This window comes from Thalia democratica, chromosome 4 (genome assembly GCF_965202585.1).
Source record: "Thalia democratica chromosome 4, ktThaDemo2.hap1.1, whole genome shotgun sequence".
NCBI lineage: Eukaryota > Metazoa > Chordata > Thaliacea > Salpida > Salpidae > Thalia > Thalia democratica.
In genome coordinates, this window is record NC_139168.1 from 69852682 (window position 1) to 69924770 (window position 72089).

The window sequence follows — 72089 nt, forward strand, 5'->3', positions numbered from 1 at the left end:
TTTCCACTCTTCCTTCAGTTGATTTAACCAAGACATAATTGTTAGTTTTTCAGTTAGACGGTGTAAAACAGTAAACTTACTAAGATTGGTAAATATCTAAGCAAAATTTCTATTAAAAAAACTTTATGCATAGTCATGTTTTATTTATATACTTATATTAAAAGTATTTTACAACAAGATACTAGATAAACTTATAAATTTTAATTAAACCAAATCGAGATAAAATTACAAAAACATGTAAGCTAAGCAGCATAAAAAAACTGTTAGAAGAAAAAAGTACTTTAAAAAATTTTTAAATATTGCAAAAATAGTTCGTAACCAGTGTACATGCAAAACCTAAAAATATTATAAATAAATTTAGCAACTACACACAAAAATCAGTTTTACCACAGTTCATTTTTCATTGAATTCTTTAAATAAACTGGTGTAATGTGCCTTTTGATCTTGATTATTTTATACTTGATTTTGTATACTTAGATATACGATTATCAGCTGTAAACTTGAGCTGATCTTTTAGCAATTTTCAAAAATGGAGATTTTATTCACGGCATTCATTATATTCGAATACACAAAATCGTATAAATATTTACTTTTTATGAACACGATCTGACATCACTGAAGTGAACATTACGTTTTGTCTAGCTGATAAAACGTTTGATAACTTGAGTCTCGCCAGATAGCCTTTATGTATTCTAATTAAGTTATACCAATACAACACTACGTTAACTAATACAAATGTTTCATTGTTCCGTTAGACAGAACAGTTCTTCAGCAATAGTATCTGAAAACATAAATAAAGATGTGCATGAAATTAAGCAAACATCTTTAAGGATTGTTACGCCACTAAATACATCATTAAAAAATATAAGTCACACTAAGTTTGCATAAACATTCAAAACAAGTTAAAATAAAATCTAGATAAATGCTTGAATGAAAAAATATAAATACTTACATTTTAATAATATAAAAAACAACTGATGTTCGACTTGTTCACTATAGTTTCCTCGCTTTTAGCGTGTTATCAGAACAATAATAAAGAAAAAAATTAAAACTCCTTCTAAACAAACAACTAAAATTCACAAAACTACAAATAAGTGACTACTACATTAAATACTTCAAAACTGACAAACTTTCTTTAATAGAAACAGTTTACAATAAATTTGGCTCTAACATTATCATTTACTACCTGAAACAGTAGTCATTTTAATCAAAACGATTTACATTAGATTAAACTGATAGCGAATAATATTATATGAACATTCTAAGTCAATTCACAAGCTATAATTGAGATTTTTAGTATATACTTGACTATCTTGTTAAACTAGATAATTTTTTATCACTCTTTATTAACTAGTTTTAATGTTTTTGTAAGGAAAACATTGATAAAAATCTAATATGGGAATTTACGGATTAAGTGTGAAATTTGTCGCTTTCTACTAAAGCTAAGTACAGTTATGCACTTGTTCATAAAAAACACCAACAACTTATTCAAAATATTTTATAAATAGCCTTAAGATATCTATTAAATAGGTTGTTAAACACTGATCAACTTTTCAACCTGAATAGAACATTGATTGCTGAGAAGTATATAATTTAAAACTTATAGAACGGAATTTTTTAATTGATATCAATTTTGATAGAAAAAATCGCAAACTTTTGAAAACCAGTTAAAATGAAAATGCTTACAACACCATGTTATTTTAAAAGAATACTTTTTCAAATGACATTAAGGTATTTAGTTTAAATATTTACAGTTTTTTAACTGTCAATTTGACTGGGTGTGTTTATATTTAAATTTCAACACATTTTAGTTCATAATTTCATATGAGAGATATAAAAATATTCACAAGTTATTTTTTAATTATGCAGCTTAATTAACTATGAAAAATACTTTATATCTAATGTTTAATTATTCTTAATATATATTAAGGCAATATGCTAACTGCTGTTTTTCACAGTTCATCTTATTTCTAACTGTATATCAGCATTAAAATTTTTTATTTTATTTCGCCGAGTCCATTTATATACACTTAAAATTTTGACCTAGTAATAAAATGAAGTAACCAATATTTATTTTAGAAAGCTTATTCACATTACTATTTTAGCTTAGATTAAAAATACTTTTATGCCAATCAGATATTGATACAACTTATACTATTAGACAACGATTTTGTTCCGAATTGACAATAAGATGTTTAAGTATCAGGTTTAAAATATTTCATGCGTCAATTAATAACTTTCATGTTCTTTGTTGTATATTGTTTCTAAATTTGATCATATATTACAACAACATTTAAAACACCATAAACACGCATCTTTACAGTGCTACAAATTATATATTTATTTCAAAATTGCGTCAACGTATAAATTATGTACAAATTAATGAACTGAGGAATTGCACGAAGCAGGCAATGAAAAGCGGGTTGATCGGATGGTTACTGACCGCCGCGAAGTCTCAACACCAAATGAAGAGTGGATTCTTTCTGGATGTTGTAGTCAGACAAAGTCCTTCCATCTTCCAATTGTTTTCCAGCAAAAATCAAACGTTGCTGGTCTGGTGGGATACCTGTGAAATAGAAATAGATTTAAATTTATGTTTTTAGATATGTTTTAGATATATGCGTTGTTCTATTATAAGTTAAAAAAAAAATTATATGTTAAAAACATGGCATAACCGTTAAAACCATTTTTATTTATACTTAATTTTTGTTTTCAAAAACTATTTAATTTTCAATATATGATTGTATTTCTTTTTTAAACATTTAATTAAAACTTATACAAACCTTCTTTGTCTTGGATCTTGGCTTTGACATTTTCAATGGTGTCAGAAGCTTCAACTTCCAATGTGATGGTTTTACCAGTCAATGTTTTCACAAATATTTGCATTCCACCACGAAGTCTCAACACCAAATGGAGAGTTGATTCTTTCTGGATGTTGTAATCAGACAAGGTCCTTCCATCTTCCAATTGTTTTCCAGCAAAGATCAAACGTTGCTGGTCTGGTGGGATACCTGAAAAATATAATAATTAAAGGCAAACATTTTTATGCTAGTTTTACTTTAAAGTTAAGGTGCTTTTAAAATTACTAATAAATAATTTTTAAAAACAAAAACTTTTAGTTTAAAGAAAATTTATATACTTTTTTAATGCTATTTACAACTTTTAACAAATTAAGAGCAGAGAAAAACCTTAAAAAAAATTTTTTTTTTATTATCTCAGATCTTTTTTTTTGAACGTTTTAGTTTTAAGAAAACAAATAGACAGGTCTCAACTACTGGAGGAGAAATAATGATTTTAGAGAGATTCTATTAGAATTTAATATATTTAAGCACTGAAGAGGTCTTTGATCGAAACTTAGTTTGTAAAATAAATTGTTGAAAAATTGATTCATAATTTTTTTTATTCAAATCAAAACATAAATCATACTAACTATTTACTAAAAATAACATTTTACAATAAATAATATAACACATACTAAATCATCTACTTCATTACATATAATTTCTTAAATCAAAAAGAAACTGTGTTTGGATTGTTTTGTAAATTGAGAACACTTAACTTAGATTAGAACGAGCTAATCTTGGATGTATTCAAAACTTCCAAGAATAATACTTTTAATTTAAAGTTAAAAATTTAGTAGGTATATTCATGTTTTAAATAAACATGCTATTTAATGATTTGAGGACGTCACTAATTAAAGCATATATAATCATTATGTATATTAATTATTCACAAACCTTCTTTGTCTTGGATCTTAGCTTTGACATTTTCAATGGTGTCAGAAGCTTCAACTTCCAATGTGATGGTTTTACCAGTCAATGTTTTCACAAATATTTGCATTCCACCACGAAGTCTCAACACCAAATGAAGAGTGGACTCTTTCTGGATGTTATAGTCAGACAAGGTCCTTCCATCTTCCAATTGTTTTCCAGCAAAGATCAAACGTTGCTGGTCTGGTGGGATACCTAAAAATTAAAAACTATTTATTTCTAATTTTTTTTTAACTACTTTCTAATTTTTGTTGTTTTAGATTTAAGTTTAAACTAATCTAAGACATTTAAGAAGTTAAACAAGTTTAAACGAATTTTTGATTTAAAAAATATCTTTTTTTTCAATTCAGCATGTTTTTTTATTATGAACAATTTTTTGTTCTATTATTTTATAAAAATACCAAATTAATTACTTCCAAATTCAATTGAAACTTTTACAAACCTTCTTTGTCTTGGATCTTGGCTTTGACATTTTCAATGGTGTCAGAAGCTTCAACTTCCAATGTGATGGTTTTACCAGTCAATGTTTTCACAAATATTTGCATTCCACCACGAAGTCTCAACACCAAATGAAGTGTGGATTCTTTCTGGATGTTGTAGTCAGACAAGGTCCTTCCATCTTCCAATTGTTTTCCAGCAAATATCAAACGTTGCTGGTCTGGTGGGATACCTGTAAAAACAGAAAATATGATTAAAATTAAATTTATAGATTGTTTAATTTTATAATGTTTTTCATGTATCGAATTCTAAATAAACTTGGACATTAATTATCTAACACTAGTTTGAAAATTATGTTCTTTAGTTGACACTTTATTTGTTATTAAAATTTGTTTGATTTTTACTTATGCTTTGGTTTACTATGAAAGTAATTCATGTTTAAATATTTTCAAAGGTCTCAAACCAATTTTTTAAATTCAATTAACAACATTTACCAACCTTCTTTGTCTTGGATTTTTGCCTTGACATTTTCAATGGTGTCAGAAGCTTCAACTTCCAATGTGATGGTTTTACCAGTCAATGTTTTCACAAATATTTGCATTCCACCACGAAGTCTCAACACCAAATGAAGTGTGGATTCTTTCTGGATGTTGTAGTCAGACAAGGTCCTTCCATCTTCCAATTGTTTTCCAGCAAAGATCAAACGTTGCTGGTCTGGTGGGATACCTAAAAATTAAAGACTATTTAAATCTAAATTTATATAATTATTGTCTTTATTTTTTTTAGTTTCAAGTTTTAACTAATCTAAGACATTTAAGAAGTTGAACAAGTTTGAAAGAATTTTTATTTAATAGATCACTTTATTTTTTGGTCTAAAAAATATCTTCATTTTAATTCAGTATGTATTTTTGTTATGAATTATTTTATGTTCTAATAGTTTATAAAAATACTAAATTAATAACTTCCACATTCAATTAAAGACATTTACAAACCTTCTTTGTCTTGGATCTTAGCTTTGACATTTTCAATAGTGTCAGAAGCTTCAACTTCCAATGTGATGGTTTTACCAGTCAATGTTTTCACAAAAATTTGCATTCCACCACGAAGTCTCAACACCAAATGAAGAGTGGACTCTTTCTGGATGTTGTAGTCAGACAAGGTCCTTCCATCTTCCAATTGTTTTCCGGCAAAGATCAAACGTTGCTGATCTGGTGGGATACCTGTAAATTATAATAATTAAAAGCAAACATTTTTGCGCTAGTTTTACTACAAAGTTAAGGTGCTTTTAAAATTACTAATAAAAAATTTTTAAAAACTTAAACTTTTAGTTTAAATAAAACTTATATACTTTTTTGAAGCTTTTTACAACTATTAATTAATTAAGACCTAAGAAAAACTTTTTTTTTTAACTTATCTTACATATTTTTTTTTATTCAAATCAAAACATATATCATACTAATTATTTACTAAATATAACATTTTACAATCAATAATATAACACATACTAAATCATTTACTTCAATACATATGATTTCTCAAATCAAAAAAACTGTGTTTGGATTGTTTTGTAAGTTGAGAACACTTAGATTAGAACAAGCTAATCTTGGATGTATTTAAGACTTCCAAGAATAATACTTTTAATTAAAAGTTAAAAATTTAGTAGGTATATTCATGTTTTAAATAAACATGCTATTTTATGATTTGAGAACGTCACTAATTAAAGCATATATAATCATAATGTATATTATTTATTCTCAAACCTTCTTTGTCTTGGATCTTGGCTTTGACATTTTCAATGGTGTCAGAAGCTTCAACTTCCAATGTGATGGTTTTACCAGTCAATGTTTTCACAAATATTTGCATTCCACCACGAAGTCTCAACACCAAATGAAGAGTGGACTCTTTCTGGATGTTGTAGTCAGACAAAGTCCTTCCATCTTCCAATTGTTTTCCAGCAAAGATCAAACGTTGCTGGTCTGGTGGGATACCTAAAAACCAAAAAAAAAAGTTCATAATTAAATTTTTCTTTTAGTTTTTCATGTACAATGATATTTAGAAACTCTAAGATTATTACAAAAATGGAGGTTATTTTTTAAGTTATCACTTAATTTAGAATAAAAATTGGTTGGTTTATTTATGTTAACATTTTTTTTAGTATTTTTTATTTAAAAAATTAAGGCCATAGGGGGGTTAGCCATGGTTTTTACAAGTTGATCTTATTTTAAAGAGTTTTTTCTAAGCTTGAAGATGCTCTTTATCATTTAAAAAAATTCAAATTATTTTTTAAGATATGACTAGTCAAAGTCGGGCCGCATTATAGGTTCCCTATGGAAAGGGAAAACTAAAACAGCAAAAAAAGACTATTTTACTTAAAATCTATCTCCTCCTACATTTTTCAATCAATCTTGTTCAAACTTTTACAGTCTAATCTTTTTACAGTAACAAAAAAATCATTACTTTGGAATTTAAAAAAAAAATTGTAAAAATAATATTTTTTTTGAAAAAAAAACACTTTTTATTTTTAATTTTTGTGATAAAATTTTTGTTATTTTACATTGTAAAAATTCTAAACTAACTTTTTTTTCCTTTTAATATAAGGAACACTTCCTGAAAATTTGAAGTAGATTGCTTGAAATATTAAGGAGAAGATAGATTTTTAGTAAATTTTTAAATTTCCGAGAAAATTGACATTGAAAAATTTGCGGTTCATACATTTGCATCGGAAAAATAAAGTATCTTAAAAGCTAAATGATATTTTTAAATTCTATAAAAACAGACTTGTAGTTTGTATTTAAAGCTTACATATAAAAGCCAAAGTTAATTTTTGTAAAAAAATGTCAAACCCCCCCCCCCTATGGCCTTAATATAGCTCTCAAACTATTAAATTATATATACAATTAAAACTTTCACAAACCTTCTTTGTCTTGGATCTTAGCCTTGACATTTTCAATGGTATCAGAAGCTTCAACTTCCAATGTAATGGTTTTACCAGTCAATGTTTTTACAAAGATTTGCATTGTTTACTTTTAACTAAGGTTGCTGTTTGAGATAAACATATTTAGAACTAGCAAACATTGTAAATTACAGATTTTTTTTATATTTTCAATTAGATTATTTGTGTTTAAATATTAAATAGTGTGACTGATTTTCAAAACAAAAAAACTATTTTTATTGTTTACTTCAAGTATTTTTTTTAAATATTAATTATTTTAAATTAAAACTTTTTATTGGCTAAGGTAAAACAAAATATTATACTAGAGCAGATTACCTAAAATACAAAGCTCTCTATTTACATTTTCATGAAATTATTTATTAAAGTTTTCACACTCATACTTATCAGTACCTTACTTACTTTTTCACTAGATTCTGGCAATTTAATTTTAACTATTTGTCCATTGAAATTACTCTTAACACACTTATTTTTAATCTTTATTGAAATACTACCAAGGCAGGGTTGCCAAATATTTTGGAAAATTTTCTCCAGGTCTTAACTTTTTTGAATTTTTTCCAGCATTTTTAAAATTTCCTTTAGGTTTTTGAAATTTCCTCCAGGTTTGTAAATGTACAATTTATTGTCTGTTTTTAGTTTTAAGTTAGGTTAAAGGTAAAAAACTGTGTTAACTAGCAAGAAAAAACAAGTTTTTACAGCTTTTTTAGCCCTAAGTGTTAAATTTCAGGTTTTTGGCAACCCTGACAAGGGATTAGGCTTTTCTTATCAAAGTGAAATTTTACTTCTAGAAAAATTTTTTTGACTGGTATAACTGTTTGTAAAAACATTTTAAAAAAATTCAGAATGAAAACATGCAGCCTAAGGTTGTGCAAAAATGTTCTTGTATATGACTTAAAATACACAATCAGTTTAAAATGCCTTGGGAGCTTATAATACACATAAGCTAATATTTATTGAAGGAATTTAATGTAGTACAACTTATTTTAATTTGCAAACTTTAAGTTAAATTCTTGGTTGTGCAAAAAAGTTTTTAAGGTTGCTTAAAAGTCAGCATAAAAGACCAAAAACTAAGACGGCCTGAGTTTATGAAATTATTTTTTTAGAATTGGAAAGAATTTAGTTTAATCAGATTAATAACCTAAAATAACCAAATTAATAACTAAAAAACTTATTAGAATAAAAAAATACTACAACAAAAAAAAAACTAACTTGATGTTTAGACAATATATGCAAACTGTCATGAGTTTTACTAAAAAAATTCAAATTTGAGTCAGCTTGAGATTTCAAAAATTTCAACTTAAGTTTGTGTTAGTGTATTTTAGATAACTCCTGCACTTTTATCATATTTACTGAGAAAAGTATTTTTTTCTATTTTGTATCAGTATTACTCGTGCTTCATTTTAAAAAAATATGTGGCTTGAAAAATTTTTTGTCCTTAAATAGCTAAAATTATAACAAATTTAATCTTCAACTTATGTTTATCATTGTGCTCAAAATAGTAAATAGCTTAATTATATTTTTTTGAATGTTCTCAATTGTTTATTTATTTTCTATTATTTTTAAGTTAACTAGCTTTATTAGTATTCAATTTATAAAGTTCCAAAATAATAGTACTTTCTGCATTCAATATATTTTTCTTATAACACAATGAAAAAGTTCAAAACGTGAATTAAATAATATTTATAGCATTGCTTAATAACCAAGACTTATTAAAATAAAGCTTCAATTGTAACACTCATTTTAAAAAAACATTCGAGCTCAGTAACTCACAACTACTTTTAACTCACTATTGTGAGTTACTAAGCTAAATGGTTCTTTAAACCACACAAATATTCTAGAACTGATAAGATTTTCTCCTTAGTTATACTGATGAAATGTTTTATAATTTTAATAAGAGCCTAAACTATTACAAGCTTACAAACTGGGTTTTATTTACATTTAGGGTTGCCACTCACCCATACCAAAAATATATAATGAAAGAGTAAAAAGCTTGAGTTATACAAAATTCAGGGTATGGTGAAAAATTTGACTATTTAAAACAAAACACTTAAAAATAATAAATTTATGTAATTTAATAGTTTAAAAAAGGTTGAAAGTTTAAAGTTTCAGTTTAAAAAAAAAAGTTAACATATGTATATTAATATTTCAAGTATATCAAAAATCATAATTTACAAGGCTCTACAAAAAAACAACAACTTATATTTATTATTTTCATTATATTTTAAGCACCTTTTCATAACAAATCAAAAATACTATTTTTATCTACTTGAACAACTCTTGGTTATTTGTGGAGGCAAAAAAAAAAAACAAGCCAGTGTTACTGCAAGCTAAATACCAAAAATTTAAAATATAATTTCATAAAAACACTATTTTAAAAATATTTATAAACTTTATAAGTAGCTTGTAATTTAAATAAAACCATCAAAACTATCATGACCTTTACAAAAAAAGGTAGATAGCTTGAATTACCCTGATTAGCCTGACTGTGTGGCAACCCTACAAACTAATATATATATATATATTTGTAATTTATATCGTCTTGTAGACATATAAAAAAGCTTCTCTTAAAACACAACAAATTTTGAAGCATTTTATAGTCAATTAACTGTTGTTTTTGTTGATTTTAGTTGTTTGATTAGTTAGAAGGTAGATCGATTTTTGTACTGAATATTTGTAATGTACAATATTACGTCATACTGTTTTTTGTTTTTTTGCATAACTTTTGTATCTTTGTTTAGTACAGTGCTTTTTATTTTGAATTTAACTGGCTGATGATAAAAGCTTTATGAAAAATTAAAGCCTTATGAAACATATGTTCCAGAATTTTTAAAATCGCCATTTCAATAAATTATTTAAAAGCCCTTCAAGTGGGCTCAGTTGAAAGTGTTTAAGTTTAAACATTAACCTTAACATATATATATATATATATATATATATACGTATATATATATGATAAATTTAGATGTTATTTTGTTATTTAACTAGCAACTATAAAACAGGTAATCAGAGAAAAAATTATTTTGCTATCTATCACACAACTTTTAAATATGTATTTTATAGTATACAACTTTTTTTTATAGTTTTCTAATCTTGAACTAAGTTATATAGACTAACTTTTTACAAAAAAAATCAATTCATTATTTTTTTTGACAACTCTAATTACCATTTTTTAAGTTTACCTTGCATTTACCTATACATGTACTATCACTACAACATTGCACAACAGTTAATAAGTTTTTATATCAATTAGTAGTACTTATGCTTAGTATTACTAGTTAAGTACACCAATTGCTTAAGGAAAAAAGGTATCATAAAGTTAATCCAAGCAAAAGTTGAAACAAATTACCTAACTGTAATCCAAACAATAAATCAGTATAAAATAAAAGTTATAATCCAGTTTGGATTATAATAAGTCATGTATAAAAGAAGTAAGCTCAAACAGCTCATACAAATCTTGAGTACTAAAACAATTAAATTACTCATCAGTTCCTAATTATGTAATTAAAAGTTTTTAATAAATTTATATATTTACAAAGATTATATATCAAGTATAACATCAAAAACAGAAGATCTCATGCCCTCACTTTATGTTATGTGGCAATTTAAAAACTCAGATAACTTATGAATATCAAATTATTCAAGCAAAATTAGCATTATATGATTTCTAATTAGAGCAAAACTTTCACTGTTTTGTAATATTTAAAACTTGACTGAGTTCTAAGATGTGTTTTATCCTGTAAGTCGTATCTGATAGCTAAAATAAAACTAAATAAAACTAAACAAAATAAAATCAACTTGTAATCAACAGGTAATATTTGGATTTATAATTTACAACAGGAATTTATACAAAAATTTAACTGACTTAAATACAACAACAATGGTAAATTTAGAATTCACCGTAACTTTCTTATAAAAATTTGTTTGATAATTTGACACATCACAAAAAAATCTTAAAATATATATATAAAATTGTATAAGTTATACTCTACACTGTACAAATATTTTACAAAACTGAGATTGTACTAAACTTACCTGCTATATGTATTATAATTTTATCATAAGGTATTACGATTTTACTGAATAAATGGAGAGTTTTTTTGCTAATTAGATAATGACTTTACTTTTTTGGATTTTTACTAAAAACAGGGTGCCTCCAAAATTGCATTCACACTCTAAATAATAAGTTTTTACTTTAAAATGAGGGACACTAATTTAATGCTATTTTAGAAATTTTCAAGAAAATTGAAGCCAAAAAATTGTGGTCAGTACGTTTGTATCGGAAACATTTTACAAAAAATAAAATATCTCAAAACTTAAATGAATTAATCAATTCTATAAAAACTGGCTTGTAGTTTGTACTTAACTTTTTTGTAAAAAAAATGTTTGACCCCACCCCTATGCCCTTAAGAACCAATAACTATTATTAGTTAAAAGTAAGTTACAGCCAAGCTTGACTTTGAAAAAGCAGGTAAATATATTTAGGAGACCCTGTGTATACTTACAACTATTATTTTGTAGTAAAATAATATATTATACTCGCAATTTTACTTATTAATAACTGACAGAAGGCTTGTCATTTTCATTTTACAGTATTGACAAGTATTACTCAAAAAATAGAATTTATATTAAAACAAATATTTTAAGTCCAGTTGGAATTGAAAAATCAGAATTCTGGCAACCTTGCCTGTTGACAAACAAAATCTGATGAAATTCTTAGCACCAACAATCAAATTGATAATTCAAATCACATGCATTAATTTTTTTTTTTGCTTTTACAATAACTAGTTAATTTTCATTCTCAACTTTGTGTGCATCTTTTAAAAAACTAATTGATGATACTATAGTTTAAATTACTTATTTTTTTTTTTCAATCCAACATAAGTACACATTTTTGGGTCTATTTTTACTTTAGAGTTAAGTATTAGATAAGAAACTGTGTTAAATAGTATGAAAAAATTGAAAAAAAGTTCTGTTAAGCTACAAACTCTAGGTTTTTCCAGTTTTATTTTAGTGATTTTTGTTTAAAATTCCAGGTTTTTAAGTGATTTTTGTTCAAAACTTAAGGGTTTTCAGTGTTTCCAGTTAAAGTGACAACCCTGGTTTTATTTTTTTAAAAAAACTTATAAAATTTGGACTTTAAAAGATACTCAAATGTTGGTTATCTAAATAGATTCATTTAAAAGTTACCTGAACTTATGAATCACAATTAATAAATTTTATTGCAGCTTTTATATTTAATTGTTAGGATTTCAGTATGATTTGTAAGATGATTGATTGAGAACAAAAAAAACTTTCCATCAGTCATATAAAAGATCAATTTATATCATTAAATTATAATATTTTTATTTCAAATATTGTTGACTTTAATCTCGCAACTTTTAACCCAAACATTTTTCATTGCCTAGGACTCCTACACCATCTGACCACGCCCTTTAGACTATGTTTAATGGCAAGGGTTTAAAAAGAATATTATAATAAAAAATATTGCACCAGTTAGCAACCAGCTAACTATATTTCATATTGAACAGTTTGACCAAACTTAACTTAACAGAAACAGCAAATAAATAAATCATGGTAGTTGATTATAATCAATAATTTCATAATAGCATCATATGACTTTGTATTGAGAAAATTACTTCCTGATTACTAACAGCATGGGAAAGAACCCTGATATGCAAACAGTTTCAAAAAGCAGAGCTTAAAAACTTGTAATATTGATTAAATACATATTTTTAAGTATAAATAGTAAGTTTGTGGAAGACAAAAACCGAAATTATTCAAATATTGAAAAAATTAACGTTATTATAATTAAAATATTTACAAATATTACTCAGCTTAAGTTTTAAATCATTAATTTATATTAATGTTTTATAATAAAAAAACTTTGTTGGAATGAAAAGATTTAAATAAACGTAAATACGTTTTATATAGAGTATTTCCTAAGAATAGATCAATTCAAAAATTTTTTGATAAAATTTTACTTATTCAATTGTGGTAAAAACTAATTAATAGCTTAATTAAGATATACTAAACACAAAGTTACATAAAATGCTTAAAATTTACCTTAAATTTCCAAGACATTAAAAGGTACTGAACAATATGTTAAAATGTATCAGTAGTCTGCAACTCAATAACCGAAATATTTTTTCGTGCACCAGGTTACAGGAGATTAAATATTTTGAGCGCGTTTTTTGTCGTTCAATAAAATATACTAAGATTGTCTGCTTAATCTTTCAATAGCTATCGTACTTTGACTGGGATAAATAAAAAATTATCATTTTCTTAAAAAGTTAAGTATGAGTACATTTGTTAAAATTTTTTTTATTTCATGGTTAATAATACAAAATACATGATTAAAAAATTAGATTAGAAATAATCCACAATTTTTGTAATAAAATTCAATTTTTACGAAACATAATTGTATAAGAAAATATCAGTAGCTAGGATATTGTTTTTTTTAGATCTTTATCAAACTAGTCAGTTACTTTATACTACTTTAATTCCCTACTTCAGTTTTGAGACATCATCAATTTCCTTCCGATGTATTTCAGACAAAGTATCAGTCATCGACCCGTCGTAACGTGATAATCCTTGCAACTAGTTTCTTGTACCTCCAGTCCCAGTGTGTCTAACAAACGTAGAAGACCTTGTTTTTCTTCGTAACCAAAACAAGGAAATTTCAATTTTCTCGTGCAGCAGCTTCATTGCGTTCAACTTTAATCACTCCCGTTTGTCTGTACTTTCCGACTTTATTTTCCTTGCAAATTTTCTATTTTATGGTAATTGCCATCTGCACGTCAATTTCTTTCTCAATTTCCTTTCTTTTAACTCCTTTCTTTCTAATCATAATCCCAAGCGTTCTTCTACACGCGAACATCAACTGATTGATAGACCACGAATGTTGTAAAGTCCATAATTTATTCACCTCGTTGCTGGTCAACATCTACGGTGTTCTCTTCAACTTGCTCAAACAAATCTGTTTCTTTTTTTTTTTGCAAATTCTCCAGCCAAAAAAATGTTCAAAATTTTCCTTAGATGTTGCAAATGGTTCGTAACCGGCAACTATTTGAAAATTTTCTTTAGTTTCAACAAATTCAAACTTTATTTGTTTCTTTTCTTCTGATATGACTTTAGACGCAGTTGGTTCCGGCTTACTGAAAGTATAATATTGACATCTCTTTAATTTGTACTTTATAGCTTTCCTTAAATTTAGAAAAACATCAAAAAATAAATAGTTTTTAAAGTAAATACTTCAAATTTATTGAAAGATTGTCCTTAAAGTATGATATATGAAATAGTAGATAATATTTAATTAACACGATCTTATTTCAGCTGTAAAAAGATATATTTCGTGAGTAAGTCTAAATACATCAAATTCCTAGTATATTAAAAATTAATAAGACATTTTACAGTTAGTCATTGTATTTAAACAAAATAAAATACATGTTAAAAGATTGTAAAAAAGCCACGTATATAACGTTGAAATTATTTATAAGTTTTAAAGTGAGACTATTTGCTAACTGTATATTTCTTAATAGGAATATATTGATATTTAAAAAATAAATTAATATTCACAAGTTATTACCTTGTACAGTAATAGAAATAAAGTAAATTAATAAAATATTTGTTGACCATTTGAAGATTAATATGTAGTTCTAACAGTGTTTCACGATTTCAAAAAGCATGCATAGGTAGCAAAATAGATTATAGAACTTAAAGTTAGCTTTTAATCAAAAAATAACTTTTTATTACATACTACAATGTTCGAGATACTTTTAGAAATAAAAGTTAACACTGTTTTAAAAGTTATATTAGATAAAAACTAAAAGGTTTTCTGACTAAACAATGTGAAATTGTAATTAGACACTAATGACCAGCTAATACTTGGAATCATAATTATAAAAAAAATATTAAGAAGAAAAGGTAACGATTATATTCGTATTTTAACATCTCAACAAATTGTAAGTAAAAAAAATGTTTTTTTTATTTCTATTTTAAGGTTAAAATTTAAATTTGAAATTTCGACAATTTTTAATATTTTTTTCAAAGTTTCGAAGAATTTCCTATGATGACAAAAATTATTGTTAGCGCTATCTTTTAACGATATTGAACTATCAAGATATTAGATGCACGATACAAGCTTGAATCTCAACACAATCGAACTAGCCTTAAACTGCAAAGAATAACAAATAAAATTACAGTGACTAAGGTCTAAGTTTAAAAACAAAAATAGTTCGAGTTAGTTGAAAATTTTTAAGTATTCTACTTATTAGACAGTTTTAGAATAGAAAAATCGAAAAGTAAAATACTTACTGTTCAGAGCCTTGTAGGAAATTACGAAAACGACGATAACATTTAGAAACACGTGAGAAAATGTTATACATGGTAAAGTACAATTAAGAAGGTGTTGACGTAAGTTTTGTCTAACCAAAAACTTAAGCTTGAAACTTATATTTTAAATTGAAGTAAATTTACTAAGAAATGGGCTTTATTCTTTAACTTACTTTATAGTAGTTTTAATACTCTTACTTAAAATGTAAAAAAATAATATTAAAGTCGTTAGGAACTGTACTAGAAACGCAAAATCATGTTTGTTTATATATAATGGTTTATATTAACTTTATTATTCAAATAAATTTTGTCTAAAATTTGAATGCTTAGTAGTGCAGTAAGTTAACCAAGTTTGTCTAGCAAAAAGTCCAATAAGTAAATTAGTCTTTATTACAGAAAAGTACTTTATAGCTCAAAACTTCCTTTTTAAATTTTACCTAATCATTTGTAGTTTTTTAAGTTTTGCTAAATATAAGCATCAGTTAGAGTTTTAAATGCATACTGTAAAATTATAAGTTATTGTCTATTTAGTTGTTTTTTATAATTATTTTTATTAGAGACAAAGCAAAAATGTCTTATTCATTTAAAGTAAGTTGTCACAGAGTTCTTTTTATAGCTTACTTTTAATTTAAGAACCAATTAACTAATAGTGGTAAGCAGCACTTATTTATGGCTATTATAAGTTATTTTTATAAAAACGTCTTACTCGTTTAGCTCTCACTTGTAAATTCAGAACCCAATTTTGAAAAATGTTGATACATGAACATCAAAAATTGATTAAAATCTGGGTCCGATTAAAACTCAACCAATTTTTTTTTAAGCCTCTAGTATAATTAATAAATTTAAACTATTTTATCAGGTACAAATACTTTAAGTATTAATGATATAAATGCTTTTTATTGTAAAAAAAAGTATTATTAAGTTCATTATTTAACAAGTATGGTAAGCTTGGAAAATTATAGACATGAAGTTAAACTGTTCTGGTGCATGACTCGATAACCGAAATGTTTTTTTCGTGCACCTGGTCCTTGGACCAACCTTTTTGAGTTTTTTTTGTCGCTCAATAAACAATATATATGGTATTATATTGTAAATAAAGTAAATAATGAAAAATATGGTAAGTATGGTAAAATATGACAAAATATGTTTATGTAGGCAAACATACCAAATTATAGTAAGCATCTATAACATCATCAAACAAAATTATTTTATCAAATGGTTTTAAATAATATTATCACTTAGTTTTTATATGGGGTACTCTTTATTAATTTATTAAATGTTCAATATTTTCTTTAATTTGTTTCAAAGATAATAGAATTCAAAATAAAATACATATAAAAATCATAAAGCATCCTAAAAAAAAAGATAAAAACAAAATATTTTGACGTTTGAATATGCTGTTTTTGTTACATACATGATGATTTAAAATGATATTTTGTTTTAAAACAAGCTTATCATCAGGTTCATGACAAAGATATGTACTTACAAAATAAGGATATCACAACAAAACAAATAGCTAATAAATCTTATAAATGCGTTATATAATATTCGGAAAATTAAAAAAAACATTGTGTAGATATACTTATTAAAAACAAGCTATATATAGAAATTCTACGCTTGATCATTAAACCAATTGAATTAGTTTTAACTTAGAGCAACAAGAACAAGCATCTAAAAAAACCAATTATATATTTTACTGCGTAAAACTGTAGATTAGTAAATATTAAGTATGTATTATTTTAGCATTGGGAATACTTATTAAATTCTACTCAAAGTTTTATAATTCAAAAATACTTTTTTAAAACTGTCATGCAATTTTTATATAGAACGATAAAAGAAAAATGTTTTTTTTTTATCCGTTGATAAATTAAATTATAATAAAGGCATCTTCAAAAATTTTAATTCAGTGTAAATAATTTACAACCGTAGAAAAGACTCAAAAGCTTTACAAAATCAATTATATATTTCTTTAAAAAAATCTCGTTAGTTATTATTTTGTTTGAAAATAAATCTTTTAAAGTTGTTTAATTTTTTAATATTGATTAGAAAGTTTTAAAAACTAGACTGTTATGAATTTGAGTAAATTTTTTTTAAGAAATGATGGTATATGAGTAATAACAATAATAAGTGTAATGTTTTTTTAATAACAAATGTTCTTACACATGTATCTTTCTATTAGACATTGCTAAAACTAAATTTTTTTAAACGTTCAGCTTGCTACAAAATTTAGTCCCTGATCTACTAAACAAAAGTACTTTTATGCAAGAAACAATTTTCACTAAATAAACCAAACTTCTATAAAAAAGTCAGCATAGGATGATAAAAACAGTATAATTTATAAAACATTTGACAAATAAATATGTGTACATCAATATCTTATAGTTAGTATTAATTATTAATAGCTTTATTAAGTTTTTTATTTATTGAAATCTGATTCAAGTTTTAAAATAGTACAACTAATCATTAATTCTAAATTAGTTTTATTTTTGTTTTTGTGTTGGCCATGGGTTTGGATCTTGCAGGTTTGGACTCATCAACTCAGAGAGCTGTCATTATGACACCTACACCATCAGTCTACACATATTTGTATTAAATAATTTTTATATATCTTTGTGAATTGTATTAAGGTTGGATTAAACTCACTTTTTCCAGAAAATGTTTATTGTTGCAAGTGGTGGAGTTTGAGACTGATTTTTTTTACCATAAAAAAAAAATTACACAAAAAGCAAGCACTCATTATTGTAAAATAATTAAAAAAGAAAAATTAGGTTTTACCAAAGGTATTAAAACTTTGCTCCACCGACAGTTTTCTTGAGCTTGTTGACTACCCTTACCACCCAACCTAAACATTTAACAAATAAATTAAAAAAAAAAGATTTATAACTGTTAATGATTGCAAAAAAAAAAACCTAGAAAAAGTTGATTCAAGACATGGTAGGCACTAAATTTGGAAGGTAGTTAATAAACCTGGAATTTGACAATTTAGGCTAAAAAAACACAGATAACTTGGAATTTTAAAATTTTTGAAAACACCTGGAATTTAGATCAAAAGTCACTTAAAAACCTGAAAATACCTGAAATTTCAAAAAGCTTTTATTTAATAAGTAGTGAAATGTTAATTTGACACTAAAAATTAATCATAACAATAAAATCTTTTTGGTATCATCAAAAAAAAATATATAGTAGCTTTTCAATGTTGCTATACCATTTAACACAGCTTTTTACTAAAATTTTAATTTTGAACTAAAAAATACCAAAAATTTTGTACTTGAACCTGGAATAAAACCTAGAAGAATATCAGGAAACCTGAAAGAAAACAGTGGCCATCCTGTCAAATTACAAACTACAGTCTACTATTTGAGAAAATACAAAACACTTAAATTAAGTTTTAATAAAAGTTTAAAGTTTTTAAAGCTATAATATAGTAAAATCTGACTTAAAGTATTTTAGTTTTTCTGTTAAAAACTCAAAATATTTTAAAGACTTATTGAAAATCTTAGGCCAGAATTTTTTCTAGATATTGAATAAGATCAAGCTGACTCTGTTTCAATATTTTGTTATTTAATTTAAATTTTTGAATAACTTGATTTTTATTTATTTTGAATAGTATACTAAATATTTTTTTAGCCTTGCAGCTAGCTTTTCTCTATTTGAAAATGAAATTGTAGTTTATGTTTGAAATCTGGATTAACATTTGAAATGATTTAGGTTTGTGTTAATACCAAACAGAGATATAAAATTTAAATACATAGTTAAGTATATGTATCTACACATATATAATTTAAACATAGTTGCCACAAAATCTGGAATTTGATATTATAGGCTAAAAAACCTGTATTTTTAAATTTTTTTTCATGTAAGTAGTAAAATTTTGATTTGACACTAAAAATCTACCATATAGAAAAAAAAATTGTCATCAACAAATTTTTTTTTAATATAAAATACACTTAAAGTAGCCCCACAGTATCTTTTCAATATTGTTATACTTTATAGTACTGTATTTTACCTAAAACTTAATTTTGAACTAATTGTAGACCTTAAATTGTGTACTTGGGTTTGAAACCACATGATAAACTCACTTGCTTGACCTTAAGAAAACGTTAATTGTTAAAGAGTGAGTTCTGATGTTTTCTACCTTTAAAAAAAATTAAAAACTTTACTTTTGTAAATTTTGAGAAAATTTGCCAAAAATAAGAGAAAACCCTGTTTAAATCTAAATTAATTTTAATTTTGAATGTTGATTGTTTGAGAACAATATTTTTAATAAGTTTATTTAACTTCAGTTGTGAAAACATACATATATAGTTTTCTTTTATTATTTATAAGTAAATTATTTTAGGTATGAATAGTTTGCACTAGAGGCACAAAATTTTTTTGAAATAATAAAAATACTCAGGATGACTCAGACCTTGGTATCTCATTTAAGTTTTTTGTCTCTACTGAAAGTGGCAACTTTTAAGAAACAATCCTAAAGTTAAGAATACTAACCAGCAGTTTGCGAGTCCACATATCCCAAATTTTCATTGAATTTTTTTATACAGTTTTGTTTAAAGTATTTATTCTAATATTTAGTCTAGTATTTAAAACTAATGTTTTGACAATTTTTAAATTTAACTAAAATTATGTAATTATTTTTTTAAAATTCTAGCCCCTGGTCTAGTAACAATTTAACATGTATTTTAGGTTTTATTATTTTACAAAAATCTTTAATTTTTTGTAAATATCTTTTTTTACAAAACTAGGGCTTAAAAATGTTTCAGTTATAAATACTGTCTTTAAATTAGTGTTTTTTAAATAATATTTATACTACCTGCATTTTAAATTGTATTATTTTAATAAACATTTAATTATAAGTAGTTTGTTAAGTGTAAAATAAGTACTATTTTTAAACTTTTATTTAACAGAAATTGATAAATTACAAGATGAAAATTAAAGGTTATACACGTTAATAATAGTTTAGTTAGTAGTAATTATTTAATAAAAAAATATTCACATAGTTTCTATTTAGTACTAATTTACTCAAGATTAGATAGTATATATTAATAATGATATTAAAAACACATTTATAAATAAAATTCAAATAAAATTAAAATAGCATTGTTAAGTATAAGAGCATTTTATTAAGCTCTGGTATTATAGATAGTTTGAATAAAAAACTAAAATATTCTTTTGAAATATTTTATTATTGTTAATATTAGATTTTTATTTTTAAATTAAACAGTGTTACCTGAACTTAAGAGAAACCAAATACTTATGAAATAACAATCTCAAAACTTGTATTAATAGAAAGTAACACCAAATTTTCTTTTGGTTGCAGGATAATATTTGTTCTTAATGAAATCATAACACATTTATTCAGTATTTTTTTTTAGAAAACTATATCAGAGACAAGTTAAAAGCTAGTTTTAAAAGTCAAAATATATAGTTACAACTTTTATAAAAAGTTTGATCTTTTTTAGATGCTTTTGATTAGATAACTTGTTTTTTAATATTAAAACTTATATATTACTTACAGTTTGTTCTGGAAATAATATTGAAAAATTCTAGCACATTTGAAATTGTGCTTGATGTCTTCAATATTTTGGTGTTTTCTTTTCTTAAATAATTGAAACTAATTTTTTGCTGTTTTCCCTAGTCAATAGCCTTGCGTTGGTATATAATTTAATGATTAATAACTTTTGATAAAATTGTTTTAAAGTTATTAGCTTATGTAATTTAGGTAGTTTTACAGTGTAATAAAAATTATTTCAAGTGTAAGTATTATTAATGCCTAACATTTAAAAATTGCTTTTTAATTATATAATACAATGAAGCTTTAAGGTGCAATAAAATGTTGTATAAAAGTATTTTTTAACACAGTAGATTAAGTTCATTTGGTTTATAGTTTTACCTTAAGATGTTTTTTAGTATAAAGTTATCACAAACTGATTTGAATTAGTTTTTTTCTATTATTGTATAAACCACTTTGTATAGTTTACATATGTTAAAAAGTTGTGTATATTATATAAAAAAATCTCTTCACTTTTTGTTACCAGGTATGTTTTTTGTTTAAATAGCTATATATTGAATTTTGATCTATTTTGTTATATACTATTAATTAGAACAGGGGTCGGCAAACTGCGGCCCGTGGGCCACATTAAAATTTTTATTTAACTAGTTTAATATACTAATATTCTCAAAAATACAAAAATAAAATTTTAGTGTCATATTTAAAGGATATCCTATTGCCTAATTTTTTTTTGTTCAAAAAAATTATCTTTAAATATGTTTTTTAAAGCACATACTAAAACCTTCCCTTTTTGACCTGCCGACCCCTGAATTAGAACTTGGTAAACTTTATGGCTTGGTAAAAGTTATGAAGCTTGAAATTTAAAGTAAAACAATCTTAAAGTTTGATAAAATTTGATATTTGTTTTCTTTAGTTTTTATTTTCATTGAAAACATCATTGTGTGCCTTATAAAAAAACATTATGTTGATTTGATAAGTTTAGAGTACTAAGTGATAATAAAGAGAGAGGGCTATCTTTATTTTTAAGTTTTTCTCTTGTTTTTATAAATGGTTTTGTTTGAGCTATCAAATGAATTTACAACTTATCAATTTTTTCATTAGTTTTTTGATCAAAGTTTATAGTTTTATTAGTATCTGTATTTGATAAAAGCAACCAAAAAGACAAAAAATTATTATTAAAAATTTATTTATTAGTTATGGCCATAATTAGGAGTGGGGGTACAACATTTTATTTTTACAAAAATTAACAATAGACCTTATATGAAAGCTACAATTATATACTCTAAGACTTTTTTACATAACAAAACATATAAATTAACTTTTGAGATATGGTCAATTGTGTAAAAAGTTTTTGATTGAAACTTATGGAAGAGAATTATTCATTGCTTGTTTTCCCAGAGTTTTAGAAAATCCTAAAAAACTATCTTCTTATACACTTTTTAGCCAATTAATCTAAAATTTTCTTGCAATAATATAAAAGATCCTATTGTAAAAAAAAAAAAATGAAATTTAAAAGTTCTAAGACCAAAGTTGAAAAAATAGTTTTTTGATTTTCAAAAAATAAAAAAAATTACTCTAAAAAGAAAAAAAAATCTACCAAAGAAATATAGTTATTATTATAATAAGATTAATCTGACAAAGATTCCGAGGGATAGCTTAAAAATATAGGAGAAGATATGTTTTTACTAAACTAGTCATTTTTGCCTTTTTACTTTGGTCCTTTCATATGGAACCATAAGTAACTTTGTACCTTCTATAGAGCTTTCCAACTTTGTACCCTCATACCTTAATAACTAATTTGGATTGAACAAAACAATAAAAAACAACTGAAAGCTAAGTTGAAAATATTTAACATACAATCAACATGTAAAAAAAGTTTCTAACACCCCTATGGCCTTTATATTCGTTAATTTGTACAAGTTAAATCTTTATTTATCAAAATCTGTGTAATTTGCATTTTGTACTTTTTTATTTTGGGAAAAGTCTTCTTTGACTTATCTTTGATCTATTTATCTCTAAACAGAATAAATTGCTTGAAATGTTTAGATAAATTTTAAATGTATATAGTTTTATTTAACATATTAACAAAGGCTTAATCTTATAAGTAGTATTCAATTAAATATTGCAATGAAAAGTAATTTATCCTGTATTATAAATAATAATTGAAATTAGAAAAGTTAATTGTAACAAAGAATCAATTTAATAAACGTGGTTGCTGCCTAAATATTAAACTGCTGATGTATTGTTTAAAGTTTGTTAAAAATATTTGTAAAACATGTTTTTTAATAAGCTTGTTTTAAAACTTTAAATATCAGAAGTTATAAAATTAGTTCTTTAATGTAGCTTAGTACTAAGACTATTTTGTTATATACTATATTTATTTAATTTTTATTTATTTTGTTATTTATAACATGAATATTGATTTATAAGAGCTATAAATGCTAAGGTTTGAAATTAAATAATCTTATTACAAGGACTTAAACAGCTTAATAAAACAATGACAAGATGTTGTAAAAAAAAACATTTAAAACCTTTTTCAACCTAGTTTAAGTTGGTACTAAAAAAGGACATAAGGACTTGTACTCTAAAAATCCTCAATACAACTAGAATTCCTAGAAAAGATTTGGAAATACTGGAATATTTTCCTTTAAAACTATTGGCTACTCTGTTTAATGTACAGGTTTCAAAGGTAGTTACAGATATAATAAGTTACTAGTTTTCTTCTTTGACTACTTTATTTAGGTTGACATAAATATAACAGATGCTATTTTTTAAGTAAACCAGTCGTCTAAAAGTATTATTATTGTGTACAAAATATTGTAAAATGTATCTAATCTACAAATGATCTTAGTTTCATTCTATCCCTTATAAATTTAAAATTAGCATTAACATTTTTATTCATTTGATAAGAAAAAAGATTGAATTGTCAATTCAAGTTTTTTTAGTTACTGAATTAATTATTGCAATAAAAAAAAAACATTAAAATTTTATACCACTAATGATGAGAAGTTTTGACAGCTTCAAATTTTTAAAAAACAAAAAATCTGGATCTTTAAACTTCTTTGTTTATTTACCAATATTTATCTAAGCTCTAAACAGCTTTTACGTTTAAAAGGATATAGCTAATTGTTGAGGGTTTAAAGACTAAACATAATAATTTATTGTTGTTAAAGTAAAGCTTTTTTGTACTTCAAAACTTTTTATTTTATGGTACCGTTTTCTATGTGATTTTATATATTTTATTGTGTTCTGTTGAAGAATAAAATAACAAAAAGTAAAGTATATTTAAAAGTTTTTATTTGAACAGTTTGTATTTAAGTTTGGTCTATGTCTAAACTTTCACCAAATATTGTAATTCAACCCATAGAAAAGTTAGATTTAGATAAAGTTGAATGAATTAATAGCTCTTTAAACTACTTGAACTAAGATTCTAATCAACATACTAAATAGTTAAATATAAACTTACAAGTCTACAAATTTTTTACTCCATCAACAGGCTTAACAATGAAAAGTTAGATAAACAAGTTATAGCTTTTATATTAACTTTCTATTTTATAAAAAATTATGTTGATGTTAATAATCACCTATAACTTGACAATTCATCAACAGACTGAATATTTAAATAAAAATATGCCTTACAAGAAAGAAAAGAAGAACCACCAGTTCTTGGCATTGGACGAATCAAGACAGCAGGAGCATGCCAAGAAGACACAGAAGGTGAATAATGAAAAAATTGTTTAAATTTAAGTATTGAATGCAATAGAAATATCAACTCTTAATAAAACATAAAGTTTAGGCTTAGTTTGTGATAAATTTGCTTAAAACAATATTAGGGAAGACACAGAAGGTGAATGTTAGCTAGAAAATAACTTGTAAAATAGCATCAGAAAAAAAATTCTATAAATATAGTTGCATATCTTATTAAAACAAATTAATGAGCCTGATTTGATGATAAATTTTAAAGAAAAATATAATAAGCTGAAAACTGAGTTTAAATAACATTATCTAGGAAAGTGCATAAGGTGATAATATTATACTCAAAATGAACTCTTTTATCACAGTATGAACTTTTCTAGTTTGGTTTCGCCTTTCAATCGTTTATTAAATTTCTCGTGATATAATAACATTATTTTTTTGTGGATCAGGTGAAGCGGAAGAGGAAGCAGGAAAAGTTTGACGAGGACGACCTGAAACCAGCCGTGGTTTTCCTGAGCCACATACCTCACGGGTTCTACGAGCCGCAGATGACAGAGTTCTTCAACCAGTTCGGAGACGTCACTAGGTTTGATCTTTATAATTTTAAATACTTAGTTTCATGCCATTTATTTATTTTCTACAATTATTTTCAACTTTAACATTTTTTTGATTATAATTCATGTACATTTGTATAAGTAAGTTTTTAGTAAGTTTTAAGCTTGTCGCCAGGCTATTTTTGTGTTACATTTGTTATTTTATAATAATATCATCGAAAGTTTTATAAAAGCTTAATTAATTTTGTACAGTGTTAATGTAATTAGAATCAGTGAAGAGTATATTGTCTACCTAACAAAAAAACTATCATAATTTTCTTTTTAACTTGACCATAGTACACATGGTTTTACATTCATATTTCATCCATAACATAACACAAATAATTATTTAAGTAGTCATAATGTCATCTTGTATATATATCTTGTATAAAGAAAATAATCTTAAAACTAAAAAATTAAAAAAGCTTAAAGCATTGTTTGAAAAGCTAATAAAAACAATCCCATATTAATCTATTGTATCCATTAAAAATGCCAATAATTCTACTAGTAGTTGCATTACCATTTTTTGAATAAAGTAAATATATAAATGCGGATAAATGACTGAATGAAATTAGAATGAAAAATCTAAAATGTTAGTTTACGAACTTATACACCTGAACTACTTTGCATTATGTAAAAACACTACAGGTTGAGGCTGGCTAGGAGCAAGAGGACAGGAGCATCCAAGGGTTTTGCCTACATCGAGTTCAAGCACAAGCTTGCAGCCAAGGTGGTTATAATTATATTTACATGTTGCTGTTATTTAGAACTAAACTAAATAAAAAGTGGTTATTCATCTCATTGTATTGTACTTCATTTACATTTATTGAATTTTAAAATCATTATTTTTATAAATTTTCAAGTTGATGAGAAATAATTCTTCACTGCCATTTAATGCAAATATCTTTCTATATTTAAAAATAAAATGAAAATATATTAGCGTCTACTGGCATAGGGTAGAGTATCTTTGCTTAGCAATAAAATATTAAATGCTGCTTCTGACCATTAACATAATTTAATATATATATATATACATTAGAAAAAAAAGATAAAATAACTCTTTTGCGACCATTAACACAGAGTGTAGTGTAGTAATATTTAACTGGATGCCAATTAACCTTGATAAATGAACATTTCAGGTTGTGGTCGACACCATGGACGGCTACCTGATGTTCATGCGGAAGCTCAAGTGCGAGATGGTCGACGTGTCCACTCTGACCGGAGACGTGTTCAAGGGCCACGACAAGCACTTCGCCAAGAACACCACCCTGGCCAGGAACATCATGCAGGTGAACAAGAACAAGACGGGGCTGCAGATGTACAGGGCGCTGAAGAAGAAGGAGAGGAAGGGCAAGAAGCTGCAGGACAAGCTCAACGAGCTGGGCATCGAGTTCAACTTGGAGGAGGTGAAGGTTGACAGCCTGAAGAGCGAGGACTTTGCGCCGCCGGCCGCCAAGAAGAACAAGGAGGAAGGGGCTTCGGAGGAGGAGAAGGAATAGATTTTTGAGGACACTTTGCGTAGCGAATTTTTTAGGACAATATTATGTGATTTTGGCATTTTGATGTTTTATTGTGCTTTTGGATTTTAAATGCATCTTCGTGTTCGGATTTTAGTCCTTTTGAAATAGAAAATTGTTTTACAAATTAGTTATTTTTAAATTATAGCAAATATATAAACTATTTTAAGTAGTTAAGAAAAATTAAGCTTTTGAATAAAGATGTTTTTTTTTCACACATGGATAGATTAAATTTAAAACGGTGTTTTATTTTAAGCTTATATTTTAATAAAATATAAAAACAACAACCATGACGGCTCTCAGTGCAATGCTGGACGAGTTGATGGGAAAAGACAGGGATTGTGGTCCGAACGAGAAACGACCCTCGGTCAACTGGGATACCCCAGACGTAAGTTGTTTATATATATTTCTATATACTTTTCCACAAGTACCATTTCAGTAAAATTCTGTGTAGTAAAAATGATTTAAGGTATTTTGTTTTAAAACTTAGTATTTAACTTTTTTAATGCTTATATCATACCTCGTTTTGAATATTTAGTTATTTATTATTAATGAGAAACGACCTTTGGTCAACTATTTTAAACTAAACCTAGACGTAAGTGGTATTTTTTTACTGATATCACAATTTTTGTATATCTATCCTTCAAATACCATTGTTTAGTTTTCATGAGTGTTTTTAATTAAAATTAAATATTTTTCATAGCTTTTATTTTTCTTCATTTGACGATTTTATAATTTATATTTTAGACTAGACAAAAATTTCCTTGAATTTAGTTTAAACTCTATCACTAAAGCTTAAGCAACTTGTGAATTTGAACAAAGACGTTTTTCAAATTTGTCAAATTTCTTTATTCCAAAGCCTTCGAATGGTATAAATTTTATTTAAAAATCCTTACTAAACTCTTACTAAAATTGCAAAATTATCTTAAAAATTTACAAAATTACTTAATTTCCAATGCCTTCATCTGGTAAAAGTTATCTGGTATTAGTATCTTATATAAAGCTGCAAAATTTTTCTATTAACATATGTAAAAAACTGTTGTTTTAAGCTGTATAAAAATAAGCTTGAAAGCTTTATATAGTTTTAAGTGTTTGATTGTGTATTTTAGAATAAGTTTAAATTAATAGATAGATTTAGAAAAGTCAGGAAAATTTAAATAAAAAGTCAAGAAATTTTTCTTAACTTGATCTGTGGCAACCCTGTGTATTACAACACTAGCTTTTTGTATAGTAAAATTTATATAAGATATAAAAGAAAAGAAAAATTAGTGATGTGTTTGTATTAATTTTTTATTGCATAAAAGATGTGCATTAGTTCTAAGATTCAATAAGAAATACCTTTTCACTAACATCTCCTCATTGTTATTGTAAAAGCCTAATTTTCCAGGTTACTTTTTGTATTTCATTAGGTAAAAAGTATTATTTTTCAGACTTGCAAGCACTGCTTATGCGGTTTCTGCCCGGCTGAATTAATTAACAGAAACAAAAACAGTATCAAAAACGTTTATCAGTTTACATTTTCAAACATTATTTAATATTTTTTCTTCTCATACAGACTTGCAAGCACTACTTATGCTTCTGCCCTGCTGAATTAGCTTACAGGAACAATAATATTATATATATATTCTTTTATCATTTTATATTTCTCATACGGACTTGCAAGCACTTCTTATTCGGTTTCTGCTGTTATGAATTAGTTAACAGATACAAAAATAGAATTTAAAACGTTTCTCACTATAAATTTTGAAAAATTATTTCATATACTTTTTACATTTATCAGTTTACATTTTCAAACATTATTTAATATTTTTTCTTCTCATACAGACTTGCAAGCACTACTTATGCTTCTGCCCTGCTGAATTAGCTTACAGGAACAATAATATTATATATATATTCTTTTATCATTTTATATTTCTCATACGGACTTGCAAGCACTTCTTATTCGGTTTCTGCTGTTATGAATTAGTTAACAGATACAAAAATAGAATTTAAAACGTTTCTCACTATAAATTTTGAAAAATTATTTCATATACTTTTTACATTTATCAGTTTACATTTTCAAACATTATTTAATATTTTTGTTCTCATACAGACTTGCAAGCACTACTTATGCTTCTGCCCTGCTGAATTAGCTCACAGGAACAATAATATTATATATATATTCTTTTATCATTTTATATTTCTCATACGGACTTGCAAGCACTTCTTATTCGGTTTCTGCTGTTATGAATTAGTTAACAGATACAAAAATAGAATTTAAAACGTTTCTCACTATAAATTTTGAAAAATTATTTCATATACTTTTTACATTTATCAGTTTACATTTTCAAACATTATTTAATATTTTTGTTCTCATACAGACTTGCAAGCACTACTTATGCTTCTGCCCTGCTGAATTAGCTCACAGGAACAATAATATTATATATATATTCTTTTATCATTTTATATTTCTCATACGGACTTGCAAGCACTTCTTATTCGGTTTCTGCTGTTATGAATTAGTTAACAGATACAAAAATAGAATTTAAAACGTTTCTCACTATAAATTTTGAAAAATTATTTTATATACTTTTTACAGACTTGCAAGCACTTCTTATGCGGCTTCTGCCCTGCCGAGTTGTTCACCAACACCAGAAGCGATTTGGGCACGTGCCATCTCACCCATGACGAAAGGGCGAGAGACAGTTACAGGGAGTCTAGCAGGTTTGTGTTTTTAAATTTGTTGCAACAAGTTCTAATTAACAGTAATTTTTCGTTGTTTGTTCATTAGATAACTGATGAAATGTTTTTTATTATGATTACTTAAATATTCAACCTTGTTTTAATGTTTTTTTTTTGTTTTCTCAAAAACTCAGGCTGACTCAGGCTAGTTTGTTCTTACTCATGCTGAATTTTATGCTTCAAAAAATGCAACCCTGTTGTTATTTTTAATCAAATAACATCCACCAAATACTTTGTTTATTTCAACAGGTTCATGAAAAATTAGTTATTTCTCACTAAACTTTGTTTTTAAACTAAAACAACGTACATATTGCAATAAATAGAAACAATTTTGTTATTATTTATCAATACAAACAGATACATGAAGATGGGATACGAGGAAGACTTTCTGATGTTTCTCCAGGATTGTTTCAAAGACGTCACCAGGAGAATTGAAAGAAACCACCAGAGGTTGCAGTTGAGTGAACAGAATCAAAAGGTCATTTGCACTTATATGTCTTACTAAATTAAAAGTTTATTAGTTCACAAATTGATTCGTAAAACAATGTTTCACTCAGTTAATTAATAAGATAAATTATGTCCTCAGTTATGACTAGATTCTTATTCAGATAGAATGTTATTAGGTTAAAAGAATCAAAAGGTTTCATAACTTAAATATAATACATACAATAACAATGGTGATATATGCTCTGTTTTACTTAAAGTGTTGAGCACTATAATGAAGTTTTAACATATTCTAAAAACTAAACATATATGTCTATATACTTCACTTAAAACATTGGTGCACAGTTAGCTAAATCAAAAGTTTGTTTTTGTGGTAAAAACAATAACAATAAAAAAAGAAGTGCATAGCTAGTTTCATATTAAGTAGTTTTTATTTAATGTGCCAGTTACAAAACATTTGTTAAAGCATTAGAGAATATTAATTACAAAATTATTGAGCAATACATTGGTTCAATAGGCCCAGCAAGTGGACAATAGCGAGAATGAGGAGAAAATATCTGAGTTGTCGGTGAGGATCACCAAGATGCTGGAAGACATTGAAGAACTCGGCAATCAAGGAGAAGTTGATCAGGTTAATTATGTTTAATTGACTTAATTTTGATATGAATAAATTTTATTTTCTGATTACTTTACTTTTTCATGCATAGCTTTCATATTAAACTCACAAGTTTGTGTAGAAAGTTTTCAAACTTGCATTAAATTTTTTGGCACACTGCTAATTTAATTTGATTGTATGCAAACACTTTTAATTGATAGGCTCTTTTAAAATTTTTCAGGCACAAGACATGATGAAAGTTTGTGACAAACTAAAAGAAGAAAGAGAAGCTCTCGTTGTGAAAAAACCCGGGGTTAGATTTATTTTTCATTTATTTATTACATTTGTACAATTTACCCGAGTGGTTATTTGATAATACATTGTTAAGATTAAGATGGCAACTTGTCAGGGTTGCCAAAGACCTTGAAACCTTAAAAAAATCTGGAACTTGAAAATTTTGAAAAAAAAAATTGAATAACCTGGAATTTTTAACATTTTAAATAGTAGAATTTCGGCATGAATCATATTATTAATCTTATAAATAATTTTTTTAATTATCATCAAACGTTGTTTTTTAAACGCATTTAAAGTAGCTTTAAAGTATTTTTTCAATTTTTTATACTGTTTAACACAGTTTTTTACCTTGAACTTTAAACTAAAAACAGACCCAAAAATGTTTACTTTTAAAAACCTGGAGGAAATTTTGAAAACCTAGAAAAATTTGCCAAAAACATTTGGCAACCCTGATATGTTCAAACCGGGTTATATGTTAAGCGTAAATATTTATTTACCTCTTGAATGATTTAACTTGATAAAAAATCACGTAAAAGCTAAAATAACTTTTTGCTACTTCATTTTTAAGAAACAGGCATAACAACATTTTTTTATCTCCTTCAAGGGTTAGTCAATACAAGATCAGTTTTGATAAACCCCCAAAATTGTAAGACAAACCATAAGTCATGACGTAACGTATAACAACTATGACGTCACACACAGGTGATAATGCAAGACCAGTTCGCGGTGCAGGAGAAGCAGATGGAAGTGTGCGAGGTTTGCGGGGCGTTTCTCATCGTGGGCGACGCGCAGAGCAGGGTAGACGACCACCTGAGCGGAAAGCAGCACGTCGGATATGCGAGGATAAAAGCTACCATCGCTGAGATGAAGGTTACAAACGTTTCTCAAAATAATGTATATATATATATATATATATGTATATATATGTATTAAATATTATAATGTCGGATATGCGAGGATAAAAGCCACCATCGCCGAGATGAAGGTTTAACAATTTGTATATATTTATGCTTTAATTATATATATTTAACTTTTATTGTGTCGGATACGCGAGGATTAAAGCCACCATCGCCGAGATGAAGGTAACAAACGTTTCTCAAAATAATATATATATATATATGTGTATTAAATATTATAATGTCGGATATGCGAGGATAAAAGCCACCATCGCCGAGATAAAGGTAACAACAGTTTTTGATGATGATATATATATATATTTCTTTTATTGTGTCGGATACGCGAAGATAAAAGCCACCATCTCTGAAATGAAGGTTTTATACACTCTTGTATATATATGCATACTTAATAGTTATTATGTTATACTTAAAGTTCACTTTGGTTTGCATAATTGCTGAGTCAGCAGAAATAGCCTTTTTTACTTTGTTTTTGGTTATATAAAAACTTTATTCTTGGACTAATTTTTAATATATTTGGTTATGATGAGTTAGGGCTAAGAGTATAACTAAAAAAAAAAATCAAAAAAAAACTTACTCAGCAAATGTGTAAATCAGACTGACCTTTAAGTATACTTTCCTTGGCTACGCGAGAATAAAAGATACTGTAACAATAATGGAGGTTTTTCTTGTAAAATAGTCTATTGTATTTTTTGTTACTTTGATTTTTCTAATGTTTGAAAATTTTGCAGGAAAAGCTGAGAACGAAACGCGAAAAAGAAAGAACCGAAATTGAAGCCAGAAGAAGCGCTAGAAGAAGGTATTTTATATTGGAGAATTATTTGATATATTTATATATAAATAGTTTCAAGTTCAATTAATTACTTTTTAAATACAACAAATGTATGTATTACATATATGTTCAAATTTTATCATTAATGATTAAATTTAAATAAAGGTACGTTGCATTTTCTTATTTAAAATATTAGTTTTTTTCAAAATGCTTGTGTTATAGAATTTATGTTCAAAACTGCTGAGTAAGCAAAAAATGACTTTTCTCTGATCTTTTGCTGAATCAGCACTTTTTACAGATCACGTGACCGAAGATCACCGAGGCGTGAAGTTGACAAATCACGTGACTCCGGAAGAGACAGGAGGCGCTCAAGGGAGAGGAGAACCTCCAGGGACAGGAGAAACGGCTCGAGGGAGCGGAGAGACGCCGACAGGAGAAGGAGGTCGCGATCCCGGGACAGGAGAAGGTCGCGGGAGAGGAGGGGAGACAGGAAGAGGTCGAGGGAAAGGAGAAGCTCCAGGGATCGCAGCAGGAGGTCGAGGTCGAGAGACAAGAAGAGAGCCAGGAGGAGCAGGAGCAAAGACAAAAAATGTTTGAATTGTTAATTATGTGAAAAGAGTTGTAAACTGTATTAGAAGTACAAATACTTTTTTAGTGTTGAACATAAAATTTTATACCTGATATTTACTTTCGAGGTTTCAAGTTTTAATCTTCTGCAAGTGTTCGAAGGTCTTTATTGAGTATTAATGACGAACAGAACAACGACAGAATGTTCAAGTTCTGTTTTTGGGTGAGAAACCACTAAAAAGTTTCTCAGATATTTGAAACCTTTTGTTGTTTGACAAAAACTTGACTGCGTATGCGTTATTTATATCCTTTTAATTTTATTAAATTTTAACCAGCTTCTAGACACGAAAGCGACAGGAGAAGGGACGAGAGAAGAGAAAAGGAAGACAAACGAGAGAAGCGAGAGAAGGACGAAAAACGACGTAAGGAAGAGAAGCCAAGTGGAGAGAAGAGGAGCACTTCGATGGAGGAGGGCGAAATCAAAACTCCTCAAAAAGATGCAGGTAGTGCGGTAGTTTGTTGCATGCAGCTTATAGCAGGGTTCGTGCGCGTCAGGCTTAGTCAGGCTAAATCAGTTTTTTTGAAAAAAGTTGGAAAACGTTAGGCTAAATCAGTTTTTTATTTAAAAACTTGAGAGTATCAGTTTTTCTCAGTTCAAATGCTTGAAAATTTTTGATTTAAAAATTGAGAAATCATTTTAAGATCAAATTGAGATGTGAATTTATTTCTAAATATAGATTTAGTTATTAATTAAAAATCAGTCAGTATTTGTAAAATAAATGCTTAAAACCTTTTGTTGAATCTCTGAAAAATTTTTAAGAACATTCAATATTTGTTTTGAGTAGATTATATACGTCATAATTAGGGTTGCCACTTAACCTGGAAAACCCTGGAATTTGAGAAATTTCGAAAAAAACCTGAAAAACCTGGAATTTTGATCAAAAAACCTGGAAAAACCTGGAATTTTTAATATTTTTAACGTTTTCAGATGTAAAGTTTTGATTTGACACAAAAAATCTATCATATAACTAAAATTTTTTTGTCATCATCAAAAAATTTTTGATTAAAAAACACATTTAAAGTAACTTAACAGTATCTTTTCAATAATTTTATACTATTTAACACAGTTTGTTAAATAGAAATTAACTTAAAACTAAAAATAGACCCAAAAATGTGTACTTTTAAAAACCTGGAAAAAAATTTGAAAATACGAGTGGCAACCCTGTAGTTTGTTGCATGCAGCTTATAGGGACGTTAGAAAATTTTCATGGGTTGAGAAAATTGAAACGTCTTCCCAGAGTTTATTTAGGTTTAAGAGCATGTAAAACACTGTTTTGGGAAACATTGTGGTGGTATTGAAGTTTTTTTAATGATATTATTTTGGTTTAAGAACTGTTTTCAAATATTTAAGCAGTTTGTATAGTTAAAAGACTTCATAAGTTGTTTGTTCATACATGTTGTACTTGAAGTATTCTACTACAATTACAAATCTCACTGTCTTCAGTCAGAGAGCACAATTTTACAAATTATCCGCAACAGTTGCAAAGATCACTCCGGAGCCGGTGAAGAACGGAAACGGAGCAGCATCTGAAGTTGAAAAGAATGGAGCAACTGAAGCTAAACATTGAGGTTTATATCGACTTGTACCTCTGTTGCAAGGTAGGTTCCGTTTATTACGTCATAAACACAACTAGTTTTCAACGTTATAAAAACCAATATTAGTCAGCATTAAATCGTGCAGCAAAAAATTATGCTGTTTTAGTTATTTTATGTTCGTTACGTCATAAATGTTCTAGCTGCTCAAAGTTTTACAAATCATGAGGTAAAAAGTAAACTAATTTTTTGAAACTTTATAGAAGTTAAGATTTTCGATCACAATTTAAAATGTTTTGTGTAATATAATTAACTGTAATTCATCGTGGAAAATTAAGAAGAAGATTCAACGTTTATAGTTTTAAGAAGTTAATCCATCGTGGTAGACTTATTGAGGTGACAAATTTATTATTCATTTGCTTATAAATTCGTATACCCTTAAAAATTGTCCTCACATGTTCAAAACAAAGTTTTTATTTTTGTTAAAGATTACATTAAAAGCCAATTTGTAAATTTTATATCAAAATATTGAATTTTTGTTTAAATATTTTCAATTTTTATATTGCAAAACTATTAGTAAAACTTAATGAAACATGTTTTTAAAGATAAGCTTTTAAATGATGTACACATAGTTGAAATAGGGTTTTGTTTCAAAAATTAAAATATAGAGATCATTTGGCTATTTATTGCTTTTATTTAAATTTTGCGTCTTGTTGACATCGATGAAAGAAAAAAAGAAAATCACTTTGCAAGCGATGCGTCATGGAAAAATAAGAGGTATTTCATCCTTAATAGTTAAAAAAAAACAGAGAGTTTAAGCTCGCTTTTGTAAGATTAACAACTTTTTAAAACTCTTTCAAGTCTCTCATATCGCGAAAAGAAGGTTCCCTATCACGTAAGTGACTCCTACAAAAGGGGATTTCCAAAAACTCACCAAAAATATTGCAGGTCCTCACAAATAGAGTGTAGAGGTTGAACTTTTAACTTTTGTTAAATTGCTCTTTTTTTTTATTTACTTTTTTAGCTTTTAAAGTTGTGTTTTGTTTTCGGGAACACATTTAAAATGTAGTTATTTTTGAAATTAAATCTTACGCTAATGAGATATGAAAAGCTGTTGTTAACAACTTAAAAATACTTATTTATTTTGTTTTTAATTTATTGAGATCTTTTATTTTTAGTGTTAATATTTGAAACGTCAATATTATAAAATAGTTTTTCTTTGTACCTGGAGTTTCTGCGAAAATTAGATAAGTATCCTGTTTTCAGCATTCTTTTTTTTATTACTTAATTTTTTATTTAATCTGTTTATAAAAGTTAGTAGATCGGACTCAATGTATAATTTTTCGAAAATACAGCTTTTCATAATTTCAACTGGCTTGTTTGTTATACGAACAGAGTTTAATTATATATTTATTTATAACAGGCAACCACGTTGTGTCCAGTTCAAACAAGTTCAAGACCGGTTGAAGTATCCGACTAATCTTCGTTTTTAATTAGAAAATTGTAAATACAAATTTTTAACCCCTAAACTATTTGCAGTTTTTATTAGTTTCAATTTGGGAATAAACTAGTTTTGATAATGTTTTGTTAGTAGTTACGTCTTTTTGAATAATAATAACCTAAAGTTCAGCCTTGAATCTTCAAAAAAATGTTATCTTTTGTAGAAAATATTTTATTACTTTTTTTGAAGAAGCACTTTATGTATAATATCCATATAGTTATACATTAAGAATATTATGCTTTGTTTTACAACTTGATGTATTTTAGTTTTCTTCTTTCTAAAACTTCAAGGCTACTTTAATATTTGTCATTTAGTTTTATAGTACTGTTTATTTGTTAATAAAGTAATTTGTTAGTTTTAAATTTTTTATAATTTAAAATTATAATTAATATAAATTTAAGTTTTCTAAATCTTGTCTTGTCAAGATGCCAAAAGGTCTAAATGATTCCAATTAAGCAAAAATGTTTACAACATTTAGTATACACTTTTTTTCGCTGTCTTAAAACAAGCAGGGTTGCTGAAAAATATGGAGTTGGAGAAATTTTGAACGAAAACCTCTAAAAACTTGGAATTTTTAACATGTTCAGTTGTAAAATTTTGATTTAACATATAAATAAATATTTGTCATCATCAAAAGTTTTTAATTAAAAAACACATTTAAAGTAGCTTTACAGTATCTTTTTAATGTTTATATACTATATAACACAATTTCTTCCCTTCAACTTAAGTTTAAACTAAAAATAGACCCAAAAATGTATACGTTTAAAAAGCTGGAGAAAATTTTGAAAACCCGGATGAAATTTGCAAAAACCACTTGGCAACCATGAATTAGTGAAATACCGGGATCCACCAAAGTAATCCTAAAATACTTATTTTAAATTACTTATTATTAAACGTGATCTCCACTTTGAAATTAAGATTTTGCCGGGTCCGGATATTTTTTTGAAATTAGGATCCAGCCGGATCCTACTATAGTGATAGAGGACCTGAGGACTCATTATACAAACTAAGTATTACTATAAAATGCCAACCTTGCTAATACATTCTAAATAGTATCTCTTTGTGATATTTACCTAAGTACTGTTCAATAAGTTTTACAATTTATTACACAATTTAATATATACAAAGTAAACGCACACTATAAAGAATATATAAACACAATAGTAGACCAAATAATACTCAGCTTAAAAAGAGTTAGCAGGTGGCTTTGGATCACCATTCTACCAAAAGCAACGTTTATTCAAAGTTATCATATTTAAGCATTGAGAAATTTATCTTTTTTTTGCCATCTCTTATACAATTAAGAAAGCAGTGAAGCATGCATTACTGCTACACTACGAATCTTTTAAATTTTCGTTGGTAGTGTAGTTTTCAAAATTAGCTTATTTTCGCTCTTAATCAAAAACACCTGAATATCTAAAACGAACTTAAGCACTAATTTTTACACATATTCTAATTTTTTTACAGCACGCTTCGTTGATCTACCTCGTTCATGACATGAGGATCTGGCTGGAAACAGATAATTTTAAATTAGAGCCCGGGTAGATGGATCCGGTGGAGCTTTAGTTAAGATTGTTATTAAGATACCACGCTTTTATCCGTTTTCTTAAAAATAAACGAAAAAATACCAAATTTTTTAGCGTATTCGTGATACCACTCTTTGCCTAGATATATTAAAAATTGGCTATTAACAGGGATTTCTAAAAGTCCTAAACCTAGGCTAAAAAACCTTGATTTGAAGAAATTTTGACAAAAATCACTAAAAGATCTAGGATAAAAAAAACGTTTATAGTAGTGAATTTTCAATTTGGAACATAAAAATCTTTAGTATATATAAAAAAACTTGTCATCATCATTTTTTAAATTAAAACAGATCTTCAGTAGCTTTACATCTTTTTTTATTGTTGTTATAATACTTAATAAAGTTTTTATACTAAATTTAAAAACGGATACTTTCAAAAACCTGGAATAAATTTCTGAATTTCAGTGTCTACCCTGTTTGAAATAATTCTCATACAAAATGGATAGTTTCACAGAGTGCGTAATACCTCACTAAATCTAGAGTAGATGAGGTATGCCTAATGCACCATATGAAAGTATTTTACCCTCTTTCGCCTTGTTAAATTTGGCTATTTTAGTTATAGAAATGACAACTGCTATGTTGTAACGAACTGAACTTTTCATTTTATAGTTTTAAAGCGTGTGAATAAATATTTAAATTTTTGTAACAATGAAATCAATAGTAAGCTTTCTCAAAACATTTTTATTTTCCAAAACAACAGAGTTTTGTTTATTTAAAGGAGTTAATTTCTTTTCAATTAAAACGTAAGTAAAAAAAAATATTTGCTTTTGATATAAAAAAACAAAACTTTGAAAGTTATGAGTATTCGGCAGTAATTGTAGTGTTTAAATAATGTGCCTTAAACACGACTTAAAACTAATGTTTTTATTTGTATTTAACTGTAGTTTTAGTAAAGCGTGATGTAGTTATAATGTATGTGTTTATTTAATAAATGTAAATAAAAGAAAAATGTTGTTTTTCGTGCTGTATTAATCTGCTACACTATTGCCTATTACCTCTTCAGAACTTCTCTTATTGAGATTCTGTAAACAAACTTATTTTAACTGATCTGTTTACACAGTTACTAACTTCATAATTAATTGGTTCTTTGACTTATATAATACTTTATTTTTAAATGGTTTAGTTGACCTATCCTTAAAAACAAAGTGCTATTGCCATGATGTGTTGAAGTAATATAACTCTGTATTACTGGAATGTTAAATAAGAGCTTTTTCTAACTCTGTATTCTTAAATGTCCTAAGTTTTATGCATAGTATTATCGAGTTTACTGTCAAGAAGTTTTTTTTAAAGAAATAAATTTATTTAAACAAGTTATAAATTTGTAACAAGCTATTTTTATAGTGTTTTTTCACAGTTGTAGATAAATAATTAATATAGCAACGATACTATTACTACACAGTGGGATTGCAAACATTATATTGACATGAAATAAAAAAGTTTTATATATATATTTTTTCCTATCGACACTTTTATTTTTGAAACTTCAAGTACAGTAGACTACCGCTTAAGTACGCACTTTTTTTGGTACGCACCCCACCTTAAGTACGCACTTTTGCCTAAACTTCAATAATCAAGTTTTTCCAGATTATTTTATGTATCGAGGTAGAATGGCCAACCTGCTGAGTTAGCCTGAGACTTTCACAACTTTTAAACTAGGGTGAGTAATCCTGAGTAGTCTAAAACGCCTGAGATTGTGACAGTCCTGTTATTAAATGTTAATAAACTAAATACTTATGTAGATTGTAGTGGTTGCAGAATAGTGAAAAGAATAATGATATTTGAGCTGTAATGCTATAAAATAAATAAATCTAGATGACAAAATTAAAATAACCTACAAATACAACATAGTTAATTATAATTTAATTTAAATGTACGCACATTGATGTTCTGAAAATGTTTGGTAAACACAATGTAGTTTGGTACTTTCACTCTAACAAAACAAAATATGGAAAATATGGCTTAATATTCTTTTTTATATCATTGACTGACATTGACTTTCTATATTAAATGTATGTATTATGTAATTATGTAGAAACTTTTTTTAGAAATAATAAATCATTTTAAAATCTATTAAGATTAGAATTATGTATCAAATGTTATTTAAAATAAAAAGACTTGTTTTTTTGGCTTAATTATTTGGTTGCTAGTTGTAAGAAAGAAAACAAACAACTAAATTTCATATTATACTATGTCGTAAAAAAGTACGCACTACCCGTGCTAAGTACGCACTATTTGGTCGGGTTCAATTTGCGTACTTAAGCGGTAGTCTACTGTACTTTATAAGTTTCAACTCGTCACATTACTATAGAGATATTTTTATGCCAGAATTTGGGCTCGCTATGTAAAACACAACCATAATATATATACATTTAGTATTAAAATGTAATTTTGACTTTTTAAAATTTAGTTTAGTGTTTGTAATAACATATTAGTTACTTATTTCAAATATTGCAGCTTTAAAAAAAATTAAGCGTATTTTAAAGATCAGGTAGTTCAAATAGTTACAAGACAGCTGCTTTTGATTTTTGTCTCAGAGATTAGCATGTCAAATAAGTTGGCTAAAGTAAATAACTAAATGTTGCTGACTTGTGGCACCTAACTTTTTTTAAACGTTTCTTTCTATGAAAATTCTGATGTCTATAGGCATTTTCATATCCTTTTATAAACAAACATTCAAAATAAAAATTTAAGGTTTTCAAACAACTTGACTTATTTTTTTGATGAATAATACTTTTTGTCTAAGAAACAGGTGTAAAACCAACTATAAGTAACTATAAAGGATTCGGTTTAGTTTTTGCAATTTTAGACAAAAACTATAGATAGTTGTGTAAACTTTGAATTAAAATTTTTTCAATTTTTAATTTACATAGCTTCAGTTTGAGGAAAAAAAACTTAAGTAAAAAAGTCACTTATATTTAACTGTATCATTATGGTGGTTTACTGTGAGTTGTTGGCATCAAAACCTTAGCAACTTACACAATCGAAGTTTACTACTTGGTCAACGGAAGGTTTTTTCGTACACAAGGTGTTTGGACCAAAAATTTTTGACTTTTTTTTGTCGTTTAACAGGCTAACTTGCACAGGTGACACACGTGGAGTAAAAACACTAACAAGACAGATATTTTATAACTAACAAGTTTACAAAAAAAAAGAATAAACAAAAACTTAAGGAAAACTTGGTGCATAAAAATAACGTAGCATTTGAAATAACTGCAAAAAAGCACGAAACTATCTTTCAAGTTGACTAAATTGGTCAAAAGCATTTTTCACACAGATATGTTTTTATGATTGACAAAATGTTTCTATATTCTAGGGAAGAGGCGTAAAAAAAGTATTATTACTTATTTTAAACTATTACTAGTAAATATTTTGGAAAAGGTCGAGCTCTCATGAGCATTGGCAGTAAACTTTGTTATTTAAATTTATTTTTTTTGATTTAAAATTCTTTAGCGTCTCGCACGAAACTAGATTATTTGGTAACTAATTCGTCAAAATGTTTGTTCTGTTGGTAAAAGGAATTTTGCCATTTGATTAAAGAAAAACAGTGGTTGCTTTTTATTTTAATATTCTTTTATGTCAATACATAGTTCTATTGACAACGATTATAAAATCAATAAAACATCACCTTATGTGTACCATTAGAAAATTCAAAATTTTGTCCAATTTCAAATTACTACACTCCAGAGACGTTAAACCAATTTAAGTTGATCATTCTTAATATGATGAGTTGAAATTAGTTTAGTTTTTAAGTATTTAACAAGTGAGTTTTCTTTTTACATTCTCAAAAAATATTGAAATCTACGTTAAACGATTAACTTTTAATGTGTATTATTTTTTAAAATTAAGATATATAAATAGTTTTAACAAATGATTTAACCTTTTATACATTTTATGTGATTAAAAAAAAGTTTAAAAGTTTAAAAAAAAATTGGATTCTACTATAAACTTAATTTAACTTATCAGAAAATAACTAAAACAATATAAAAAAATTAAAGCTGCAATATTTAAAAACATATACATATTTTATATACATAAAAAATTTATAATTATATAATATAATATGTAATATATAATACAAATATATACTTAAAAATATTATAATAAAGCTGTATACAACAAAAACTGCTTAAACTAAATAAAATAAGTTTAAAGTGATATACCTTTTTAATAAAACTATCAAGTTTCAGAAATTTGAACAAACACTTTAATATAAGAGTTCAACTGAAAAAAAACAAGCACAAAAAACACCTAAAATACTAAATCCTTTTTTTTCTTTAAAAAATATTTAAAAACAATAATAATCTTATCAACTACTTTTGTGTTTTACTCAGCTATATAGTTTGGATAGGTGTCAAATTTGCACGAGCGGACAAAATTGCACGAGGGGAACTAAATTTGCACGAAAACATTATTGCACGATGACACTTTTGCACGGAAAAAGTTTTGCACGGGTGGAATTTTGTTTAACTAAAAGAATAAAATTTAATCATTTTAAATAATATATTTTTACTTTACTATCACTGTTATCCCTAACCTTTACCCTCGGTCGGTAAGTTTTTTGCTGTCTATTTACCTTATTTTTATTCATTCTTTTTTTTTATGATAGTTTCTAATGTTTATTTTTTTACTTTATTTTATTCTCACTGTTGACCTTAAGCTATTGTCTTTTATTTTTTTGTTTTTTTTTAACTAATCTTTTACCAATATTTTTTTAAAAATCTTTTGCAACAACGACCCTCCGTGCAAAATTGACCCATGATGCAAAATTATCCTTATGTAATCTTTCTTCTTGTGCAAATTTCTCTTCGTGAAATTTAGTTCCCTCGTGCAATGTTGTTTTCTTGTATTTTGACCCGTTACCATATAATTTAATAAAAAGTATTTATTAATGCTTAATAATTAAAACGTCAATTAGAGGTCAACTGAAAATGTGAAATAAATACTGTTTAGATAAGAATTTGGTTTACAAGAATGCAATAATTAACATTAAGTTAGTAATTAAAAAACTTAAGATGGTACACAATTTTCAATAGAGTATATAAATAATAGTTTGACTACTAAATAAACGTATAAAATATTAATATAAGACTAAAAAGTTTAATTTAAGTATACTAAGTAGGAAATTATCTTTTAACATTAATAAGATCTAATTCTTATTAATGATAAATTAAAAAAAAAATATTTTCGACACATAAAACAATTGCCAAAATATATAAAACCCTTTATGTATTAAAATTAATTTATTTCAAAAAAAATAAACTAAAGAATTTTTTTATTGCATACAACCAAACTCAGTTAGAAGATAAAAAACTAAAAACTAAACAATCTACACAGTTTTATAAATAACTACAAAAAAACTACGTAGATCAACATTGAAGCTGAACTCATATGTATCACAAAAGTACTTATTTATATCGCACTTTTAAATCATTGGGACCTTGATGCAGCTGATGTCATTGGAATTTTCTATCCTCATTGAAGTTTTAAAGCTAAAAAGATTATTCCTCACATCATAACTGTGTTCGATGATTTTGTTGTCTTCTTTTTTCGAAAGAAATAAATCTTGTGACCAAAGCTAGCTATAATGAATGGTTTGTAAGTTCGTCTGTTAAAACTAGTTCTGATGTTCTTACCCATTGTGGAAAAGTCTTGATATACGTGAACTTTTTTGTGACACTGTCAAATACTTCAGAGTAGTCACTACTACCTCCAATCAGAAACATCTTACTACCAATATTAACTACAGAATGATTATATCTTGGTGACAACATACCAAGAAAATAAGACCATTTGTGCTCATGAAAATCATAGGCTTCAGTTGACTTTAGTTCCTTGATATGAAAGCCTAAGGTATCTTAAATACGACCGTCTGCTCCAACTTCGTTTAAAACTTCTTCTTTTCTGAAACCACCTGAAACAATTATTTTGCCATCATAAACTGTACAGGCTGCTCCGTCCCCACTTTCCATCATAGACGCAACAAAAGTCCATTGGTTAGTCTAATCGTCGTAAAACATGGAAGGGTTGTTATAACCAGTCCCACTAATGATATACACTTTTTGCATGAAAGAACATGTATAGTAATTTAGATTTACTTGTTTTAATACCGGTAATTTATTCCAGAATTTTGTAGAAAAAGAATATTTTAGAATGGATAAATAGTTGTGATTAACAACCTGACCTAATGCATAAATGTCAGAACCAATAGAAACAACTTTACATCCATACTTGGGTTTTGATAGACTAGGAAGGTCCGATTTGGTATCAAAGTTTTTCAACAGAAAAGGTTTGTAATTTTTTACGTATTGCTACAACTTTCACCATTAAACACAGCAATACTAAATTCTTCCTGATCATAATATCTATTTTGATACAAAACAGGAAACTGAACACTCAAACTTTTGCTAAACTTTTTAAAATTAGACATCATCCTGTATATAAACTGTTTATAAAACAGTTTACTAGTACAATTAGATTTGTTTATACAATAACTTGATGTTTCTACTAAAATTACTAGAAAAAACTTTAGTTTATTTTAAAAGATAATTTATTTTTAAGCCAAAACACAAAAGTAATAAAATGAAGTAAATTACATTAAGTTGAAGTGTAACTTAAATTTCTAAACTTGTTTGTTTATCATTTTGTTTAGGTAAATGTAAAATTTGTGGTTAAAACGATTTTTGATATTTAACTATTGAAATAAAGAATACTAAAAGATCTTGTAATCAAGTCTATAAGTACTTTCAAACATAAAGCAAACTAAAATAGGTTTTGTTAAGACTTTGTTATTAGACTTTTAACTTTGTTTATTATACCTTAAAAATATTAAATCACTTAGCAATATTTATATTTTAAAATTCATATAGCCTACTACTTATCTAATATTTAAATCAATCAATTTGTTAGCAGTGTATTTATTGTGGTTTTTTATAATACATATAGCATTAGTCATTAGTTCTTAACTTAGATAACAAAACAATTTTTCATTAGCTTAGAAATTATAAAATATTAAAACAAAAATATGTTAATAATTTTAGAATTTTAATTAAAATGTATTTGTAACTTTGTAAGAAAAGTACTAATTTTTTTTCAAATTTTATATTAGCCACCTCAAAGAATAAAATAAAGTTACTAAACAATCTGAATTACTTTACGTCTTTTTATTTATTAATGCATGTAATACTACAAGATAAACGAAAAGTTTAAACACAACATTTTAGTCCAGGACAAGACGTTAAAAGGTATATAAATTGTGTCCGAATTGTTTATTGATAACCAAAAGGTTTATGTGTACCAGGCAGGGGGATGTCTAGACTTTTTTCAAACGGGGTTCACAATTTTTTTTTCTTAATTTCCCGCTTAAGTACGTATTTCTTAGGTATGCACTGCCAGTTAAGTACGCAATGTTTAGCCGAAAAACTCTGTGTTTAAAACGATCTTTCTGCTTAAAAATAAAAACAAGTAAGTAGCAATGGAAAAATTTTATTTTTTTTTATTTATTATACTGTATTAAGTTTAGATAAATTAAAACTAAAAGAGCCGGATAATTTATACTTATAATATAATCATTTTTTCAAATAATTTAATCTATAAAAATTTGAATTTCACTAAAAAAATGGGTAATTACCTAGGATGATGTTCCACTAATATCAAGCTGAAACTATATTTAATTCAATGTCGTTTTTTACCATCATTATAGGCTTAGAACTACACAATTAAAACTTATTTATCATAAACCAATAAAATTTAAATATTTAATTGCTTTTATTTTTAAAATTAAGTAAATGATACAATAAATTATACACATTACTATACTGTAAAATAAAATCAATTAAGTATTTTAGTTTGTAACAAATTAATTTAATTCTAACTATGTATTTGTATAGCTTGTTTAAAACGAAGTATAATTTTAGATCAATCATACAAGGCTTAAAATATTGATTTTAAGCCTAAAATTATGGTTCAAAAAGATATTAAACATAATAAAATTTCAGCTTGATATTGGTGCAAAATCATCCTAGGTAATTACCAGAATGTGTTTAGAATTTAAAAAATTGAAATATCTTTAAATTATAATTAATTGTTTGCCTGATGGTGCAGGAATTTTTATAATGATTTTGAAATCTTTCTGAGTTAAAAATTTCAAAAAATTAAGAACCAACTTAGATAAACAAAATAAAAAAACTTAAATAAAAAATATTAAAATACCATTAATGATAAAAGAATATATTGCCATGTGGTGTGGTTGTCTAAAGATGAATTTGAAAACTCTCTGAGTTGAATTTTTCAAGGTTTAAACCCAGTTGGTTGACACATAAACAAATAATATAAACGCTCAAGTATAATCACAACATTATCATATAACAACATATGACAAAAGCTTCTTACAACACCATTATATACAATGAACTAAGAAAAATAAAACTTTAGTGATTATATTGGACATTTTCTTAAGTCAAATTGTACTTACTAGTTCAAAAACAATACTGTATGAAAAGTTATTTAAACTAAGTAACAATTTAAAGTGGGAACTAAAGCATCTTAGTAAAAAGTTTCAAAGAAAGAAAATGTTACTTTAAAACTTTTACCTATTATGACGTCACAATTTAAATTTTATTTAAAATCTTTTTCAGCAGGGCAAAAAAGAGCATTTTTTGTTAAGAAAAATTTTTAATCTTTCAGTGTTAAAATTCCACATTCATTATTCAAAGTTTATCAAATAACCAAAACAAAGTCAGTAAACAACGTTTTTAGTGTTATTCTAAGATTTTTTTTCTTTTTTCTTTTCTTTTTTTCAGGGGGTTCACAGGAAACAGGAAACCAGTCAAAACACGCCCCTGATACCAGGTCCTTGTAAAATTTTTTTTGAGCATTTTTTTTCGTTTTGAAATAAACTAATACTACAAAAGAACTTAATATTTTTTCCGAGTAAAGTCAAAAAAATTTTTTTATTGTTTTCACAAGGAAAACATTGTTGACATTTGATATACGCATTTTAACAAAGTTTCTTTCGTAGAATCAAAAATGTATACACAAAAATTTGTGATATTATTTAAAGGAAAATTTTATTCTATGAATTTAAAGCTTACTTAAATGTCATCAGCTGAGTCAGATTTATACCAATGGCAGAGATTAGATTTTAGAGTTGTAAAAAATCTAGAATAAGTGTTTTCAATTTCCTTATACTGCTTAGTTAATTTTTATTAACTTCGATAAAATTATATATTATTTATTCTAGTGTTTTAAATTGTTATAAATACCAGCTACTCACGAGTTATACAAGTTCAGTATGCTATATTTAGTTTCCATCGACTTATTTAAATTCTTGTTCCGATCAAATTATATCTGCATACCAATATGCAACATAAAGATTATGATTTTTTCGTTGAATAGAACTTAATGAAAAGTTACAGACTATTTTATGTAAACACTAAAATAAATTTTATTTTGAATCAGCTAATTTTTTTTTTAAAGTTAAATAATACAAAAAAAAATATAACTGTTATGCAATTTATCAACTTTAATATAACATCAATTTTTACAAACCGCTAGCTTTTGAAAACAATTTTTCATTGTTAAAGAAAAAAATACTGGAATATTTAATTAAAGATTATTCAATTATAAACCCTATTAAGAAAAAAAACATGTCAAGAACATCACAACATAATTTCAAGCTCATTTATTTTACAAACATATAAGCTTACATCTTTTTAAGTTAGAATAATTGTATCAGTTGTCTTAGCAATTTAACTCTAAGATAAAAGTTGTTAAGACAAACATTTATTTGTTCATTAGGTTTTTATTAAAAAAAATTAAAAGTATACATAGTCGAGAGGTTTATTAGACGTTAAGAACAAAATTATAAGTACACATAATATATATTACTGTCAACGAATCATCTAATTGAAAATATGCCTGCATTTTGCGTTAACTTATTGTTTTTACCAAAGAGTGACATATATAAGACATTTTAGTTAACTTTTAAATTAGTTTTTTTTTTCACTACAAATAAAAAAACTACAAATAAAGGTTTTTATTTAAATATAATATAGTTATTGTTTGCAACTATAACAAACATCGCATATTTAAGTAAAAACCTTTATTTGTAGTTTTTTTACTCTGACAAAATAGCACCTCACTACTAATGACAGCTACAACTAACTCTATGCAGTAGTAAGAAAGCTATAAATGTCAAATCAAAGTAGTGAAAATGTACAACAATCACATCACAGTAGTGAGAGTCTACAACTATCACATCACAGTACTGAAAATATACAGCTATCACATCACAGTAGTGAAAATATACAGCTATCACATCACAGTAGTGAGAGTCTACAACTATCACATCACAGTAGTGAGAATCTACAACAATCACACCATAGTAGTGAGAAGCTACAACTATCACATTACAGTAGTGAAAATCTACAACTATCACATCACAGTAGTGAAAACCTACAACTATCACATCACAGTGGTGAGAAGTTACAACTATCACATCACAGTAGTGAGAAATTACAATTATTCACTAAACAGTAGTAAGGAACTATTAGTAAACTATATAGTACGGTAAATAAGAGATTAATAAAAAACATTTATGTAAATAAGAGTTTAAAAACAGTAAGAAATAATTAGTGAAGAGTTCTTAATGTGTAAGTAATACCTGGTTTAATAAATTGATACTTTAAGTTTAAACAGAAAGTTTAAATTAAACTGTTTCAATAATAAAGGTCTCAAACTTATATCCAAATTTCTTTAAATATTTTTACTGTTGACGTTAATTTTTTCATTTTTACAAAAGATGACGTTAATTATATGTTGTATGATATATTGCTGTTTTTTCTCCTAACTTTTTTAACGTTTTTACAGTGCTGTCGAATTAAATTTAATATATTGATTAGTCCTATCATTACAGCATTTATATTTATATACTACATAAGACTTCAGTTCATTAAGTAATTAACATGCTCGTTGCTACTTTTCTTAAGTATACACAATTATAATACTAGCAGCATGGAATTTTTAAACAAAAATTTCAAATGTTAAAAGTTCTTCTTTAAAATTTGAAATACTTCAAAAAACAACGTTTAGCACAACTATATATAAAACACACTTCCGCCTGTTATGTGATAGTTGTAACTTCTCACTACTGTGATGTAATAGTTGTACATTTTCACTACTGTGATGTGATAGTTGTAGATTTTCACTACAGTGATGTGATAGTTGTAGATTTTTATTACTGTGATTTAAAAGTTGTAAGTCATTACTACTGTGATTTGATAGTTGTAGATTCTCACTAATGTGATGTGATAGTTGTAGATTTTCACTACTGTGATGTGATAGTTGTAGATTTTAACTACTGTAATGTGATAGTTGTAGATATTCACTACTGTGATGTGATAGTTGTAGATTTTCACTACTGTGATGTGACAGTTGTGGATTTTCACTACTGTGATGTGATTGTTGTAGCTCATTACTACTGTGATGTGATAGTTGTAAATTTTCACTACTATGATGTGATAGTTGTAGATTTTCACTACTGTGATGTAACAGTTGTAAATTTTCACTACTGTGATGTGATAGTTGTAGGTTTTCACTACTGTAATGTAATAGTTGTAGCTCATTACTACTGTGATGTGATAGTTGTAGATTTTCACTACTGTGATGTGTTAGTTGTAAATTTTCACTACTATGATGTGAGAGTTGTAAATTTTCACTACTGTGATGTGAGAGTTGTAGATTTCACTACTGTGATGTGACAGTTGTGGATTTTCACTACTGTGATGTGATAGTTAATTTTTTACTACTGTGATGTGATAGTTGTAGATTTCACTACTGTGATGTGATAGTTGTAATTTTTTACTACTGTGATGTGATAGTTGTAGGTTTCACTACTGTGATGTGACAATTGTGGATTTTCACTACTGTGATGTGATAGTTGTAACTTTTCACTTTTTTGATGTGATAGTTGTTGATTTTCACTACTATGATGTGATAGTTGTTGCCCCTTAATACTGTATTGTGATTATAGTAACTCTTCACTACTTGATGTGATTTGTCATTTGTAGCTGTTATTAGTAGTAAAGAGCTATTATATCGTAGACTAAAACTTAAAATGAAGATGCTTATTAAAACTTTCCATGTTTGTTATGGTTGCAAACAGTAAAAACATTATACACAAATCAGCGAAAAAAACTTCAACTCAGAATCTCACTAAAATATTCTAAGTTTTTTATTATTTGCTAAAAATATATAAGTTAAAGCAAAAAAATGAAAAAAATTATGATTAACTTAAAATGGTACGAAAATATTGTTTTGATACAACACAGTAATGATTATAGTAACAATTGTAAGTAAAGAAGTCGTGTATTTCAACAGTAAAAACAAACTAATAAACAAACGTGTTAGTTTCTTAGATCGGAAACTTTTAAAGTAAGTTTTATAAAAAAGAATTTTTTTGTTTATTAATTTTTACAGCTTTGGTATACGTCTTCATTTACAGTTTTTAGGCCCCCGGTAGTAACAGTAATTGAATAAAATAAATAAGATTTATCATCAAATATTTAGTTTTTTTTTAACAATTTTAGATATAATTTAATAAAACAATAAACTTAATGTAATTTTATAGCTAATACTAATAAAAAAAGTCTAACAATAAACAAATGTTTTTGATCGGGTTATATATGATCAGGTTAAAAGTGATCGTGTCAGAGTAGGTTTTTTATGGTCGGGTTAGAAGTGATTGGGGTCAGAACCTATCTGTGCTAATCAAGGTCAGTTCTATTAGAATTGTTGAAAAACTCAACACACAATACAACACAATGCATGAAGGTTTCCTAAATTTCTTCCAGGTTTGTAAAAGTACACATTATTTGATCTATTTACAGTTTGAAATTAAGTTTAAGGTTAACAACTGTGTAAAACAGTATAATAACATTGAAAAGAATTTGTAAAGCTACTTAAAAAATGTTTTTAATAAAAAATGTAAATGATGATAAATTATTTTAGCTAGATGATAGGTTTTTAATTTTAAATTAAAACTATGCTACTTAAATATAAAAATTAATAAAAAAATCAGAGCTTTAGTAAATTTTATTTAGAGTTTCAGGTTTGTTCAATACTTATTAAAATCCGAGTTTTTTGATGTTTTTTTGCCTAATTGTCAAAATCCAAAATTTTTCAGATTTTCCGAAATGCCAAGTTTTATTCCTACCCTGACAATGCTAATCATAGGAAATCTGTCTTGATGTATTAATACAGAAAAGTTCCAATAATTTTTAGTGTATAAATTTAATTCTAGGTACAGACAAATCTCATTTAAAATTATAGATCAAAGGATGTGCATAGTATTATAAAGAAACTAACTTTTAGTTTTATAAACAACATTTTAAAATTATAAACAATTTTTGTAGATTAAAAATGACTACATTTTGTAAGTTTACAAATTTGCTTTTTTCACAAAAGCAAGATTAAAATCAAAGAGCAATAACTTTTTTTTTTCTTAAAGTTAAGCATTTTAAGAAATTTAAGTTTGTGATCTTTTCGATCCTTATAATTAAGATCTGGCTGAATCTGAAATCTGTGTTATTGAAATAATCCGAATCATATGTAATTTCCCCGTAATATTTAGTGTAAGTTTCAAAACTCAAATATATTTTAACAGTTGTAAAATAAATTTTTTGAATACTGGAATCATAGCAAATTAGTTGATTTGTCAATCCTGTTCTAAATTAAAGTTTCTGTTATTAGTTTTAATTTTATAGCATTTATGTTGTAATATGACTCATCATAGTTAAACTTAAACTATGGTAAAAGTATCTTTAAAACAAACAACGTCTCAAGTTTTTTGTTTTATGAATAAAAACTGACGAAATTTTCATCCTTAACTAAAACTAAACATCAGAAATTATTTAAAATTTTGTAAATTTTGCTAACCTCATGATTATAAATTTAAATTTTAAATGTAACTTAAATTAATGCAAAAATTTTTCATCTTAGTAAAGGTGTTAAAAAAAAGTAAAAACTAAAATAATAAGTGTATAATTTTTTTTTGATATTAAACAACTAGAAAATAAAACTATATTCATTAATCGACCGAAAAGTTCTAACCTTAATATTTAAGAGTTATATATATAACTAAAAAAACTAATTTATTTTGTTCGTAATAATAACTAAAGCTAAAATGTTTATAGAAAAACCTAGTTGATGACGATTTGTTTTTGCATTTTCAATAGAATGTTAACGATTTTCAAATTTTCTTATTAAAAACGTTTCTAATAAAATCGAATCTTATTAAAGAAATTGTTATAATCAACTTTTCAGAATCATTTGTTTGTTCTGTTAGCTTTATTTGTATTTTAATTAAACTGTTACATTACTAAGCGAACTCGAATAAAATATTATAAAATCAGTATTATAATAGATAAAGACTTAATATTAATTTGAAAAACGAAAAAACAGAAGAGAAACATTAAAAATTAAAAAGAAAAACACTTGTAATGGTGCACGTTCTGACAATATTCAATAAAACTAAAACTGGTCAATCAAAATATTTATGAACATATAATTAAAGCAAAAACCAAAAATGCTTTTTAGTCTTGGAACATAACTTGAAATAAAATGCTTTGAATTTTTTCAGTAAATATTTCTATAAAAAACTTCAAGTTTTTTGCACTAAATAATGTACACTATAAAGTTGTCTACTATTGGTTGTAATTATAACATTAAATTGTTTAAACCATGTGGCTTAAATTTCAAATTTAAGATTATTGTTTTTGCTTAACAGTTAGCTCTACTTCAAAAATATACTTTTAAATCAAAACTAAAAAGTTTTACTTCATAATTAAATGTCATAATGTGATGGACAAAACTTTGAAAGAAATCTGTGATGTGAGACTTGATAACGTGGTGCACCAGGTCCATTAAACAAATATTCTGAATTTTATTTTTGTCATTCTATGAACTATAAATTATGAATATTTGTACAGCTTGGTATTAGCTACGTTACAGTTAAAGTAGATACTAAGTTCAATTACTTATTTGTATGTATACTAATTTTGTTTTGTTAACACTAATTCCGTTGTTAAAATAAAACTAACTAAAAACTTGGTATTTTTAATAAAACGTTATGACGTCAGTAAGAGTCACAGTGTTAAAATATTTTCAAATTTTTCTTTGTTTTTTTTGAATATGTTACATGTAATCGTTTAAAGTTAATTAATGCTAATATTTTTTTTTACAGGGGTTAAACGAATTCGGTTTTATTAAAGTAAACTTATTTATAGCTTAATTAAAGTTTTGTTATTTTTGAAAGCTTTATTTATCATTATTATTTTGATTTTATTAATTCTATATAAGTAAATAAAATTTTTTATCTTTTAACTAAAATTATTATTTTAAAATAATAAATTATTCTTGGTTTAGTTCTTATTATTAGTTGATTGCATATAACTCATAAAACATTTAAAACAACTTTAATTAACCATGTATTTATACTGTTTATCAATTTTAAGCTTTTTTTTTTTCCAGTGTTTATAAAAGAATTTTCTTAGTTTTATGATGAACAAAATTACAACAAGTATGATTAATAGAATATGTAAATAATTAATGCCTCTAAATTTTCTCTTAGATATGAAGTTTAAAAAAACATAAAATAGTTGTTTTCTATTTTGTCTCTATTTTTATAATACATATAAAACAATGACACTTTATAAAGAGTTTTTAGATGCTGTAATGTTAATTGTTAACATTTTATTATTTTTTCTTTTCACGTTGTTACAATGATTAACATTTAAGCATAAAAAAGTCTTACAATATTTTATCTGTTTACTTTGGAAACAAATTTAAATATTTTATGTTAACTTATGTTTTATAAAACAATTAACTGATTTATCTAACCTAAACCTATAAGACTTCTGAAATTTATTTAGATATGCTGATAACGAAAAATAATTTATCAACATTTTAAAAATTATGACATTGCTAGTTAATTATACATTTAAAAAATAATATACATTTTGCAGATATATAAAACAGTTACTGAAGTATAGAAATATTTACAAGTTTATTGTTAACAAAAACATATTTATAACCGGTAACATCTAACTACAATAATTTTTTATTTCATAAAACCCAACATAAGTAAAAGATTGAAACAAAAATACAATAAACATAAAAGTTATAAATAACTAAAATAAACTACATTGACCAACACAGAAACTAATCTTAGAACTATCACAAAAATGTTTAAGAAAAATTGTCATGATTTTTAATTATTGGGACCTTAATGCAGTTGAAGTTGTTGAAGTTTTCGATCTCCATAAAAGCTTCAAAGCCGGACAGATTATTTCTCACGTCATAACTGTATACACTGACTTGAATGAACCCTTTTCGAAAGAAATAAATCTTGTAACCAATGCTAACTGTGTGGTATGAAATGTCAAATTTTCTATCTAAAAATAATTGTGACGTTGTTACCCATTCCGGAAGAGTTTTGATATACGTGAACTTTCTTGTGACACTATCCAATACTTCACAGTAGTCGCTACTACCTCCAATCATATACATTTTATTACCAAAACTAACTGCAGAATGATTTAATCTTGGTGATAACATATCAGGAAAATAGTTCCATTTGTTCGTATGAAAATCATATGCTTCAATGGATTTTAGTTCCTTAAAACGATATCTTCGCAATAAATACCGTCTACCATGTGCAATCATTTCGTTTGGAATGTGTTCTTCTCTAAATCCTCCAGACACAACAATTTTACCTTCAAAAACTGTACAAGCAGCTCCTTCCCTACTTTCCATCATAGATGCAATAGGAGTTAATTTGTAAGTATTTTCGTCATAAAACTTAAATCGCCTGTTTCCACTAATAATAAACACTTTTTGCATGAAAGAACACGTATAAAAACTTCGATATTCTTGTGTTGATACAGGTAACGTATTCCAGGTTTTTGTAGAAGAAGAATATTTTAGAATAGATAACGAATTGTGATTAACAAAGTGACCTAATGCATAAATGTCAGAACTAATAGAAACAACCTTACATCCAAACTTCGGTTTAGGTAGACTAGGAAGGTACGTTTTAGCATCAAAGTTGTTCAACAAAAAAAGTTATTTTTTACATTTTGGCTACAGGTTTCACCATTAAACACAGCAATACTAAATTCTTCCTGATCACAATATCTATTTTGATACAAAACAGGAAACCGATCACTTAATTTTTCGATGCTAGATACCATTTTCTAATATAATGTTGATAAACAGTTAGGAAAATATAAAAAATTGTAAACATAAAGTTGTATATACACAGATTTAATTAGTTATGCTTAGTATGTTAAACTTACATGATTTTTTAAATTCTATTTAAAAACTTTGCTTAAACCTTGTTAGTTTCTGTAGATAAAATTTTTATTACTTTAAGTATTTATGTTTTTTTTTTTTGGTTGAATATGTTACGTTTATTAAATATATTAAGTTCATCTAAGTGAGTATTTCCTTTTTAATATATAACCATATAACTATTTTATAACCTGTGTTGCCTCAGTTTACAAGTACTACTTGATAAAACATTTATCAATAATTAAATAGTAAGGATTTATGTTTAGTTAAATAATAAAGATACTCTGAACAACTTGCTACTTATGCAAACTTTAATTTGGTTAATCTTTAAACATCTGTAATGTTTAGTTTCTTATTTGTTAAATAGCTTTAACATTTTTAAGTATAATATTTTCATATAGTGGTAAATCATAAAACTTTAAAATAACAACCATTTCAATTAAGGCAAAAAACAAAAATAAAGATTACAACACCTCTCTCTATTCAGAAAACTTATAAAATATTGTTATTCTATAACTAGTAAATTGTGGTTTGATTTACGTTAATTGAGTAAGACCTGATGATAAAAACTGTGTTGCTAATAAAAAAAAGTTATTTGATTTAAACAATATTCACTACCTATATCTTTTGTTACAAAAAAAATATCACCTAACAGTATTGTAAACTCATATTTTCTTTATAGCTTAATTTCAATATTTAACTTTTATAAAAATATGTTGAGTTAAGAATAATATATATTTGGACAAAATTTTGTAAGACACACCCAACTTAAAATAAAACTCTTTAACAAAAGATTTTAAGTGAAAAATTAGGTATAGTTTAAAATAAAGTATCAAAAACAGAAAAAATAAGTTGGACAAGAAAGGACAAGCTTTTTTATATAATTTGAAACTAAGTATTCTCCTAAGAAAGCTAGGACGAAAACCAAAATGAAATATTACATAATCTTTCTAATAATATGATCAGTAACGTAGAAACTGTGATAAACGAATTTGAAATATTTTTTATAATTGATTACTAGTATTAAGTTTATTGGATTTTCAACTTACTTAAAAACAACAATTATTAAAAATTTAAAATGTTTGACAACCTATTACGGCTTCTAAATTTTAAAACAAATGAAACTTTTGTTTGATACATATGTTACTTAATTAACTTTTATGATAATTAAAACTTTTCTTACAGTAAAAAATGTTTTTTAATTAGTAATCTTCTAGGTAATTTATCTTTAAATTCAACATCAAACCATCTGTTTTGTATAAAATTGAAAATCAGGTTATACTTATATCGTGTTTTATCACTTTTTTTTCTCATTGATATTTATTAGCAATATAAGTGTACTTTTAAACATATTTTTGAAACTTTACTTGAATTATTGTAGAAATATCTGTTAGATTATACTTTGTAAAAAACAAAATGACACAAACTAATTTGAAAAAATAGTTAATAAAACATGTGAAAAATAACATATATAATAACTTCATAATATATTGTTTATTGAACGATAAAAAAAGCGCTCAAAAAGTGTGGTCTGAGTATCTGGTGTTCAAAGGAAACTTTTGGTTAACGAGTTGTACACCATATGCTTATAAAATTTCTTACGAGCTTTTCGATAAAATTTTCTATCATTTAAATATTAAAATGTTTTGTAAAAAGCAACCAGTTAAACAAAATTAAAGAAAATAAAACGGTAAGAAAATTAATTGAATTTTGAGTACAAAAATATACTTTAAAACTTGTTTAGTAACATAAGAAATAAAAGATAGATATAATTATAAATGAACTTATTAAAAGCGATCAACAACACTTATAGCAAACAATTGAAAACTTGAATGATAGGTTACAAACTTTTTAAAGAAAATAAATATGTAATACGCTAAAATATCTTTACGTTCAACTTTAACAGTATTTTGTGCTAAAAGTGTTGTTTTTATTTTTAATTAAGAATTTTAATTAAACAGTAAAAATAATTTCACATTCGAATAGATAAATAAGCAATCGCATAATTTTTTTTCTAATTTTAAAGAAATGAGTTCTACCGTAACTGAACTTAACTGTTATAAATGAAGATAAAAGACATGTAATGTTAAACTTGTGCTTCTAATAAGAAACCAAAAAAAAGCAAAAACATTAGTTATATTAATTACAAAAGTTATCTTCTATTTAAAAAATACTTTTCTATATTTTGAAAACTTGACTTAGTCTAAAATTGTAATATTATAAGGTAAAAATATTTGTAAACATGAAAATGAAGTTTTTTCTTTTTGGTGTTTTTCTCAGAAAAAGAGATTTTTCAGCATAAGTTTGCTTGAAACGATTTTTAAGCTTACTTTTGAAACAAAGAATTTTCTATTAAAGTATATACATCTATAACTTTTTTTATAAGTTGACATGCTAAAAAAATGTTTGTAAGTTTTCTGAAATTTATTCAAAATAGAAATCTTAAAAAATAAACTAAAAAATAACCAAATAGAAAATTCTGCAATCTATACTAAACCAGTGTTATTGTAAGCGACCGATTCAATTTTTGAACTAAAAAGAAAAAAAAAGATTAAAAAGTTGCTTGATAAATGACAATACTATTAACTCCTTAAACATAAGTATATAGACGAGTAGTAATGATCACTAATGATCTTTTAATCAATTTTTAATAGATAACTTTAAAGTTCATCCTGGATTTTCCAAAATGACTTATATTTTTGAAATATAATGGTAACTCAATTTATAACTTGCTTTTTTGGTAGGATAGCGGTTTATGCCCAATTTGCTGTTAAATCTAGGTAGGAAAAAAATTGTTTCTGAAGACTTGGTATGAAAATTTTAATCATTTTTTTAATACAAAAGTCAATGATCAGAAGTAAAATATAAAAAAATAATTTGTGAACTTTCTTGTGACACTTATCTTATTACTAATATTAACTGCAGAATGATTATTTTTTGGTGATAACAGGCTTGGAAAATAAGACTATCTGTTTTCATAAAAGTCATAAACTTCAATTGAATTTAGGTTTTTAAATGATTAAAATTCCTTTACCTGTTTCAAAAAACCATTTTTCTTGAACCTCCTGAAACAAGTATTTTGCAAGCAAAACTGTACAGGCTGCTCCGTCCCTACTTTCCATGTTATATAAGATAGAAGTCCATTGGTCACTTTGTTTATTATAAAACAAAGAAGGTGTTTTTAAACCTTTGTCACTAACAATAAACATATTTTGCATGACAAAACAAACACAGTAACTTAGATTGACTTCTTCTTTTAAAGGTGATTTATTCCAATTTTTTGTAAAGGTAGTCTATCTTTTAAAGTCTATCGAATTTTTATAAATCAATTCACCTCATACATAAATCTCAGAACCTAAAAGAAACCTGTTTTTAATAATTTTACATTATATTTTGGTATTCTTGTAATATTTTGACTGTTTTTTTAGTCCTTTACTTTTAAATAAACAAATAGCTAGAAAAATAGGCAATACTTGATATTATATTTAAATTCTCCAATGAAAACAAGTATTAGAAATACTGTTGCAATTAATAAATTACTATAAACACATTTCGAAAAAAAGATTATATAAAGTACAATAATAAATATACAATTAATAAATATTTTGTTTTTTCATTAGTTTCACAGTTGTATCAGTTTATATATATATATATATATATATATATGAAATTTTTTATGCTAAACTAAGTATATAAATTAGCAGTAAAAAATTAAAGTCTTTGATTTAGTAATTTGACCAGACTAATTTCTCCATTACGTTTCTTTTTATTTCTTTAAATAACTAGTTTATTAGACAATACGCAAAAACACAATAACGAATGTATTTTATATTTTATTTGTTGTTGTAATAAGTAAATAGTAATGTAGGTTGTTAACCAAAATTATTATTAAGAATAAAAAACAAAAGTTGATTATAGTTCAGAAGTTTATTTAAGTTCTCAAAAAATACATAAATACTAATATTCTATGTTATTTTTAATTATTTTCTTAGTTGAAAACATGGTTGCACAATGGACATTTGTTACTACGGTGTTTAAACCAAGTGTCTGTACAAATTTTGCACAAACAATGGCTGACATGACAGTTCAGACGAACCATTTCCGTACCAACTTTCAGGTCTTCATAGCAAACAATGCACTGTTCGCCTACGAACGATTCATCTGCAGTGAAATGTTCAAAGCTTTCAATTCGTTCAGGAGTCATACCTACAAAAATTTCTTGTTGTTGTCTTTGTTGTTGAAGCTATTGTTGGAATAGTTGTCTTTGTTGTTGAAGTTGTTGTTTTTCTTGCTGTAGTTGTTGTCTTTCGTGTTGAAGTGATTGTCTTTGTTGCTTAAGTAGTTGTATCTCGTTGTAATTGTCGGTTCTTTTTTTGTAGTTGTAGTAGTATAGAATATTCATCATTATCAAAATTCTCATTGACTCTAATCGTTTCATCTTGATGTTTTACTTCCTCCCACTTTTGTTCAAAGTTTTTAACTCTTTCGGCATTACGGGGATCCATTTTATTGTACTTTGGTTTATAATTTTCAACTGTTAAAACATTAACTACAATTATAAGCTGATATAACATTTTTTAATCAGTTTAACTAAGTTTTAAGCTGTTATATCAGCAAAACGTGTTACAGTAAATAACTAATGTGCACTGCATGACTACTCTACAGCTTATTACAAACTAACATTACAAAGGTAGCTTAGAAAACCACTAAAAACATATAGACAAAACAAATTTAAACGAAAGAAAATTGTAATTGATACAGTTATTAAAAAGATTTAGGCTGTTGTATGCATGAAGCTTTATACAACTTCAACTTCAACTTTGAAACAACTAAACAAAAAATGTTAAATAATTCTTCAATTTTTTTATTTTAAAATGTATTATTTTTCATTGTAGTTTAAAAAAAGACAATAAAAAAATACTTTAAAAAACGTCTGCTACAATAATTTAAAAATGTTTTCTTTACTTCTATCTCTAGTTCTCCTATGTTGAAGGTGTTAAAATATACACTTACTAAGTTTGCAAACCAATGTTGTATTGCTAGTTTCTTCTAAAATAAATGATTATAAACAGTAGTACTAAACCAATGGTGTTACATGATTAATAATTGGCTATTAGTTAAAACATTTATGAAAATATTAAAAAAGTTGTAAAGTATTAATTTTGTTATTAAAGGTTTATCTTTATTTTGCTACTTTTGTCCAGTCTAAATAGTTTTAGAAAACATCAAACTAAATGCTATTTAAAATCTTGTAAACTTTTAATACCATGTAAATAAAACACCATGCGTCCCTATAGCTCGTTGACAAAACTATCTTTAGATTCTGATACTCTTTTAACAATGATATATACCGTAAGAACTTCTCATGTGATTTTTCACTGTTCTGGTTTTTGTAGTTTTTTTAACATTAAACTATTAATCTAATTTCCTTTAAACAACGAATAAGTTTATGGATTGCCTTCTACTTTAATGCTGTTTTATTTCAAAAAAAAATCTCGTAACAAAGTTACAACTAGTTTTACTTATTAAAATTATTAATAAAAAAATTATTATAAAATTTATTAATTGTTTAAATAAACATAACAGTTTGAAAAAAAGTTGCCGATCTAAAATTGTATTCGATTTTAAAGTAAGTTATATAAATCAAATACAATACTGTTGTCCAAGTTTTGACAATAAATAAAAACCATAAACATAACTTTATAACTTATTCATACCACATTGTGTTTCAAATAGAGCACATAATAAAACTACAAATTATATATTGTTTAAATGAAGTTATCATCGTATATGATTTCAAATAAAAACATTTTACAAAATAAGCAAAAAAAAGTAAAGCAATGAATCATTATAAAAAGTTAAACAATATTAAACTTTATATGATAAAGATATTCTGCATTTAGAAAAAGATGCTTACTCAAGTATTTAGTGTGAGAACTTTTAAACCTATTTATTTATACAACAAAACATATTTTAATAATTGTTAGTTAAGAAAACAATTTCATTTATTTTTTTTATTAACTGCATCAGAGCCAAGTAATGCACACTAGAATAGAAATATAGTGAGTTTTAAGAATAATATTAATCTATAAACTAAAAGTTTGAACGATGTTATTTTAATTTTATTATTAAGAATACAGCTTTTAAAGTCATTACATTTGTATATATCAAAAATATAAAAACATAATTTATTGATTTTCACTTGATGATCTCTTTTTTACATTTTCAGTTAGAAGTTTTTGTGAAGTAACTAGCCTTAGTTACCAAAATTTAGCTTAAGTCAGCTTTAAACAAGTTAGCAAGACTTAAAATATATGAAACATAATATAACAAGCTTAAAACAAATTGATAAGGTATTCAAAACTGAATTGAAAAGACTAAAGTACACAAAACCTTATGGACCAGAGAAATGTCCTGTTCTATTAATTTTGCCCTATGTGGGTGAAAAATCAAAACAAGTTGAAAGAGATATCAAGAATATGACAGAAAAAGTTTACCATGCTTCTAAACCAAGAGTAATTTTTACATCTGCTGCTATCCTAAATCCTAGAGGTAAAGATCTAATATCCTACAAACACAAAAGTTGCGTGGTATACACGTATAAATGCTGTTGCGCAAACAGCTATATAGGACAAACATCTAGGCATTTAGAAACAAGAATAAAAGAGCACGTACCTAAGTGCGTGAAAGACCATATCAAAAATCAACCGAAGAAAATGAGTATTGCAACCTTAAACGCAACAAAAAGATCATCAATTTCAGAGCACTTAGTAAAAAATCCTAAATGTGGTAATAATTACAGTGAGACAAAGTTCAAAGCTTTAAGAAGTTGCACGAACATTTTTGATTTAATTAAAATAGAAGCTATTTATATTCACTTAGACAAGCCAGAATTATGCAAACAAAGAGAGTTTGATTACTCATTATCCTTGTTTAAATTAGACTAATTTTGTTTTGTTTTAAATGTTACAGTTAATTATGTTTTCCTTGTTGTTTTTAATTTTTTGTTATAGTTTAGGGTTTTTTTTACTAATTGATTGATAATTTCTCATATAATTAAAAAGGCTATATAAGTTTAAAATTTGTTTTACCTTGTTACAATTGTAATCACACTGAAGAAAATTGTTGAAATATATTTGTGTTGTTGAAAAAGACTTGTTTTAAGTATAAAAATTAAAATTAGCAGACATATGTTTAAAACTTATTTTTTTGTTATTGTACAACTTACTTGAAACTTGGTATTTTGAATAAAACATTATGACGTCAGTATGAGTCACACTGTTGAAGTATTTTCTAATTTTTCTTTGCTTTTTTTGAATGTGTTACATGTAATCGTTTTAAGTTAATTAATGCAAATATTTTGATAATAAATACTTAACCATACGTTTTTTTTACAGGGGTTAAACAAATTCGGTTTTATTTAAGTAAAATTATTTATAGCCTAATTGAAGTTTTGTTATTTTTGAAAACTTTATTTATCATTATTATTTTTAGATTTTACTAATTCTATATAAATAAATGAGAAATTTTATCTTTTAGCTAAAATTATTATTTTAAAACAATAGATTAATTCTTGGTTAGTTCTTATTATTAGTTGATTGCATATAACTCATAAAAAAAAAAATTTACTTGTCAACAATTATGTTTAAATTAGTTAAAATAACATATCATAAAAGTTGTTTTGTATCTTCTTACATTTAAAATACTATAACAGCATATTTTTCTTGTTTTTAAACACGATTTTAGAATTTTATTACAATTTTTTTATAAAAAGAGACAAAAAAAAATGTACTTTCAAAAACCTAGAAGATAGTTAAAAACCTCATAAAAAATTTTAAAACCAGTGGCCAGCCATTTTTATAACAATAAATCAACCGTAATTGTTTAATCGACTTCTAAAAACTTTCTTTCTCTATTATCGATTGATTAAAAAAAAATTCTAACTGCGTCTTGTTTTTTTATAGAAAAGTTTTAACCAAAGTGTCTTGAGAAAATTTTAAGTTGAGTTAAGAAAATATGTATATTAAAAATTTAGCAATTTCTAAGTTTTAAAGCTGAACGGATTATTAAACTTTCTTTTTCGTTTATGTATAAACCAATGAACTAATCTTCAACTTGAGTTTATTGCTATCCTAAATTAGTTGTAACAATGTGTTTAAATATTCTATGTACTTAAAAGTCTTGTTTTTTGTTTTATTTGTACTTAAAAAATTAACAAAAACAGAAAAAGATTCGTTTTGAAATACGTCAACTATTTCTAATTATTTAAATTATTTAACTAAAGTTATATTGAACATAAAATTACTTTTTAATCAGAAATAAAACTAAACTTATTTCACAATGGAAGAAGAGCATACTGATGTTAATGAACACAATGAAGCTCAACAACTGAGGGTTGAACGCCAAAGAAGAGAAGAAGCAGGTGAAAACTTTCTAAGGTTGGGCGAACATCAACAGGAAGTTGAAATTCTTGGACGAAATCGTCAAAGAACTCATCTAGATATACGTCAGCTAGAAAGAGGTCAGATAGAAACACGTCAGCTAGAAAGAGGTCAGCTAGAAAGAGGTCAGCTAGAAAGAAGTCATTCAGAAAGACGTTACCTAGATAGACTCCAAAGAAACTTTGAAACATTTAACGATACAGTTTATAGAATGTTTAGAGAACAACGTGAAAGAGAGCAAAACGATAACAGATTTGCTGCCGGACTTTTAATGGGTATGAGACATCAGCACGCAACTTTACAAGGTTTGACAACTGAACGAATTGAAAATTTTGAACATTTTGATGCGGACGAATCGTTAGTAGGTGAAAGATGTCTTGTTTGTATGAGTGACCTGGAAGTAGGGACGAAAATGGTTCGCTTGGACTGCCACGTTGACCATTATTTGAATAAAGTTTGTGCACATGGTTGGTTTAAAGACCACAACACTTGTCCTACTTGTAGGCATGTTTTTGACTAGATGACTTGTTGACAATAATATAGAATATTAGTAGTTGTGTGTTAGGTACTCAGTTATACATATTGTTTTCTATAATTTAGAATAAAAAAAAATATTTTAAAAAACTGTGATCATAAATTTGAATATTAAATCGTATGCTATTACTATAACAAACAAAAAATAAACAAAACATTTAAACTTCTGAAACTAAATAATTAGGAAACAATTTCAAAATAATATTAGACATACTTTTTCTCTCGAAAATAGGCTTGTTGTTAACAATTTTTCTACTAAACATTTAATTATTTGTTTATTGAACGACAAAATTAAAGCACTAAAAATATTTTGCCCTAGAACCTGGTGCGCGAAATAAACTTTTGGGTTTCGAGTCACTTACCACGGATACCTTTTAACGTCTTGTCCAGGACAGTTAATATATTTTTATTTAGTACTAAAAACTTAATGTCTAAGCTTGCTGTTTAAAAAAAGTATATTAAAAGGTGAGAAAGTTTAAAAGGTAGAAGCTTCAAAAACTATTAAAACTATAAAACACAAAAACTGTAATATTGACTTTAAACAATAAAGTAGCTTGTAAATTTCACTTAAATAAAACAAACTACACAAAAACAAATTGTGTTTACGATGTATTTCGGTTATGAAACATGTTTTAACCGAAAAAAAAAACTAAATCACTCAGAAATAAAATTTAGCATATGAGACTTGAGTAGCTAATAAATAAAACAGTATAAAACATTAAAATAAGAAATTATATTGTTTCTAAGGTTATTGAAATTAACTAAGTAGTTCAAAATTGTTAAAAGTGTTCATTTTAAATTTGTTATGAAATATAACATAAACTTTCTACTATTGATGTAAAATTAGCACATTTTTGATTTTGCTTAAATGTTTAACTAACTTTCACATGTGAGAATAAGTTCTTTTCAAAAAATGGAAAAACGTACAATACTTAACTTATCTTAAAGCTTAAACTCATAATTTATATTTAAAAACGGAAAATCTTATTTTTTTAAACCAAAAAAATATTAATGACTTAGAAATTTATTTCTCATCTAAAATTTAAGTGTTTAATGATCAACTATCAGTAACAAAAAGCATCTCAAGTTTAACTTTTAGCTGCTGGCTTTTTAAGAAAATTTTAATCAAGCCTGAAAGTTATTTCTATAACGCTTATTTAAGGAATATATCTCAAATACAATTATGATATATCTTTGCTATTGTAAAAAAAAAATAAATTACTGTTGGTTATGTCGAGCTAATATGTTTAAAATTAAATTATAAAAGATAAATAAAAAGAAAGTATATGTGTTCTTTTCCTTAACTCAAAAATAATAAATTTACATATGTTTCCGAAAAAACTCGTTTAAACTTGTTTATTAAATATATGTTTTAATATTTTGCTTTAACTAATATACACATAAATTTATATTTTAAGTTAAGTAATTTTTAGTCATTTATAAAACAAAAATTAAAAAAAAAGAGATGATGAGCACTAGCTAATTTAGAAAAAGAGCATGAATTAAATATTTTATTAAACTTGTTTAAATTACATAAACAAAAGTCTTGAAAAGAAAAAAAGCTTTGTTCTAACGATTAAATTATCTTACATTAAAGTTATATAAAATAGCTCAATTAAATTTTCAGAGGATTTTTTACTAAGATTTATAAATGACTGCTGCGTTAAACGTAATATTTTAACTTCTTCTTTTTGTAACATGTAATTTGTAGATACCATTTTAGAAATTGAAATCAACCAAAAAGGAGTAAATAAACTTTTAAAAAATTCGTAATACAATAAGTTTAATACCAGAGAATATATTAGAAAAAATAGGTTAATGGAAAAATTCAATTGAAATATCTTGTTTTTAATAATAGTTTTAAGTGCAAAGAATAAAAATTATTTTGTGGTAACTTGAAATTGTATAACACGTTTTTCTATATCACATGTTTTTTTTACTATATAAACTTGTTTAAATTCCACGTACCAAATCTTTTCCTTATGAGTTTAAAACAAAACATAGGTTTTGTTTCTATTTTGAAAAACAAAGTAAAACTTTTGTAGTAAATAAACTTTTAGTGTTTATTTATTTGGTACCATTAAAATCCTTACCATATAAGAAGACATAAAATTTATTCAGATATTTAGTCAAATTTATAAGTTTACCTACTTATTTTTGATGTACTAGTTTTCTAATTTTATGGTTTTGAAAATAACTTTGTCTAACTATGTACACAACTAATGACTAATTACAAATTAATTATAAATTAAAATACAAAACATACAATGTTAAAAAATTACGTGATTTTAAATTTACAAAAGTACTATGATGTATAAATTTCTTCATTATAAATTAACTAATTTTTTCTTTAAATATAATAAAGTATTTTTAAAACTTTAACAAGAAAGTTTGAACAAAACGTAATTTAGTTTATTTTACTTAATACTTTAGTTTAAAAGTAGTTTTTGTATTTTCTTTAATTACAGGGTTTATTACCGAAAGGTTTTGTAACCACGAATCTTACACAAACTAAAAAAAAGATACTAAAGAAAATTAGACTAGGTGAAAATTTTGAGTTTTACTTAAACTAAAGGTTCACTTAATTCAAAAACTTTTGTTTTAAGAAACAAAAAAAATAAAATTTTAAACTGGAGTTTCGTTTAACAAATTTTCTTTTAATATAAAATTAGATTATTATTAAATCAAAAAATAACTGGCAACCTCTATTGTGAACAGTTTATTAAAAGATGATTTCTAACATCCAAAAGTTTAACAAAAATTTTAAAGATAAGTATCCTATTTTGCATAAAATAGATATTGTTATCGAGAAGAATTTAGTATTGATTTGTTCAGGGATGATGATTATAGCGGAAATGTAACAACTTTTAATCCTTTTCTTCTTGAAAACTTTAATAGTAAAACTTACCTTTTAAGCCTATCTAAAGCGAAGTATGGATGTAAAGCTGTTTCTGTTGGTTCTGACGTTTATGTATTAGGTCACTTCGAAAATAACAATACATTATCTGTTGCATTGTATTCATCTTCTACAAAAATCTGGTATGAACTACCTTTATTAAAAGGAGTAAATCCAAACAACAATACATTTTCTTTCATGCAAAAGATGTATATCACGAGTTGTAACGGTTTTTGGTATTATAACAAACAGACTAACGAATGGACTTCTATTACATTTACAATGGAAAGTAGAAAAAAATCATCCTGCACGACTTTTGAAGGTAAATTAATTGTATCAGGAGGTCTTAGAAACGAATTTATACAAAATGAGGACTATAATGATGGTAGTTTATATTTAGTATTTAAAGAATTAAAATCCATCAAATCACTTGATTTTCATGAAAACAAATGGTATCATTTTTCTAGTATGTTGTCATCAATATTAAATCATTCTGCAGTTAGTATCGGTAATAAGATGTATATGATTGGAAGTAGTAGAGACTATTCTGAAGTATTTGATAGTGTCACAAGAAAGTTCACGTATATTAAAACTTTACCGAAATGGATAAGAACACCAGTTTTAAGATAATATGATAATTTTTATTGTTTATACCAAGTAGTCAGCATTGGTTATGAGATTTATTTTTTTTCGAATAGAATACAAAAAAATTAATGTATACAGATGTGAAGAAAAAACATTTCAACTTAAAACTTCGATGGATATAGAAAACATCAAAACATTTAGCTGCATTAAGATCCCAACGATTTAAATGTACGACATTTACACTAAAATACATTTGTGACAGTTATAATTTGAAAATTAATGTTTGTAAACCTAGATTTCTTAGTTGTTAATAATTTATGTAGATTATGTTGCTTTTTATTTTTGTCTTCTATTTCTCTTCGTTTGCAATAAAAATTTATTTTACAAGTAATATTTGTAATGAGAATGTTTTAAAACTAAAAAAACTAGTAAAATTTATTATACCAAAGTAATTTTAACAAATGTCTGAAATTAATTTTTCTAGTAATTAAAATGCATTGACAAGTTCAATTAAATTATTGGTACATTTTTTCTTATTTGGTATACTTCTAAAAGTTTTCACAAATATTTTAGTTTTCACACTTTTTTAGTTTTATTGGTAAACAATATTTGTTTAATTTTAAAACAAACCATCAAAATGTTTTAATATTCAGTTCTAAAATATAAAAAGTAGTGTAATATTTTATGTTTATATGCTAAATCAGTGTATCACTAGAAAAACAATAAAAACTTGTTAAATACTAAAATTTAATATTAAGAAATTACATGCATTTAAAAAAGGTAATAGATTAATTTCAATAAAAAATTTTTGTAAGTAAGTTTGTGACAAAGACGAAAACAACTGTTTTAGGTACATTATAAATATAAAACAACAATTAAGGCACTAAATTTTTCATTTAACTTCTTTTAGTCATAGTTGTTGAAATTAACTTAAACGTAAAATTTGAAATATACATTTTATAAACTCAAGAAAAATAAAAAATTAAAAACTTATTAACATTTATAGTAAAAGGGTTCATGAAAAAGTATTTTGTTTTTGGTGGAACTAGTACTAACAGGCGTTGTATATTTTATGTCAAAAAGGCTAAAAAATGGGCTTGTATTTCATCTGTGATGTAAAGAGAAATCGTGCGGCCTGTACAGTTTTTGATGGAAAAATTGTTGTGTTTTGAGGTTTTAGAAAATAAATTATTCCAAACGAAGTTAATGCAGACGGTTACATATATAATAAATAGCATTTTCGTCTAATAAAAAGCTTAGTTCAATCAACCCATATGACTTTCACGAGAACAAAAGATCTTATTATCCCAATATGTTGTCACGAAAAGATAATCATTCTAAGTTAGTATTGGTAATAAAATGTTTATGATTGGAGGTAGTAGTGACTACTTTGAAGTGTTTGATAATGTCACAAGAAAGTTTACGTATATTAAAACTCTTCTGGATTGGGTAAGAACATCAAAACTGTACTTTTTCGAACGATTTGTCAATTCATACTAAATAGTCAGTATTGGATATGAGGTATTTTCTTTCAAATAAAAAAGGTAACAAAGTCATTGTGCACAGTTATGACGCAAGGAACTTTTTTTTTTGTTTAAAAACTTCGATGGAATATTCTAAATTGTTATTAGTTTGAGTAAAATCAAAACTGTCTACTCTGGTTTATTTTAGAGTTGAAGTATTATTCTTAAAGAACAATCTGCTATACTTGCATTAATAGTGTTTTTGTTAACATATAATAATTCATTTAATCAAAAAACGGTTATTTTTATGTTATAAATGTCATTATTTTAAGTTTGGTAACGTTTATTTAAACTACATATAATAGCTAAAAAGAGCTTGATATATAAAACTTTAGTTTATGTGTTCATTGTAGCTTTTTTAATATTTTATATTTATATATATACTGATTTAAATATTTTAGTCGCCGTGTTTATATTTTTTCAAAATTAAATAGGGTAAGTCGGTTATTTTCAGGTTGTTTTTAAGTATAGTTTCCACATTTTTATTATGAAATCACCGAAACAATTACCTAAACTAAATTTTAAAAAAAGCAGATTTCAAGGGTCTTTTTTCCAATATTAGCAACTAAAGTTTTAAGTATATTTAAGTTTATATTTTCCACTTTTATCTACATACATGTTTAACAAACAAAACAATTATGATATACACATTAGAAACTACTGAAAATATTATTTTGTTAATTACACCAACGTTTGTTTACTGGTTTAATTTAAATAAGATATTTTTTAAAGTATACTTTATAATTCAACACCGTATAAAATAAATCTTATTAGTATATTTTTTCCTTATAAGCTAAGAAAGTTTTATTTATTATATTATATAATGTACTGCCTACAGTTTAAATAATTAGATATTTACACAATATGTAGGCTTTAAAAATTTATAAACAATAATTTTTTTACATATAAAAGTTTCTTTTTAATTTTTAAATTAAATTTTAGAGCATATTTTTTTATGAAATGGTACTCATCTAATGTTGTAACACATCTTTCAAGTTTTTTTATTTAAATATTGTAATATCAAAAATTTTTATATCCATAATTCTTACACTTTGAACTAAAAAAGTCGCTAAATTGTTTTAACCTAGCATTTTTAGAAACATACTCTCTAAACTAAACAAAAAATATTACTTTTAAATACTAATATCAAATAGTACTCTTATTAAGTTTCTTATTTATAAATGTTTTCAAAGCTTATCAAAACTTTAAATTATCTAAATAAGGTCTTTTAAAAATAGTGACCATCTGTATTTTAAAGCAAGTTTAATAAAATTTATTTTTCTAAAACAAGATAGTCGACTATATTAGATAAATTTAAAGATGATTTATACAATTTTTCTTCTTTATTTAGTAATTTTATTTTTAAACTGTTATATAAAGAGTTAAGTAGACTAATAACAGCAAACACAACAATTTATTTTTTAAAAACAATTATTTATTGTTACACTTGAAAATGCTACGAAATTAAAAGCAAAAACTAATTGTACAAATAAACAAAAAAATTTATATTAAGGATAATCATTTAAAAAACTCAAAAGTTAATCAGAAGAAATGTTTAAATCGCAAAAAAGAAGCAATCTACTTAAAGATTAATATTTCTTATAACACTCAAATTAGTGACATATTTTACAACGTATTGCTATAAAAGTACTAAATGTAAAACATGTGTGTATTTAAATACAAATATACAAAAAAGTTTTCATAAACAATCGCAAAAATATAGTATACAGAAAGTAAAAAGATTACCACTGTTGAAAGACACAAACAAAAAGATTAATTTTTTCTCTTCACCATCATAACTGAAGTTTTGATCGAAAAACCTCCATGAAAACTTTCCCATAACATATATTTGACATCATTCTTGCTTGAAAACTGGTACTCTCCATTCAAGGTTGAGATTCTGCAAAAGTTAAACCACCACCCGCCTGCACCTCCATACTCGGTGGCGCAATTTCCTTTTAAATTATTTAAATTGAATAAAAAACTTGATTGGAAGGTTAATAAGAAGAAATATTTAAAATAGTAAATAATATAAAAGTTGTCATTTGAAGTGTTTGTTTTTGGTTTCTGAAAACTTTAAACCGTAAACGGTGGTGCACTTTCCTTTAAAAATATTTAAATAAATGAAAGAGTTTAGTAACACGATTTCAATTTAAGTATTATTTAAAGTAAAAACTAGTAAATACTTAATCAGTAGATTAAATCATTTATTATCTAACCTGAAAACCGTCATCAGTTTTTGAATTTCACAAACATATATATTTAAATATGCTAAATAGTTTTTTTATAACTACGCAATTTTATACTTACCTGGATACTGATCATTGTCCTGATCCGTGGTTGTAAATCTCATTCCGTTGTGGTATGCTAGCGAATCGCCTGTTGTAAAAAAAAATTAACTTTTTAATGTCTATTCTTAAGATAAGAACTTACCAATTAGGATTTATAAAGAGATAACACGTTAACTTTACAAATGATGTTAAAACTAATTATTTTTGATAAATCATACTTTCAACTATAGAACAAAACTTTTTGAAACTAGTTTTAGTTGTAAGAAAAAAAATTACCGGCAGTTCCTGAGTACTGGCCAACATGTAAAGCAAACTTCTCAGATTCACTTCCCAGGTAAAACTCACTAAAAAAACAAAACTATTAAAGCGGAATATTAAAAAAATTGCTTAACTTTCCTATTATTTTATTTCTTATTTGATGGTATAAGTTAACAAGTTAGAAACAATCAAACGAGAAAGCTAGTATAAACTGTAATATTCAGTACTGGTGCAATACTGTGTAAGATTTTATTTATGCATTATCAAGTATACGACACGAAAATAATTGTTTTGAGGTCTGTCGAAGTTATAGAAAAAAATATTATTAGTTATATCAATTAAGTTAAACCTTTACATTTTTAAATATTATTTAGTGTAAGTTTTCTACAAAACTAACTTGTTTTTGTATTGATAAAAAAATAATTTAA

The 72089-nt window shown here is 25.6% G+C and overlaps 4 protein-coding genes across 8 annotated transcripts in view; 2 read left to right on the plus strand and 2 right to left on the minus strand.

Annotated features, from left to right (window-relative positions):
• Positions 1 to 2316: 2316 nt before the first annotated feature.
• On the minus strand, positions 2317 to 7249 carry LOC145833388 (polyubiquitin). 2 transcript variants are annotated; one of them, XM_082940565.1, is made up of 8 exons: positions 7123 to 7249; positions 5969 to 6196; positions 5201 to 5428; positions 4707 to 4934; positions 4213 to 4440; positions 3738 to 3965; positions 2784 to 3011; positions 2317 to 2566 (listed from the first exon to the last, which is right to left on the minus strand). In XM_082940565.1, the coding sequence occupies exons 1-8, from the start codon at positions 7223 to 7225 to the stop codon at positions 2436 to 2438; spliced, it is 1602 nt and encodes a 533-aa protein (XP_082796691.1). In that variant the 5' UTR covers positions 7226 to 7249; the 3' UTR covers positions 2317 to 2435. The 2 variants fall into 2 exon arrangements, with proteins under 2 accessions (XP_082796691.1, XP_082796692.1); XM_082940566.1 differs by lacking the exon at positions 5201 to 5428.
• A 17362-nt stretch (positions 7250 to 24611) lies between these two features.
• On the plus strand, positions 24612 to 27060 carry LOC145835185 (MKI67 FHA domain-interacting nucleolar phosphoprotein-like). Its single transcript, XM_082942748.1, has 4 exons — positions 24612 to 24715; positions 25144 to 25280; positions 25936 to 26017; positions 26427 to 27060. Exons 1-4 carry the CDS (start codon positions 24629 to 24631, stop codon positions 26784 to 26786), a joined length of 666 nt encoding a protein of 221 aa, XP_082798874.1. The 5' UTR covers positions 24612 to 24628; the 3' UTR covers positions 26787 to 27060.
• On the plus strand, positions 27057 to 36560 carry LOC145835184 (luc7-like protein 3). 4 transcript variants are annotated; one of them, XR_014369839.1, is made up of 11 exons: positions 27057 to 27192; positions 29383 to 29507; positions 29883 to 30003; positions 30487 to 30600; positions 30806 to 30877; positions 31561 to 31728; positions 32504 to 32571; positions 32843 to 33135; positions 33447 to 33614; positions 34651 to 35675; positions 36128 to 36560. XR_014369839.1 is itself a non-coding variant. In XM_082942745.1 (11 exons), the coding sequence occupies exons 1-10, from the start codon at positions 27094 to 27096 to the stop codon at positions 34737 to 34739; spliced, it is 1317 nt and encodes a 438-aa protein (XP_082798871.1). In that variant the 5' UTR covers positions 27057 to 27093; the 3' UTR covers positions 34740 to 34770; positions 36128 to 36560. The 4 variants fall into 4 exon arrangements, 2 of the variants coding, with proteins under 2 accessions (XP_082798871.1, XP_082798873.1); XR_014369840.1 differs by lacking the exon at positions 36128 to 36560 and having other exon boundaries at positions 34651 to 35481; positions 35566 to 36099; XM_082942745.1 differs by having other exon boundaries at positions 34651 to 34770.
• Positions 36561 to 70754: 34194 nt separating this feature from the next.
• LOC145833619 (angiopoietin-1-like) overlaps positions 70755 to 72089 on the minus strand; it is a 4556-nt gene continuing 3221 nt past the window's right edge. The window contains exons 8-10 of the mRNA XM_082940772.1: positions 71680 to 71747; positions 71423 to 71491; positions 70755 to 71067 (exon numbers count right to left, since the gene is read on the minus strand). Of these exons, the coding sequence (XP_082796898.1) occupies positions 70886 to 71067; positions 71423 to 71491; positions 71680 to 71747 (319 nt within the window). The 3' untranslated portion in view covers positions 70755 to 70885. The remainder of the gene's footprint in view (positions 71068 to 71422; positions 71492 to 71679; positions 71748 to 72089) is intronic.

Bases quoted from the DNA above. Each gene is read 5' to 3' on its own strand.
- LOC145833388 (XM_082940565.1), bottom strand. From the start codon at position 7,225: ATGCAAATCTTTGTAAAAACATTGACTGGTAAAACCATTACATTGGAA. The intron at 4,441-4,706 runs GTTGGTAAATGT...CTGTTTTTACAG, and splicing joins AAAAATCCAAGACAAAGAAG to GTATCCCACCAGACCAGCAA. The intron at 3,966-4,212 runs GTTTGTAAAAGT...TTTAATTTTTAG, and splicing joins CAAGATCCAAGACAAAGAAG to GTATCCCACCAGACCAGCAA.
- LOC145835185 (XM_082942748.1), top strand. From the start codon at position 24,629: ATGCCTTACAAGAAAGAAAAGAAGAACCACCAGTTCTTGGCATTGGAC. The intron at 25,281-25,935 runs GTTTGATCTTTA...AAAACACTACAG, and splicing joins CAGTTCGGAGACGTCACTAG to GTTGAGGCTGGCTAGGAGCA. The intron at 26,018-26,426 runs GTGGTTATAATT...TGAACATTTCAG, and splicing joins AGCACAAGCTTGCAGCCAAG to GTTGTGGTCGACACCATGGA.
- LOC145835184 (XM_082942745.1), top strand. From the start codon at position 27,094: ATGACGGCTCTCAGTGCAATGCTGGACGAGTTGATGGGAAAAGACAGG. The intron at 30,601-30,805 runs GTTAATTATGTT...AAAATTTTTCAG, and splicing joins ATCAAGGAGAAGTTGATCAG to GCACAAGACATGATGAAAGT. The intron at 32,572-32,842 runs GTATTTTATATT...CACTTTTTACAG, and splicing joins AGAAGAAGCGCTAGAAGAAG to ATCACGTGACCGAAGATCAC.